The sequence below is a fragment of the Octopus sinensis genome, linkage group LG24 (genome assembly GCF_006345805.1).
Source record: "Octopus sinensis linkage group LG24, ASM634580v1, whole genome shotgun sequence".
Taxonomy (NCBI): Eukaryota; Metazoa; Mollusca; class Cephalopoda; order Octopoda; family Octopodidae; genus Octopus; species Octopus sinensis.
The window spans coordinates 4,976,764-5,048,852 of NC_043020.1; the positions used below are offsets into that span (position 1 = coordinate 4,976,764).

At 40.0% G+C, this 72,089-nt stretch overlaps 1 protein-coding gene across 9 annotated transcripts; it reads right to left on the bottom strand.

Moving 5' to 3' along the window:
* Positions 1-2,608: 2,608 nt before the first annotated feature.
* LOC115223936 lies at positions 2,609-59,925 on the bottom strand. Of its 9 annotated transcripts, none has more exons than XM_036512701.1 (9): positions 59,717-59,914; positions 56,119-56,717; positions 44,915-44,961; positions 34,125-34,207; positions 24,723-25,222; positions 22,648-22,691; positions 8,086-8,647; positions 5,977-6,042; positions 2,609-2,854 (listed from the first exon to the last, which is right to left on the bottom strand). In XM_036512701.1, the coding sequence occupies exons 2-9, from the start codon at positions 56,651-56,653 to the stop codon at positions 2,742-2,744; spliced, it is 1,950 nt and encodes a 649-aa protein (XP_036368594.1). In that variant the 5' UTR covers positions 56,654-56,717; positions 59,717-59,914; the 3' UTR covers positions 2,609-2,741. The 9 variants fall into 9 exon arrangements, with proteins under 9 accessions (XP_036368594.1, XP_036368593.1, XP_036368598.1 ...); XM_036512700.1 differs by having other exon boundaries at positions 24,723-25,237; XM_029794680.2 differs by having other exon boundaries at positions 2,633-2,858; positions 24,723-25,237.
* Between the last annotated feature and the right edge of the window lie 12,164 nt (positions 59,926-72,089).

A 72,089-nucleotide genomic window follows, 5' to 3' on the forward strand; every position in this document is an offset into this window, starting at 1 on the left:
CTTTCCCTGATTATCTATCACTTCCTTCCATCTATTTACAAGCTTTTTAATCCCATCAATGTAAGACTCTTTTGGTTTCAAAGCGAAGAACTCTGAAATGTCAGTTTCGACCTCCTCCTGGCTTACGAAAGTTATGTCCCCCAAATGATTCTATAAACTACAAAACAAATGGTAGTCTGAAGGAGCAATGTCAGGAGAATAAGGTGGATGAGGACTTTTTTCCCAACCAAGGTCTTCGATCTTCTGTGATGTGATCTTTGCAGTGTGGGGTCACGCATTGTCCTGATTAAACATCACTCCTTTTCGATTTACTAAAGCAGGTTTTTTTTTCTTCAAAGCTTGGTTCAAACACTCTAATTGCTGACAGTAGACTTGAGCATTGATTATTGCATTAGGTGGTAACAATTCAAAGTGAATTACTCCTTTGCAATCCCACCACATAGAGAGAAGAACCTTTTTCCCATGAAATTCCCTTCTCGGTTGTGGTTGAGCCTTTTCCCTTTTACCAAGCCACTGTTTACGACGTTTAACATTTCGACAGAAGATCCATTTTTCATCACCAGTCACAAGACTATCCAAAAAGAGTGAAATGAGTTCGCGAGAATGGAGAGAGGAGCAGATGTCAACTCGGGATTTGCAGTTGCTTTCAGACAATTCACAAGGCACCCATTTTCCAAGTTTAGGAACCTCTCCAAGTTTGAATTAAGCTTTATTGCTAATTCTTCAACTGATAATGCAGGATTTTCTTCAAGTAATGCCTCAAGGAGCTTATCATCAAACTCAATTGGGCATCCTATTCGATCTTCATCTTCAAGGCTGAAATCTCCACTTCTGAATTTTGCAAACCATCTTCTGCAAGTTCTTTCATTCAAGCATTCTTTCCCATAAACTGAGTGCATATTTCGAGTCGCTTCGGCAGCAGAGTTTCTTTTTTTGCACTCATAAAGCATTGTGTGCCTCAAACGCTCTTTGGATACTTCCATGTTAGAAAGGGTTTTAATCAAAGAAATTTTAATTTTATTATTCTGTAAAATGATATTTAATATACATATATATATATATATATATACATATGTATACTCAGAGTAACAGATTTTGTTGAATTTTCTGCTGCTTAAAATAAAGCATATTACTCTACCACTGGTATTTGAGTACTCTCTTTTCCACCTTGTTTCACATTTATGTGTTTACTCCGGTATATATATATATATATATATGTATATAGTCTTAGGAGGGAAGGTAATTGGGGCAGAAGAAGGAACGGTGGTGTGGTGGTGGGGGGGGGGGTCGTCAATCGGGTGTCCGGGTGGGTCTGTAATTTTTGTAGTTTGCATAGATTTTGTGCATACAGTTTGGGGAGTGTTCCAAGATCTTGTTGTGGACAGGGCCTTTAGCGAATAAGATCTCCAAGCTCTCAGAAATGCAAAGGTCACAGCAAGTGTGGCCTCCCGTGTAAGAACGCGCTCTCTGGAGTAGTCTCCACTTGATCTTGAAGGGGATGGAGTTCCTTTTAAGGTGCCAGATATGGGCGGCGAGAATAGTCTGGTTAGATTTGTCAGGTCGCCAGAACGAATGTGTGTGGGCGTACCAGCGAGTCTTAAAACTATTTGAGGTCATTCCGAAGTACGATTTTCTTTAATCATCGGGGCCTGATCGTACATCGCATATGTAGACGAGATCTTTCTGTAGGCGGTTGTTGTTGAGGGGGCAAGTAGTCTTATCAGGGCAATTGCAGTTGCTGTCGGATGCTGGATGGGCTTCGGAAAAAGTAGATTTATTAAGTTTTTTGACGTTATTGTTGGCTAGGTTCCTAGCTAGATTGGGTGTGGTGGAGTAGGAGTGTCTAATGGTGTTCTTATTAAGGATTGTATAGTACTTATGTTGGGTGGGGAAGTGTTTTTGTAAGAGAGTGAAGAAAATTTTAGCTACAGGTGTTGAAACTTCACGGTTGTACCAGCTAATGTGTCTTCGCCTATTATTCTTGGGTGGGCGTGGGGCTATGCTAATGTAGGTTATCTTATCTCTAAAGCCACTGCGGGCCAGGGCCTCATTGTAATAGGGGGCTGCGGCATTAAAGATATCCTCGGTGGCAGAGAGGCTAGATATCCTAATGGAGACACTTTTCACTAAGTTGTCTAATATATTTTTGGGGTGGTTAGAATTAATGTCTATATATCTAAGGGATTCATTAGGTTTATGGTACGGGTAATAAAGGGAGGTTTCTAAATCGAGGGTAACGTCAAGGAAGTTAGCTTTGGTTAAGTTTGAATCTAAGGTAATCCTAAGGCCTAAGTTCAAAAAAAAAAATATATATATGTGTATATATATATATATGTGTGTATGTATGTATATATATATATATATATGTGTGTGTATATATATATATATAAATATATATATAATGTGTTGATATATATATATAATATATATATATATGTGTGTATATATATATATATTATATATATGTTTGTGTGTCTGTGTTTGTTCTCCCACCATCACTCGACAACCGATGTTGGTGTGTTTACATTTCTATAACTTAGCAGTCCAGCAAAAGAGACTGATAGAAGAGATACTAAGCTTACAAAGAATAAGCCCTGGAGTTGATTTGTTCTACTAAAGGGGTGCTCTAGCATGGCCACAGTTAAATTACAGAAGCAAATAAAAGAATATAATGGAGTAAATTTGATTTTTGATTAAAACCCTGTTATAGCGATGCTCCAGCATTGCCACCCGTGTCACCATCACATTAAGTACTCAGCTTTTTTGAGGACCTTAATGGATAACGTCTGACCTTCTTGACCGCTTTCGACTCTGAAGGTATGTAGAGATTCTCCTTCGAAAATGGAATATTCTCCTAACTGGAAAGAAACAGAAAAAACAAAATTTAAAAAAAAAACAAATAGATAAATAAATGCAGTTATATGTTTTATTTTTTTCGTTTCTATTTTGTTTGCTTGTTTTTCTTTTCTCTTTTTTTACTTTATTTTTGGGGGTTGTGTGGTTAAGAATCTAGCTTTGCAATCGCATGGTTCTCGGTTCAGTTCCACTCCATGGCATCTTAACTCTTTAGCATTTAAACCAGCCATATCTGGCCAAAAGTATTCTGCCTGTTTTATGTTCAAAATGGCCAGATCTGGTCTCTCACACCGATCCTACAATATCGTTTTAAAAATTAACAGCTACCTCATCAAAATCTCATAGCTACAAGATAATGCCTGATTAGTTCAAGGCAATTTGGATGAAAAAGCATTAATTTGGGTAGAATAATGCGAACACTAAAGGGTTAAGCAAGTGAGTTTGGCTATGGCCATGGGCCAACCAATGTGAGAAAATTTGGTAGACAGAAATTGCGTGGGCACCAGTAGTGTGTGTGTGTGAGCGTGTGTTTGTGTGTGTGTAGAGAGAGAGAGAGAGAGATTATACTAGCTTCATTTCTTTCAAGCCTACGCATGTCCTCAGCAGTCATGGGCCATGTTTCACTGCCATGTAGCATGGCAGTTCGCACACATGCATCATACAGTCTACCTTTCATCCTGAGTAACAGCCCTTAGTTGCCAGTAGAAGTAGGAGCTCCCTGAAATTTGCCCAGGCTATTCTTATTCTAGCCGCTACACTCTCAAAGCAACCACCCCCACTACAGACTTGGTTACATAGGTACCAAAAGCTATCAACTACTTCTAGTTTTTCCCCCTGTCGTGTGATGGAATCTGTTCTCTGTACATCTTCAGTGTTTTTTGCTCCTGTGTATCTCTCATACACAAAAACTATCTTCCCGGTAAACATTCCTTTGATATTACTGCACCTTTTGTGTGTCTACAGCTTACACCAGGCACTTCATATGGAGTTTCTACCTATGCCTTTTTTACAGATCGAGCAGGGCCATCCACCTGAAGGGGTTTGTGATTTGTCTGCCTTCCTAGTTATTAAAACTTTGGTTTTTGCTAGGTTAACCCTAAAGCCCTTCAATTCCAGACCTTGCTTCCACACCCTAAACTCTGTCTCCCAGTTCTGGCAGTGACAAGGCGATCAGCATAGAGGAGCTCCCATGTGCAGCCTGTCTTGAAGTCCTCTCTTATTGCCTGGAGGACTATGATGAATAAGAGGGGGATGAGGACAGATCCTTGGTGAACACTTACTTCTAGCCGGAATTCTTCACTATACTCATTGCCAATCCTCACCTTACTGACAGCATCCCTGTACAGGACTTGTACAGCTCTTACCAACCACTCGTCTATCTCCAGTTTCCGCATTGACCACCAGATAAGGGATCGGGGGACCCTGTCATAGGCTTTCTCCAAGTCAACAAAAGCCAAGTACAGAGGTTTATCTTTGGTCAGATATTTCTCCTGCAGATGCCTTACCAGAAATATAGCATCAGTAGTGCTTTTCCCTGGCACAAACCCAAACTGTGTCTTATCTAATCTAACACTCTCTCTAATTAGTTGGGCTATGACCCTCTCCATGACTTTCATTACTTGATTCAACAACTTCATACCTCTGCAATTATTCCTACCTTTATAGCAGTTGCCTATGGTGCTGCTACACCAGTCATTGGGTATAACTCCTTCATGTATCACCTGATTGTCTATATGGGTGACTAGACTATAGCCAATGCTGCCAAATATTTTAAGCATCTCTACAGTGATTCCTGATGGGCCAGGGACTTTCCCTGACTTCATACCCTTAATTGCTTTATCTACCAAGGTACTGTCAATTAAGATAGCTAGTCCCTCTCTTGGGTTGATATTCGGCAGACTCTCTTTCTCCCATTCATTCTCTTCATTTAGCAACCTTTTACAGTGGCGTCTCCACATCTCTCTGCAGCCTCATTAAATGCAAGTGAACCATCATCCATGCGGACACATTTCTCTCCTACAACATCATGATTCTCTCTCACAGTCTTGCAACACAAAACACTTCAAGTCTTTAGTCCTCACAACACAGAAAATTGGCAAATTTTTCTTATCTGCTTCACCTCTAGCTAAGTAAACCCGTCTCCTAGCTTCCCTTCTGGCAAACTGATACAATTCCCTACTACCACCGTTCTTCCAGTCCTCCTAAGTCTGTTTCTTTTCCCTAATGGCTCTGTCAACTACATTGTTCCACCACTACGTTACCTTGGGTCAAGAGGAAACTTTGCACCATTCACAGATCTTGTCAGTAGCCCTCAATAGGTTGTCCCGTAAGAACCTCCAGTTGTCTTCCACATCATATGATGCTATATCCTCCTCTATTTTGTCAAAAGCTTTAAGTAATACATCTCTATTTATTCACAGGATCCTTAAGCTTCCAGACCCTTTTTTTCCATGCTGGTTGTCTTCTGGGCATCGATTTAGCCCTGATCCTGAAGTCGCTAGCTACTAATCTATGTTGTAATGTGCATTCTTCACCTGTGATGGTTTTGACATTTATAAATAGCCGTCTTTCCCGTTTCCTGGTGAGGATGTAGTCAATTTGACTAGTGTGACTAGTGTGACCTCGAGACTGGTAGATGAATAGGTGTATTACAAACCATAAGATCATTTGCATTGTGGGAACCATATCCACTGTGTACACCATGGAAGCCCCCTGCATGTTGTCTATGCCCATTGAAGTTGCCTGTCACAAAAAGAAGGTCCCTTTAATTCGCCGACAAGGTAGCCTGCAAGAGGGTGTCATAAAATCGGTCTTTTGTTCATCAGGTAGCCCTGGCTGAGGGGTGTAAGCCGAGATAATGGTAGCTAACCTATGTTGCAGCACTAATCTAAGCTTAAGTATTTTATGACAAACTCTGACTACCTCGATTACCTTATCAACCCATATTTTTTCTCCGCAAGAAGTAGTCCCATGCCCCCAACCCCGTCAGTGTTCCCTACCCAGAAAATCTTATACCTATATTCTTTGCCTGTAAAGAACCTAGCAGAACTTCCTTTCCACCTTATTTGTTGGATGCAGTACATCTCAGTTCAAGCATTTCAACAATCTCACCAGACCTACCTTTCAATGTGCCAACTCTGCGTGGGCCCGCGCGTTTCTGGGGTAGGTAACGGCAGCATCGTGTACCTGAAAAGAAAGATCGCATTTGGCAGAACTCATAAACATACAATAGCCCTCAACCTGCACACACTACACCATCATTTTATACACTAATTTAATCACTACATTGCATAAGAGATAAACCCTAAGTAGGGATTGGGAAGTATTAAGCTTTTGGAGGTGATCAGGGAAAAGACATCTGATAGGGGTCAGAGCAGTGCTTTTCAAACTTTTTGCTGGAGCGGAACCCCAAGGAAACATTCCCTGCGCAATAATTTAATAGTCTTATGCACACATATCTGCACAGGAGAATTAAAAATTACTGTCGATTTTAGCAGTTTTGTAACTTTTTGCGGAACCCCTGGACTGTACTGGAGGAACCCTGGTTGAAAACCACTGGGTCAGAGGATAAAGACTTGCGGTACAGGTGGTGGGGGTGGGAAGGATGGACACACCGTAAAACAGTGAAAACTCAGGCTGCCAGTGTGAAAGAATAGTAATAATAATAATGAGATAGAATTGGGAATTTGTATTCTTAACTAGAGCTAAAACCAACAGTTTTTGGTCAGCCAAACTGTGACAAACTTAGATAAATGAATTAACAAATGACCAATAATAATAATAATAATAATAATAATGATGATATTAATAATAAATGAGCATGAAAGAGAGGGAGAAGGGAGAAAGAGGGAGAGTAGGATTGAGTGAAGGGATCTTAAGTTTTTTTCTCTAAACATACAACATGGAAGACGAAACTGTGCTTATATACATATATATATGTATGTATGTATGTATGTATGTAGGTAGGTAGGTAGGGGTGTGTGTGTATGCATATATGTATTCACTCTATGCTGACTGGTGCTACAGTATGGGCAGATTTTCAAAATCCAATGAATCTTTATACATTTATACAGTTAAGAAATTTTACAAATACGCTTTTTCAAGGAGATATGATAAACCTATTATAATGTGTAATACTACATGTACTTTTCATATTTTATATATAGTGATGTAATTCTTTGGACTAACAATGTTTAAGGCTGAAGAGAGCTTTAAACCATCTTTTATATCAATAATGCACTGATGTAATAACGGATTGTTTATAAAGCTTGAAACACGTGTACCGTGAAATCCTTTGTGTTCTGTTTTTAATCTATATTTGATATATTCTCTCTCACCTCTGCCACTATCTGGCTTATACAGGTGCTTACACTTATCATGTATTCACTCTAAGTTTACAGTACCTATGTATGTATGTATGTATGTAGGTAGGGGTGTGTGTGTATGCATATATGTATGTATGGTTACAGATGTGGCTGTGTGGTAAGTAGTTTGCTTTCCAAGAATGTGATGTTAGGTTCAGTCCCACTGTGCGACACCTTAGCTGTGTGATTTCTATTATAGCCATGGCCCAAACAAAGCCTTGTGGGTGGATTTGGAAAACCACAGAAGAAACTTATTGCTTGTATTTATATATGTATATGCTAATATATACATGTCTGTGTATGTGTATATATACATATATACATACATAATACACACACACAGAGTTTAGTGTTCCGATCAACAAAAAATGTCCTCCATTTGCTGGAAGATAAATATTATTTAATGTACAAAATATTAAATTGAGAGCCGCTAAACATTTCTTGTCATTATAAAGTCTGCCTAATATGGTTAAGCAGGTTTTATAATAACAAGAAACTACCTATTCACAGGTGTGCAAGAGAGTGGGTGGGTGTATGTGTGTGAAGAAATTACCTTGTTTTCGCTTCTTTGCAGGTGACAGCAAATTGTGTGTATATATACATATAGGCACATATATACAACAGGTTGATTTGCAGTTTCCTTCTACCAAATACACTCACAAGAATTTGGAAAACACTTGTCCAAAGTGCCATACAGTAGGACTGAACTGGAAACAATCCGACTGGAAAATGAACTTCTTTACCACAGAGCCATACCTATTCACATGCATGCGTGCGAGAGAGTGGGTATGTGTGTGTGTGAGAGAGAGAGAGAGAGATAGAGAGAGAAAGCATAGGTGGGTGTATTTGTGTATAAAGAAATTACCTGGTTTTCGCTTTTTTGCAGGTGACAGCAAATCAGCCAAATGAGGTTGACCAGTGTTCTTCAGGGCATCTACAAACACAAAGAAAGCCTTATCTTGTTTGCACATGATTGTATCAATGAGTTTTTTATTCATAGATGCTCCTTCAGCTTTGATTCGGTCCTTTTCAGACATTGTTAATACATCCTTCTGCAACAAATGATCCAATACGTCATTCGCGATCATATTCTGCACTAACTTTACACGGTTGTCCTTCACCAATTTCTTATGTTCTTCACTCATCATCTTCACAGAATCGCTGTCTTCGCCGTCTGTCGATTCATCAACTGATCCCGTCTGAGAAAAAGCTTCATTGGGAAGGCTCTCAATGCTTTCCGCAGACGCCTCTACATAGGCCGATGTACTCGGCAATTGATCATATTTGCTTATTAAAGGATTATCTTCCCTTGGCTCGTTGATTAGAATATTCTTTGATCCAGCATTGTATATCTCTCCTTCACTCTGCAGCTCCACTTTCACGCTGGTCGGAGTGACTGTTTTAGGCAGGATACTGCTTTGGTTAGACTGAAAAACAACAGAAACAAGTAAAATAAATATTCTGATGATGGTGGAGTTAAAAGAAAAGTAACTCAGTGGTCAGGGCACTTCATTCAACAATCAAACCCATGCAAATCAATGGTTGCGCTGTTGGGAAGCTGCATTAGAACAACATGGCTTCGGGTTCAGTACCACATGTAGCAAACTGAGCATGTGTATAAATCTATATGGAAACATCTACATGTGTATATATGTATATACGTGTGTATGTGTGTGTGTATATATATATATGTATATATATATATATATATACACAAACACACTCTCTACTCTTTTACTTGTTTCAGTCATTTGACTGCGGCCATGCTGGAGCACCGCCTTTAATCGAGCAACTCGACCCCGGGACTTATTCTTTTGTAAGCCCAGTACTTATTCTATCGGTCTCTTTTGCCGAACCGCTAAGTAACGGGGACATAAACACACCGGCATCGGTTGTCAAGCAATGCTAGTGGAACAAACACAGACACACAAACACACATACGCATGCATATATATATATATATATATATATATATATATATATATATATATATATATATAAATACAACGGACTTTCAGTTTCCGTCTACCAAATCCACTCACAGGGCTTTGGTCGGCCCGGGGCTATAGTAGAACACACTTGCCCATGGTGCCACGAAGTGGGACTGAACCCGGAACCGTGTGGTTGGTAAACAAGCTACTTACCACACAGCCACTCCTGCGCCCTATATATATATATATATATATATATATATATTGATTTTGATTTTTGATTTTTCCAGTTTCAGCTAATGAGCTGTGGCCATGCTGGGGCACCGCCATTTGGTTTGATACACGGTTTTACCTCACGGATGCTTTTTAGCAAATGCCATCTGATGCATGAGAGAGTTCGATGCAGCTGCTCTCATCTGCACCTCCTGCCGTGAAGTTGGTTCATCCGGGACACCTGACAGGAAGAGATTCAGTCCTACTTTAAAGACATCCGCATCTACACCATGCAGGTCCCTCAGGTTCTTCGGGAGGATGTTGAAGAGCCGTGGGCCTCTGAAGCCCAGGCTATCACAATATCTTGTCCTACATCTTGATGGCAAATTTGGAGTCCTTGGTACTACGCAGTGGCGTCCGGTTCTGGCATTTGTGTGACTCTCGATGCCAAAGTCTGGGACAAGACCTTCCAGGATCTTCCAGATATATATTATGGCATATCTTTCTCGCCTACGCTCCAGGGAATAGAGCTTTAATCTCTTGAGTCTTTCCCAGTAGCTCATATGCTGCACAGAGGCTATCTTCTTCGTGTAGCTTCGTTGGATCGCCTCAAGTTCTGTGATCAACTTGACACTGGATGGTGACCATAGCTGAGAGCAATAGTCAAAGTGGCTTAGGACAAGTGTCTTCCAGAGGACCATCATGGTTTCTTGTTCTCTTGTTCTAAAGGTTCTAAGAATCCATCCAGCCAGCCGTCTACATTTCATTGTCAGTTTAGCAACATGTACATGAAAGGTCGCGTCATCACTCATGTGAATACCCAGGTCACGCACTGATTGTGCCTCTGGGATTGCAATTCCTCCGGGTCCAGTGTATTCATTGGGTATTGCATTCAGTTTTGCATGCTGATAGTATAAAGCTTGAAACTTTTCAGCATTGAACTGCATGCTATTTTTTTCAGCCCACTTGTATATTTCATCCAGCTCACATTGCAGGTGCTTAATGTCTTCAGGGTTCTGTATTGCCTGTGAAACTTTTGTATCATCTGCATAACTTGTGATCGTGGCTCTCTGCGTGGCTGAGGGCATGTCTGAGAGGGCCATTATGAACAGTAGTGGTACCAAAACAGTGCCCTGCGGAACACCGCTCACTATTTGCGTGCTAATGGAAGTGGCCCCATTGGCTGCTACCACCTGACTTCTATTCTTCAGAAAGTCATGAAGCCATTCTCCTAGTTTTCCAACTATGCCAAGATCACGCAGTTTGTGACATATCATTCCATGATCGACTTTATCGAAGGCCTTTGCGAAGTCGAGATATATGACTTCCACATTTGAGTGGTTGAGCAGTTGTTTCAGCACCCAGTCATAGTGCTGCAGGAGCTGAGTTAAGCAGCTTCTTCCTGGTCGGAAACCATGTTGGGTGTCAGGCAGCAAGTCATTTTCTTCAAGGAAGGTGATTAGTTTCCTTCTGACTATTCGTTCCATGACCTTGCTGATGTGTGAGGTGAGAGAGATAGGTCTGTAGTTCTTGGCCTCCGCTCTGCTACCTCCTTTATGAATAGGGCATATTTTACCTTCCTTCAGTTTTCTTGGAAGTTTGCCAGCTGCAAGGAAGCTCTGAAAGAGGAACTGCAGTGGTCTTGCTAGGACTCTCTTACATACTTTTAGGAGGATTGCCGGAATCCATCGGGGCCAATAGCTGAGTCTGTTTTCATTTCATCTATAGCCTTGATTACATCGTCTTCCTTTATATCGATGTAATTTATCGTCGCCGCCTCTGATTCTATATCTGCAGTGGTAAAGAAGTCAGTTGGATTGCTGATTTGGAAATGCCCAAGGGGTGGAGTGAAAACACTCTTGAATTGTTCATTCAGTATTTCACTTACCCTCATTGGTTTTCCTGTGAGTGTGCCATCCTTTTCAAGGAGTGGCCCTATCCTACAGTGCACCGTAGCTGTTTCTTTGGCATACCTGTAGAAAGCTCTGGGGTTAGTTTTTATGTTGTCTATAGCCCAGGCTTCTTTGTCTGCTCTTTCCTTCTCATGGGAGAGTTGCAGACAATTTTCAATTTCCAACAGTTTTATTTTCAGGCGGGACTTTTCACTGCTTTCAATTTGTTTGTTTAGGCGATTTGAAATCTTTGTACGCCGTCTCATTAAAATTTTCCTCTCTCTGGGGATTTTGTTCTTGTGTACAGTGGCCTTTCTCTCTGGGACACATTTGTAGCATATGGCTTGCATTACAGACATGAATTGTTGAAGTATCATGTCGATGTCCGGCGAGGAGAGACATTCAGGCCAGTTTTGTTTGAGGATCTCTTTCTCAATTTGTTTCCAGTTTGCCTTATTGAAGTTCAAGCTGGAAAGATTCTGAGGGTTTCTTGTAGGCTGCATGTCCGTGCTCTCTTTTGGCCCGTACATGGTCAGCTCTACCATGTTGTGATCCGAGAGTAGTGTCGGTGTCACTTTCACATTATGGATGAGATCCATATTATTTGTGAAGCAGAGATCCAGTGTGTTACCTGCCCTGGTTGGTTGGAGTATTACTTGCTCCATGTACAGGGTGTTGATGAGGTTCAGAGGGACCTCGCCTGTCCTCGTTCACATCTTGTCATTCCTGGGAGAGAAAGGCCCTCGGGCCATCTGACATTGGGTAGATTGAAGTCTCCCATGAGAAGTACACTTATGTGTTGTTCTAATGTGATTAGAACTTCTTCTATTTTTAAAAGGCAGTCCTCAAACTTGCCCATATGGCTTGGGGCATCTGGAGGGCGATATGTAGCACACACAACTACATCAAGTTGCCTTATGTGTACAATTAGTGTGTCACACACCGAGTTTGAGTATGACAAAAGGACCTGGGGTGTGAGGTCCTCACGGATGTACATAGCAACTCCTCCATGACTCTTTTCTTTTCTGTCGGTCCGTAGTACAACATACTGTGGTATGTGTAATTCCGCATCTGCTATGTCCGGTTTCAGGTGCGTTTCCGTGAGTGCTATGCATAAGGCTTGATTGCATGCGACAAAGTCTCTCAAGAACGGGACTTTTGTCCTTATACTGTGTGTTAGTAGTCCTCTGATGTTCAGTAGGAGCATCGAGGTGAGGTGTATGCTGTTGCCGGTGGTGTCCACCCTGGGTCCATCTGCTGTGGCGGTCTTGTGAACTGTGGGTAGTTCCATCTGCGAGCTTGAGTTTGATGGAGCCAGGTTAGCTGCTGTATAATCTTTTGTGCCATGCACAAAAAAGATTCTTGCTCAGCAGCTGCCCTTTCAACAACACGTTGGTGGTTTGTGGCACACACCACATCTGCGTACCTCCGTTTTGGGGCAGGTGATGTGTGGTCCATCCCATTTCCTTTCGGTGGTTGGTTTCTGCGGCAGGGTCCCGGATGTGCAAAACGGCAGCTTGCACCTTCCTCTCCATGCCGGCAGGCACCTTTCAGGTAGAACCTACATACCCGTGTGCGCTGCTTGTTTCCATCCTTTTTGGCATATGGATAGTTAGGTTTGCCTCTATCCCCGGCTGCCTTGCCCCTTGGCTTTGTCTGAGTTTTAGCTTCAGTTTTTCTTCCTTTTTCGGTTCTTTCATCTCCTTTATATATATGTAAATAATATATAATAATAATATTAGGGAGTAAATCGAAATTTACAGGGAAAAATTAGATTTTCCTTCTACCAAATATTAAAATATTGTTTAACCCTTTCGTTACTATATTTCTGACCAAAATACACCCCTTATGGGTTTCAATTAATTTCTAACGTAATCATAAATTTAGTCTGGTTTCATTAAACAACTATAACTTTTTTATTTATCAATATATTAACGTGAATTTTGGAAGATAATTTAATGAAATGTTCTCAACCAATTCTATACTATAATTTTTGTCACAAAGTGACTCTAATTGCAGGTAGATACAGGTAAATTCAACAAAATATAAAATTATTAAAATAGAAAATGGGTTATTAGCTATAGAAAATGGGTTATTAGCTAATATTCAATTGGGTATACAACAAAATTTTACGATAGAATTTGTTATTCTGGGTAACTTTCTGATACCCATAATAATATTTATGGCAAAATAGTCTTAATTTCATTTAAGGTTATGGGAAACCACTTTCTTTCATTTTGTTTACATTTAGCGTAACGGTTCGTTTCCGCCGTAATGATTTCAAATAGGCTCATTCAAAAAAGTAAAAAGAAATAGTCTAAGGCTTTACTCTTCTGGGAAAGTCTGTGGCTTGGTCCAGTTTCTTCAGAAAAATCACCGAAAGAAACAGTTTTCAAATTTTCACTCCATTCAGGTGCCAATTAATTTTCTTTATTGCTGTCGGAGCTCTCGGATTCACTGTTTTCACTTTCGGAAAATGAAACATCAGATTCATTATCAAATACCACGTGCTTTTTTTTTTCAGTCATAGAGTTAGATTTATGAAGGTCTTCAGTAGAAAATCCTTCGAATTCTGACTCGCTGCTTGATATAATGAAATTCGTATCCATTTTTTGTCAGAATTACAAATTTTGAAAACACAATAGGAACAAATTTCGGAAAAAAATCTCCCAAAATTCACGGAATTAAAATTACACTTCGATTTTTGTACAGAACTGTCGTTGAACTCTTTACGAAGTATAATTCGTGTTTTCACGAATGTACTAAAGAGATTTGCTCTGATATTCTCATTTAAATATGAATAGGTAAATTCGGGCGGTTTTGGGCGGCTTGGTCACATTAACCAAAATTTTTTTCGGGCGGTTTGGTAACAAAAGGGTTAAATATATTTGCTTATTTATTTAACTATTATCATTAACCTGAAGATTGACTATAACCATAATTCGAATTATTAATTGAATTTAAATTATTGTAATTCGAATTAGGTTATGGGCATGATACCTACATAGTGGTTTTACTTTTTATCTTATATTAAACTTTTTAATAGTTATATATATTCAAATTTTTAAAAAAGTTTTAAAGTTTTAAAATTTATTAATTTAAATTAAAAAAAAATTTTTTTAATATAAAAATTTATAAATATAAATTAATTTTAAATTTAAATAATTTAAATTTTAAATTTTATATTTCATATATTTTGTATATTATATTATTTTTATTTTTATGTTTTGGTTTATGTTTTTCACTGTTTGTTTTGCCTAATAGTGGTTTTACTCTAATTTAATTTATATATATATATAATACAGACACACATGCACACACAAGTATACGTATGTATGTGAATACATATACATATACACACACATATACATACATTTATATACATACATACATAGACACAGATGCATATATATATACATAGACATACACACACATACATACATAAATAAATACATACAGGTCTATCTAGCCAGAGGGGAGGCAGATAAGGAAAAATTTGCCAATGTCCTGCGCCGTGAGGATGAAAGACTTGAGGTATTTCGTGTTGCAAGACAGTGTGTGAGAGAGAATCGTGATGTGGTAGGAGAGAAGTGTGTTCGCAAGGATGACGGTTCACTTGCGCTAAATGAGGATGCAAAGAGAGAGGCTTGGAGACGCCACTATGAAAGGTTGCTGAATGAAGAAAATGAATGGGATAAAGAGAGTCTGCCGAATGTCGACCCAACAGAGGGACCAGCAATCCGAGTTAACAGTTCCTTAGTAGATAAGGCAATTAGAAGCATGAAAACAGGGAAAGCCCCAGGCCCATCAGGAATTACTGCAGAGATGCTCAAAATATCTGGTGGTGTCGGCTATAGCTTAGTCACCCGTATAGTTAACCAGGTGATACACGAGGGAGTCATACCCAATGACTGGTGTAGCAGCATAATAGTCAACTGCTACAAAGGTAAAGGCGACGCCCTAGATACAAATAACTACAGGGGCATCAAGCTGCTGGATCAGGTAATGAAGGTTACGGAGAGGGTTATAGCCCAACTAATTAGAGAGAGTGTTAGCTTAGATGATATGCAGTTTGGGTTCGTGCCAGGGAAAAGTACTACTGATGCTATATTCCTGGTAAGACAGCTGCAGGAGAAATACCTAGCCAAAGACAAGCCCTTGTACCTGGCTTTTGTTGACTTGGAGAAAGCCTTTGACAGGGTCCCCCGATCCCTTATCTGGTGGTCAATGAGGAAACTAGGGATAGATGAATGGTTAGTGAGAGCTGTGCAAGCCATGTACAGAGACGCTGCTAGTAAGGTGAGGGTTGGCAACGAGTACAGTGAAGAATTCCGGGTAGAGGTTGGGGTCCACCAAGGTTCAGTCCTCAGTCCCCTCCTATTTATCATAGTCCTCCAGGCAATAACGGAGGAATTCCAAACAGGATGCCCCTGGGAGCTCCTCTATGCTGATGACCTTGCTCTAATTGCTGAGTCACTATCAGAACTGGAGGAGAAGTTTCAGGTGTGGAAACAAGGATTAGAATCGAAGGGCCTTAGAATCAACCTAGCCAAAACCAAAGTCCTAATAAGTAGGAAGGTGGACCAATCACAAACGACTTCAGGTAGATGGCCCTGCTCGATCTGTAAAAAAGGTGTAGGTAGAAACTCTATAAGGTGCACCAAGTGTAAGCTATGGACACATAAGAGGTGCAGCAATGTCAAAGGAAGGCTAACTAGGAAAATAGTTTTTGTCTGTGGCAGATGCTCAGGAGCAATAAACACTGGAAATGTGCAGAGACAACTTCTACTCTACCACGTTCCAGGGAGACAAACTAGAAGTAGTTGATAGCTTCCGCTACCTAGGAGACCAAGTCAGTAGCAGGGGTGGGTGTGCTGAAAGTGTAACTGCTAGAGTAAGAATAGCTTGGGCAAAGTTTAGAGAGCTCTTACCCCTGCTGGTGACAAAAGGCCTCTCGCTAAGAGTAAAAGGCAGACTATATGATGCGTGTGTATGTACAGCCATGCTACATGGTAGTGAAACATGGGCCGTGACAGCTGAGGATATGCGTAAGCTTGCAAGAAATGAAGCCAGTATGCTCCGATGGATGTGTAATGTCAGTGTTCATAATCGTCAGAGTGTAAGTACCTTGAGAGAAAAGTTGAACCTAAGAAGCGTCAATTGTGGTGTGCAAGAGAGACGGCTGCGCTGGTATGGTCATGTGACGAGAATGGCTGTAGATAGTTGTGTGCAAAAGTGCTACACCCTAGCAGTTGAGGGAACCTGTGGAAGAGGTAGACCCAGAAAACCTGGGACGAGGTGGTGAAGCACGACCTTCGAACTTTAGGTCTCACCAAGGAAATGACTAGAGACCGAGACCTATGGAAGTATGCTGTGCGTGAGAAGACCCGGCAAGAATAGTCAGGCCATAACCCGTGGCCCCTACCTGGGACGTAGTCAGTCCACCTGTGCATACCTTCCTTCTTGTGACACTTGTGAAGACCTGTTGAGGCAAGTGAAAGTGAAAATCAAAATAAAATAGATGATCATCAATGGAATTTGTATCTTTGTTACCAGTGCCGGTGGCACGCAAGAAAACCATCCGAACGTGGCCGTAGCCAGTACCGCATCGACTGGCCTCCGTGCTGTGGGCACATAGCAAACACCATCCGATCGTGGCCGTTCGCCAGCCTCATCTGGCACCTGTGTTGGTGGCACATAAAGACACCATCCGAAGACCCGGCAAGACTAGTCAGGCCATAACCCGTGGCCCCTACCTGGGACGTAGTCAGTTCACCTGTGCATACCTCCCTTCTTGTGACACTTGTGAAGACCTGTTGAGGCAAGTGAAAATCAAAATCAAAACAAATCAAAATAGATGAACATCAATGGAATTTGTATCTTTGTGGCACACAAGAAAACCATCCGAACGTGGCCGTAGCCAGTACTGCATCGACTGTCCTCCGTGCTGTGGGCACGTAACAAACACCATCCGATCATGGCCGTTCGCCAGCCTCATCTGGCACCTGTGTCAGTGGCACATAAAAACACCATCCGAAGACCCGGCAAGACTAGGCACCTGTGTCGGTGGCACATACAAACACCATCCGAAGACCCAGCAAGACTAGTCAGGCCATAATCCGTGGCCCCTACCTGGGACGTAGTCAGTCCACCTGTGCATACCTTCCTTCTTGTGACACTTGTGAAGACCTGTTGAGGCAAGTGAAAGTGAAAATCAAAATAAAATAGATGAACATCAATGGAATTTGTATCTTTATGGTACCAGTGCCGGTGGCACACAAGAAAACCGTCCGAACGTGGCCGTAGCCAGTACCGCATCGACTGGCCTCCGTGCTGTGGGCACGTAACAAACACCATCCGATCATGTCCGTTCGCCAGCCTCATCAGGCACCTGTGTCGGTGGCACATAAAAACACCATCTGAAGACCCGGCAAGACTAGTCAGGCCATAACCCGTGGCCCCTACCTGGGACGTAGTCAGTCCGCCTGTGCATACCTTCCTTCTTGTGACACTTGTGAAGACCTGTTGAGGCAAGTGATCAAATCAAAACAAATCAAAATAGATCAACATCAATGGAATTTGTATCTTTGTGGTACCAGGGCTGGTGGCACACAAGAAAACCATCCGAACATGGCCGTAGCCAGTACCGCATCGACTGGCCTCTGTGCTGTGGGCTCATAACAAACACCATCCGATCATGGCCGTTCGCCAGCCTCATCTGGCACCTGTGTCGGTGGCACATAAAAACCATCCGCAGACCCGGCAAGACTAGTCAGGCCATAACCCGTGTGGCCTCTACCTGGGACATAGTCAGTCCACCTGTGCATACCTTCCTTCTTGTGACACTTGTGAAGACCTGTTGAGACAAGTGATCAAATCAAATCAAATCAAATCAAAATAGATGAACATCAATGGAATTTGTATCTTTGTGGTACCAGTGCCGGTGGCACACAAGAAAACCATCCGAACGTGGCCGTAGCCAGTACCGCATCGACTGGCCTCCGTGCTGTGGCACGTAACAAACACCATCCGATCATGTCCGTTCGCCAGCCTCATCAGGCACCTGTGTCGGTGGCACATAAAAACACCATCTGAAGACCCGGCAAGACTAGTCAGGCCATAACCCGTGGCCCCTACCTGGGACGTAGTCAGTCCGCCTGTGCATACCTTCCTTCTTGTGACACTTGTGAAGACCTGTTGAGACAAGTGATCAAATCAAAACAAATCAAAATAGATCAACATCAATGGAATTTGTATCTTTGTGGTACCAGGGCTGGTGGCACACAAGAAAACCATCCGAACATGGCCGTAGCCAGTACCGCATCGACTGGCCTCTGTGCTGTGGGCTCATAACAAACACCATCCGATCATGGCCGTTCGCCAGCCTCATCTGGCACCTGTGTCGGTGGCACATAAAAACACCATCCGCAGACCCGGCAAGACTAGTCAGGCCATAACCCGTGGCCTCTACCTGGGACATAGTCAGTCCACCTGTGCATACCTTCCTTCTTGTGACACTTGTGAAGACCTGTTGAGACAAGTGATCAAATCAAATCAAATCAAATCAAAATAGATGAACATCAATGGAATTTGTATCTTTGTGGTACCAGTGCCGGTGGCACACAAGAAAACCATCCGAACGTGGCCGTAGCCAGTACCGCATCGACTGGCCTCCGTGCTGTGGGCACGTAACAAACACCATCCATCTGGCACCTGTGTCGGAGGCACATAAAAACATCATCCGAAGACCCGGCAAGACTAGTCAGGCCATAACCCGTGGCCCCTACCTGGGACGTTGTCAGTTCACCTGTGCTTACCTTCCTTCCTTCTTGTGACACTTGTGAAGACCTGTTGAGGCAAGTGAAAATCAAATCAAAATAGATGAACATCAATGGAATTTGTATCTTTGTGGTACCAGTGCCGGTGGCACACAAGAAAACCATCCGAACGTGGCCGTAGCCAGTACCGCATCGACTGGCCTCCATGCTGTGGGCACGTAAGAAACACCATCCGATCGTGGCCGTTCGTCAGCCTCGTCTGGCACCTGTGTCGGTGGCACATAAAAACACCATCCGAGCGTGGCCGTTCGCCAGCCTCGTCTGGCACCTGTGTCGGTGGCACATAAAAACACCATCCGAGCATGGCCGTTCGCCAGCCTCGTCTGGCACCTGTGTCGGTGGCACATAAAATCACCCACTACACTCTCGGAGTGGTTGGCGTTAGGAAGGGCATCCAGCTGTAGAAACACTGCCAGATCTGACTGGCCTGGTGCAGCCTTCGGGCTCCCCAGACCCCAGTTGAACCGTCCAACCCATGCTAGCATGGAAAGCGGACGTTAAATGATGATGATGATGATGATGATACATAAATACATACATACATACAATTAGGCTAGACAAAAAGCATTTCAGCTTCATCTGGGGAAGAAGGGCTACTGATGCTATTTTCATAGTCAAGCATCTGCAAGAGAAGTACTTAGCTAAGAATAAACCATTACACCTGGAGTGCCCTGCTGTGTGATACGGCAGGCTTTGAGTAGGTTAGGGATAGACAACTGGCTGGTGAAAGCTGTACAAACTATGTACAAAGACGCTGTCGGTAAGGTGAGAGCTAACGAGTAGAGCAAAGAATTTAGTGTACAGGTGTTAAGTGTTCATCAAGGCTTAGTCTTTACTTCCCCCTTGGCCCCTCATTGTCCTCCAGGCCATAACAGAGAAATTCAAGACCAGCAGCCCCTGTGAAACTATTATATGCTGACAATCTGGACCTCATAACGGATTCCATATCACACCTTGACGAAAAATTCCAGGTGTGGAAGCAAAACCAGAAATCTAAGTGCCTTATGGTCAACTTAGCAAAGATTAAGGTCCTGTTAAGCAAGAAAACTAAGAGGACTCTTCCCACTTCTGGTAGGTGGTCCTGTCCAATTTGTAGGAAAGATGTTGGCAAGAACTCAATAAGGTGTACCCAGTGTAAGCTATGGGCACACAAGAGGTGCAGCAACTTAATTGGAAAACTATCAGAGAAGATGGTTTTCATATGTGGAAGACGTACAGGATCCAGAAAAACTTCAGAGACTCTGGAAACTGATTCCTTCGTATGCTCTGGTGGATTATGAGAGGTAGTAGTTAATTTAGATAAAAAAGAAAAAGTACTGAGGCCAATTCATTTAACTAAAAATCAAGACAGTGCCCCAACATGACCACAGTCTAATGACTGAAACAAGATAAATACACACATTTATATATATATATATATATATATATATATATATATATATACAACTTATAAACAAGGGCAAAAGAAAAAAATTTCGGATCTTTTCAGTTTGAACGGCAGTTTTTTCTAATGGGTCATATGAAATTGTCACCCATAATTATGACCCTTGTATCGATCTATTGCATTTCAATCTGTTTTAGGGTTAGGGGTGGGGGAAGGGTATCTTTTTTTCTTCACAAATGTAAATAAACCCAATCTGTTTCTTAAACGAGGGACATATTCATACGGCACAGAATGTTTTTTTACCTCAATAGACGTCACTGATTGATTGAAATTGCCAAAATTGAAGAAAAAAAACAAAAAATATCTTACAAACTATAGAATTTTCTCAATAAAGTCAAGAGAAAAAGATTTTTTATAAACACATTCTACCAGTATACGAAGCTTAAAATTTTTAAGTTACCTAGAAATTATGTTAAAAACTGCCGTTCAAACTGAAAAGATCCAAAATTTCTAATGCCAAATATGCCGAAAATAGACAAATTGTCAATAACCATATAATTTATCACTATAAACACGCATCTCGAAACAAGCCATGGATATCAGTAAGTATTTCATTTATGTCTTACATATTTATCGCTGATGAGGAGAAAATTCTTATGAATTAACTCTGAAATTGGGACCGGTACGAAAATAACGGAATTTTTTAGAAATTTCTGTTGGCTTGTTTCGAGATGTGTGTTTATAGTGATAAATTATATGGTTATTGACAATTTGTCTATTTTCAGCTTATTTGGCATTAGAAATTTTTTCTTTTGCCCTTGTTTATAAATTTAACCTTTAAAGGTATTTTTTAATATGCTAGCCATTGATAAAAATTTTTTTTTCAAAAAAATTTTATCCTATATTAGATATATATATATATATATATACACTTTATAATTAGGGTTCAGCAAAGATTTGCTTGACCACATACCTAAGTTTAGAAATAGCAGCCAGAGAACCTTAGCTATTTTCTCTACTTTAAAAAGAGACTCCTGGAAGAAAAACAAAGTACTCGAAAACAATCCACACAGGCAGAGAGGAAAAATAACGAAATTCAATCGATATTTGATTACCCATGTATGCGTTTCAGAATTAGATTGGTATAAAGAATGTAGAATTTACACTTTACCCGAACATTTTCTTCTTCAGCATGGGACTTCACAATATTAAATCCAGAGGCACTGGAAGAATCGAATGTACCTCTCCAACTAACAGTATCAGACAGATCATATTCAACGTCAGTACCGCCGAATTAAATAAATATGAATGGGGTTCATCACCTTCCCCTGCACATGTGTCGTCAAGTAACAAGTAATTTTTCCAGGAGTCTCTTTTTAATGTAGAGGAAATAGCTAAGGTTCTTTGGCTGCTATTTCTAAACTTCGGTATGTGGTAAAGCAAATCTTTGCTGAACCCTAATTATAAAGTATTACTTAGGTTTACCGTGAAATGGTCCTTTTTCATGCCGAATTTTACTTGGTGAAATTATTGATTACTAGTTAATTAATTAATTTTACCCATTGTTATTATTGATTATATATATATCTCTCTTTTACTTGTTTCAGTCATTTGACTGTGGCCATGCTGGAGCACCGCCTTTAATATATATATATATACTCTTTACTCTCTCTTTTACTCTTTTACTTGTTTCAGTCATTTGACTGCGGCCATGCTGGAGCAGCGCCTTTAGTCAAGCAAATCGACCCCTGGACTTATTCTTTTGTAAGCCCAGTACTTATTCTATCGGTCTCTTTTGCCGAACCGCTAAATGACGGGGACATAAACACACCAGCATCGGTTGTCAAGCAATGCTAGGGGGACAAACACAGACACACAAACATACACACACATACATATATATATATACATATATACGACAGGCTTCTTTCAGTTTCTGTCTACCAAATCCACTCACAAGGCATTGGTCGGTCCGAGGCTATAGCAGAAGACACGTGCTCAAGATGCCACACAGTGGAACTGAACCCGGAACCGTGTGGTTGGTAAGCAAGCTACTTACCACACAGCCACTCCTGCGCCTATATATATATATATATATATAGACATGCACTTCTTTTCCATATTAGTATAAAGTATGAAATACTTCAGAATGAATCAACTGACTCTTACCTGTATCACCATTCTTTTTGCATTGGCATTTTCTCTACCGGATGCTGAGGAGAAAAGAAATCATCATCATTATCAGCACCATCAGTAGCAACATAATCAACTGACATCCCACACAAATGTACACTCACAAACACACCAACTTGTACATATACACACTCATATGATATGTGCTTACATACATACATGTGTGTATGTATATATGTATCTATGTCAGATCACTTTCGAGTGCTACTGGTAACATGTAACCCAGTACAACCTGTTGCATGGTCGGGCCATCGGTGACTAAACCGGCAACCCCACCAAGCTTGCTTTGTGAGGAGGGTGTTTATTGGACACCCTGCAGGATGAAAAACAAAACCAGTCAAAGGGCGGAGGAACTCTTGGGAGTCAACGGCCATCCAAATGTGTAATTTTTTTCCTTTTTTCTTAAGGCTTAAGGCTGTGTCATGCGCGGGGACATAGAAGTAAACGGACTGAATACTCGATCGCGTGGTTAAACCATTAGGAGTGAAGGACTCCTAGCCCTTGTTAGGGTATCCTTCTAGAAGAAGGTAACTCAGGTAACTAGGATAACTCCGACATAAAACCTGCGGCTCAGTGGTTACCGATGATGTTGACTTGTTCTTCTTTTCGGATTATGGCTGCTGTTGCTTAGTGAGTGAGATTGACTCAGTGCACAGCCTTTCCTCACTTTAAAAAATATCTTCTTGCACGATAACAACATTGATTAAGCTTGGTGCAATGGCTATACTCGATAATGAGGGGGCAGCCACCATGTGTGTATCAAATATAAATTATTTTTTCTTTCTATCTTATTTTCCTTCCTATCTTATAAAAGAGAATTAAATATAAATTCATTCCAATCTATTTAACATTCACTCTATGCTGAGTGGTGATACAGCAGGGGCAGATTTTCAAAATCCAATGAATCTTTATACATTTATACAGTTAAGAAATTTTACAAATACACTTTTTCAAGGAGATATGATAAACCTATTATAATGTGTAATACTACATGTACTTTTCATATTTTATATATAGTGATGTAATTCTTTGGACTAACAATGTTTAAGGCTGAAGAGAGCTTTAAACCATCTTTTATATCAATAATGCACTGATGTAATAACGGATTGTTTATAAAGCTTGAAACACGTGTACCGTGATATCCTTTGTGTTCTGTTTTTAATCTATATTTGATATATTCTCTCTCACCTCTGCCACTATCTAGCTTATACAGGTGCTTACACTTATCATGTATTCACTCTAAGTTTGTGTGTGTATGCATATATGTATGTATGGTTACAGACGTGGCTCTGTGGTAAGTAGTTCGCTTTCCAAGCATGTGATGTTAGGTTCAGTCCCACTGTGCGACACCTTAGCTGTGTGATTTCTATTATAGCCATGGCCCAAACAAAGCCTTGTGGGTGGATTTGGAAAACCACAGAAGAAACTTATTGCTTGTATTTATATATGTATATGCTAATATATACATGTCTGTGTATGTGTATATATACATATATACATACATAATACACACACACAGAGTTTAGTGTTCCGATCAACAAAAAATGTCCTCCATTTGCTGGAAGATAAATATTATTTAATGTACAAAATATTAAATTGAGAGCCGCTAAACATTTCTTGTCATTATAAAGTCTGCCTAATATGGTTAAGCAGGTTTTATAATAACAAGAAACTACCTATTCACAGGTGTGCGAGAGAGTGGGTGGGTGTATGTGTGTGAAGAAATTACCTTGTTTTCGCTTCTTTGCAGGTGACAGCAAATTGTGTGTATATATACATATAGGCACATATATACAACAGGTTGTTTTGCAGTTTCCTTCTACCAAATACACTCACAAGAATTTGGAAAACACTTGTCCAAAGTGCCATACAGTAGGACTGAACCGGAAACAATCCAACTGGAAAATGAACTTCTTTACCACAGAGCCATACCTATTCACATGCATGCGTGCGAGAGAGTGGGTATGTGTGTGTGTGTGTGTGAGAGAGAGAGAGAGAGAGAGAGAGAGAGAGAAAGCGTAGGTGGGTGTATTTGTGTATAAAGAAATTACCTGGTTTTCGCTTTTTTGCAGGTGACAGCAAATCAGCCAAATGAGGTTGACCAGTGTTCTTCAGGGCATCTACAAACACAAAGAAAGCCTTATCTTGTTTGCACATGATTGTATCAATGAGTTTTTCATTCATAGATGCTCCTTCAGCTTTGATTCGGTCCTTTTCAGACATTGTTAATACATCCTTCTGCAACAAATGATCCAATACGTCATTCGCGATCATATTCTGCACTAACTTCACACGGTTGTCCTTCACCAATTTCTTATGTTCTTCACTCATCATCTTTTCAGAATTGCTGTCTGTCGATTCATCAACAACTGATGCCAACTGAGAAATATTCTTATTGGGGAATTTCTTACTGCTTTTCTCAAATGGCACTTTACAGCCTGACATGCTTGGCAATGGATCAGATTTGGATTTTCGCAGGTTCTGTTTTGTCAGTTGACTGCCTGGAATTTCCTTTGGTTGATCTGACATTTTTTCACAGATCTGGATGAATGTTTGCAAACTGTTCCTAATTTGGTAAGATCAAAAAATAGAAAATAAAAATAAATGTTATGATGATGGTGGTGGATGGGGAGTGAAAATATAAACATCACAAATATGAATTACAAAATAAAAAAAGGTCAATTTAATTGAAGTTGAGCTGTAATTTTATAATACATACAGAAGTTTTACCTAGAGCACACATGTGTGTGTGTGTGTGTGTGCAAAAGAAGTTATTTTTACGTATCTTTCTTAATTTCAAAAGATAAAATTGTGGCCGACTTCAGCCATAATTGTTAAGCCCCCAAGAACTGTGTGCAGTTATTTGTAGGGGTGATCGCATTTATGAAAACATACAGATAAATAAGTTATGTTTACAGACCATCTTTGCAATTATCTAATCCATCTCGAAAATCAAAGTTAAAAATAATTAGGGAAAAAAGTCCAAACAAAGAAACAAAAAAAATGTCAAAAAAGTTAGAAATAAGCAAAACAGTTGATTACAGGTGTGCAAAACAGTTGATTACAGGTGGAAGCTGTGCAAAAGTTCTTCTAATACCAATAGAAAGTTGGATATGTAAGAGAAAGTGGGAATATTTTTTCAATTCACATAAAACAAATGTTTTCCACACCACCTTACAAACGCAAAAACTTTAATTAAAAAGAAAAAATCTCAGATTTGTAATCTCTGTATTTTTGAACATCATCATCGTTTAACGTCCGCTTTCCATGCTAGCATGGGTTGGACGGTTCAACTGGGGTCTGGGAAGCCAGACGGCTGCACCAGACCTAGTCTGATCTGGTAGTGTTTCTACGGCTGGATGCCCTTCCTAACACCAACCACTCCGTAAGTGTAGTGGGTGCTTTTTACATGCCACCGACACAGGTGCCAGACGAGGCTGGCAAACGGCCATGCTCGGATGGTGCTTTTTACGTGCCACCGGCACGGAGGCCAGGCGAGGCTGGCAACGGCCACGATCGGATGGTGTTTTTTACGTGCCACTGGCACAGGAGGCCAGTCGGGGCGGCGCTGGCTATGGCCACATTCAGATGATTGTCTTCCGTGCCACTGGCACTGGTATCACAACTACGTGGATTAAAAACAAAATTGATAAATTTTGATACGTTCACCCATACGATTTTCACTAACAAAAAATACTCGGGTTTTTCACGTGGAAACAAGTACTCTGACCGCCTATTGTGCGGCAAATCCCTTATTTTTGTTCTCAAAAAAGGGGAGGGTACGCAACGTAAAAGCAAAGAGGTGTGGGTTCGAGTCCCATGCATACAGGAAAACCTACATTTTTCTGTCGAGGGCTTATATGCTCTATTATTGGGCCATTTTCTTTAGTCATTGAGCGGAGATCGCTTATAAGCTTTAAGCTTATAAAACACTATTATTATTATTATTATTACTCACAGAACTGTAAAAATCAATGCTTCTTAACAAAAACCATTGCAGTAAAAGCACATGAAAGTTTGTTTACAAAAACAACACTACAAACTAATTATAGTTCTTTCCAAAAGTGACCGTTGCCAGCGCCACCCCGACTGGCCTCCGTTCCGGTGGCACATAGCACCATCTGATCGTGGCATTGCCAGCTTCGTCTGGCCTCCGTGCCGGTGACACATAAAAAGCACCATCCGATCATGGTCATTTGCCAGCCTCGTCTAGCACCTGTGCTGGTGGCACGTAAAAAGCAGCCACTACACTCATGGAGTGGTTGGCATTAGGAAGGGCATCCAGCTGTAGAAACATTGCCAGATCAGACTTGACCTGGTGCAGCCTTCTGGCTTCCCAGACCCCAGTTGAACCATCCAACCCATGCCAGCATGGAAAGTGGACGCTAAACGATGATGATGATGATAAAATCTGATGGAATGAAGCAGGTTGTGTGCTAGTGTAATGGTAGCATACTTGTTGCGAAAACAAAGAGGTGCGGTTAAAGTCCCACGAGTATGGAAAAACCTACTTTTTCTCTGTCAAGGGTTTATATGCCTCGTTATTAAACTATTTTCCTTGATTGCTTGTAAAATACGATTGTTATTATTTACAGAATATATATATGCATACACTAAGACTTCAGAAAAATTATTTTCAACATCAAATACACAACGTAAATGTTAGCATATTAATTCACAATCTTTATATATTTAATAATGATCCGTGTATTTCTGGAAAACGTATTTCTATAAAATGTTAGGAGCGGGGAGAAGGGGGGGGTAAAATTTCCAAGGGTTCCACTTCAACTTGTTTTCTGGAACAAAAAAAATCGGTTTTGTAGCATGTTAGGAGACCACCATAATTCATTCCCCGAAAAAAAAAATTTTCCAATGATTCTGGGATGCAGTGGGGGCACACACACACACACTTTTGTTTCTGAACAAAAATGAGGGGTTTGCCACACACTAGAAGGTCAGGTACTTGATTCCATGCAAAAAAAAATTCGAGTTTTTTTCCTTATTAGTGAAAACCGTGTGGGTGGAGGGGTTAACATTTACAACATGACCAAAGGGGTTAATGTTTACAACTTGACCCAGAATCGAAAATCAGAAAAAAATAGTACAAAGCATGTAAAACAATGTGTCGGAAATGAATTTGAAAAAGAAAATTAAAATGCGCGCAAAGCATTTTGGGAGAGGACCTCAGAAAATTCACAAGATCTGAGTTTTTCCCTCATAACTTTTAGGAAAATGGGATTTTTCAATGAAATTTTATAGAAATACCATTCAAACGGCATACATCACCATTATAAAGAAATTTGTGGGGAAAATCTTTTCCAAGGTGGTGGGAAGAGGGCTTTGGAAAATTCACAAGATTCAAGTTTTCCCCCTGTAACTGTTACGAAAATTAATATTTTTTTATTGAAATTTTGTTTAAATACCTTCCAAACAGCATGCATTATGACTATAAAGTAATCTGTGGGGAAAATCTTGAGGTGGGGAGAGGACTTTTGGAAAATTCTCAAGATCCGAATTTTTCCTCTTTATATTCCGAAATCAAAATCAACTTTCTACAGACACCCTAGTGTAGAATTACTACACTACGTAGTGTTTATTTCTACCCACTTTCAATAATTTTTAATGTTTTGGCTTCAGTTTTATTTAATTTTATCTTTATTTTTACACTTTTTTAACCCTTCCATCATTATTCTCATTCACTTGTTATTACTTCCTTTCTCTCTCTCTCTATCTTTATATATATATATATATATATATATAATAGAAATATTAAAATAACTAAGTCTCTCTAAAATTAGTATGGCGATAAATATATATATATATATATATATGTATAATCATCATCATCGTTTAGCATCTGTCTTCCATGCTAGCATGGATTGGACGGTTCAGCCGGGGTCTGGGAAGCCATGAGGCTGCACCAGGCACCAGTCTGATCTGGCAGTATTTCTACAGCTGGATGCACTTCCTAACGCCAACCACTCCGAGAGTGTAGTGGGTGCTTTTTACATGTCACTGGCACAAGTGCCAGGAGAGGCTGGCAACGGCCACGATCGGTTGGTGCTTTTTATGTACCACTGGCACAGGTATCACAACTACTATTTCCATTTGATATTTATTTTTATGTTGCTGTACTTGACTCAATAGGTCTCCTCAAACACAGCAGGTTGCCCTACGATCCAAGGTAAGCACAGCAGGCCGTCCTGCGATCCAAGGTACTTTGGATGGGCTAGGGCCTCTATGTGAAGCTGGTGCAGAAACAGCCATGAACTCACGTGATTTGTTGGGTCTTCTCAGTCACAGCGTATCTCCAGAGGTCTCAGTCTTTCGTCATTGCCTCTGTGAGGCCCAACGTTTGAAGGTCATGCTTGACCACCTCATCCCATGTCTTCCTGGGTCTACTTCTACCCCGCATACATTCAGCTGTTTGGGAGTGGCACTTCACACATCTCTCCTCATCAATCCGCAGTACATGACCATACCAGCGCAGACGTCTCTCTTGCACGCCACATCCGATGCTTCTTATGTCCAGCATTTCTCTCAGGGCACTCTGTTGTGTGTGCACACTGACATTACACATCCAGCGGATCATGCTAGCTTCATTTCTTTCAAGTCTACACATGTCCTTGATGTCACGCAGTGGGACTGAACCCGGAACCATGTGGTTGGTTAGTAAGCTACTTACCACACAGCCACTCCTGCGCCTATATATATATATGATGATGATATATATATATATACACCGGAGTAAGCACATAAATGTGAAACAAGGTGGAAAAGAGAGTACTCAAATACCAGAAGTAGAATAATATGCTTTATTTAAAAGCAGCAGAAATTCAACAGAAGCTGTTACTCGGAGTTTCACGTTCCCGTTCGTCGGACAGTTTTGTTAAAATAAAACCGAAATAATAATTTGATCAAAACTAGTTAAAGTACACACCTTTAAAAATGGATTTGTTTCATTGGTCTTATCAAATAACAGTCTTAAGCATGCGACAAAAATAAATGAATTCAGTATACATTATAAAGAAAATCAAGGAAAAACCTTAAATCGTAGAGCGGATTCAAAATACATATTGTAATTAATTATATAGAAATATAATTCGATTAATACAATTAATACATAAAAATTAAAATATTTCACAACAGTATATACTCATACTAAACCATCAATATACATATATACATCAAAATACACAGATAGATGTACACAGACCACATACATATGCAGACATACAAATGCAAAACGTAAATATACACACAAATACATATATATACGCAATCTTGCACGCATGCAATAATCACTTGGTGTATACGGCGGCGAGCTGGCAGAAACGTTAGCACGCCGGGCGAAATGCTTTGCGGTAATTCGTCTGCCGTTACGTTCTGAGTTCAAATTCCGACGAGGTCAACTTTGCCTTTCATCCTTTCGGGGTCGATAAATAAGTACCAGTTTCCCTTGTGGGTAGTAAAGAAATAGATATTTCGTCTGTCGCTACGTTCTGAGTTCAAATTCCGCAGAGGTCGACTTTGCCTTTCATCCTTTCGGGGTCGATAAATAAAGTACCAGTTTCGCCCTGTGATCGATGTAATCGACTTAATCCCTTTGTCTGTCCTTGTTTGTCCCCTCTATGTTTAGCCCCTTGTGGGCAGTAAAGAAATGTATACATATAGACTAGAAGTAAAACGTAGAGAGGGGGGAAGAAAAAGAAAAAGTAAAGCATCAGATAGCCAAAGACGTGAGTAAAAGAAGGGGAGAAGGGCGTGAAGTTACAGGACCCTATACATGTAACGAAAAGGGAGAGAAAAGATAACAAAAGAAAGGAAGAAAGAAAACAGCCTGACCATGCGTAACGAACGTTCACAAAATATAATTACGTATACATGTATATATAAAAGTGTATATTAGCAGTAAATACACGTATAAGAACACATATATAAATATATTGAGATAAGTACTTAAATACACATCCACACAAATTCAAGTGAATACATGCATACATATACATCCATGTATGTATGTGCATAAGTATAAATATGCACGCTCACTTACACATATACATATACGCATGCATACGAATACATATGCAGGCCAATGCAAATCTCTATATATATAAAGCTGAAGTTGTCTGTGTCTGGCAGGTTTGGTAGCCTTCAACTGAACACTATCTCCTCCGAGACCCTTCGGCGCAAGTTGACCAAAATTGAGAGTATGATAGAAGAAGGCTTGTTCTTCCTTCCGTAGAAGAAAAAATTCAAATCGGATCATGTTAACAACCAAAAATTATTTACATCAAAAAGGTGCTTTTTTTTTCTATGAAAATCCCTATTTTTTACGATTTTTTTACAGCTGTGTCGCCATTTTTCGGTGTATTTCAACCAGAAAAATGTTCACTTAAAGAGAATAACAAGCTACATAATGCAACATTTTTACTTTTCAAAAATACCAATTCTAAAGGGTTGAAACAAACCCGAGCAACGCCGGGCGATACTGCTAGTATTCACATAAAACCATGTCTAGGATCTGACGTATATACAAACAACATTATTTTAAAAATTGCTGAGTACATACTAATAAAATTTAGATAAAAGACATGCAAAATATAACACCCAAAATCGAATTATCTATAAATTAAAAGATTAAAGTGGTTTTATAAAATACAATAAAATGAAATAAAATAAAATCAGATTCCTAAACAGGAAAATAATATTAGTATGTAACAGTCGAAGGTTCTTCTTAAGAAATATATCGAGATATATACCAAAACTTTGCGATGCGGAATCAATCGTGCATAATGCGAAACAAATCCAACAGTGTGATTAGAAACTAGTCCAAGAATCAAAAATATAAGCGAACCATATAGGATATTGCTAGTAGACATTTTAAATTTAGCTGCGTGTCTGCACGAATTCAAGAGTTGGCTTCTTTGATTCAAAGAATTATTGTCTTGGAGTGGCTGTGTGGTAAGTAGCTTGCTTACCAACCACATGGTTCTGGGTTCAGTCCCACTGCGTGGCACCTTGGGCAAGTGTCTTCTACTATAGCCTCGGGCCGACAAAAGCCTTGTGAGTGGATTTCATAGACGGAAACTGAAAGAAGCCCGTCGTATATTTGTATATATATATATATGTGTGTGTGTGTGTGTGTGTCTGTGTTTGTCCCTCTAGCATTGCTTGACAACCGATGCTGGTGTGTTTATTTCCCCGTCACTTAGCGGTTCGGCAAAAGAGACCGATAGAATAAGTACTGGGCTTATAAAGAATAAGTCCTGGGGTCGAGTTGCTCGACTAAAGGTGATGCTGCAGCATGACTGAAACCAGTAAAAGAGTATATATATATATATATATATATGAGCAAAACGCCCCCCCCCCCGTCCAATGGACGGTGCTGAGTTGTCAAACATTTAAACCAAATAATCTCAAAACAACTTGTTCGACCGTCCCATACGCCTCCTCTTTGAGAAACACTGATTTAACTTAAATTTGATACACCAGCAAAAGAAGAAATAAAGATAGACTTTTTTTCTATTCCAAAGAAAAACGATTTTTCTGTTGCTGGATGCCTGTATCCCTGGAGATTACATCAGGGTAGGAGAGTGTGTGCCCTCTGGTATCGCAAGTAGATGGCTTCCAGAGGAGAAGAGTAGAAATTGCCTCGTTTTCAGCTCTATAACAATGTCCAGCAAACTGGACTCTCCTACTTTTCACAAGAGATGACATAGGTGGTAGTTTCCCATATATTTGCATTTTGGTTGGATGACGCTTCCACGAGAGATTTTGAGCTCTCATAAGGAGGCAAGTGTAGGTTCCATCCAACTGCCTCTCAAGCTTTTTTGATAACGTCCAGGTTTCTGAGCCATATAGTAGAATTGGTTCAGCATCTTACACCTTTACAATGTTCACAGAGCATTGGACAGCAATCATGGTGTTGATATTTTGACACCTAGCTTGTACCATGATGATGCTGGTTACTCATCTCCAAAATTCAGATGGTTTCCCATCCTCCATGTCAGCCAACATTTTCTCAACTACAAATTTGTGAGAAAAAGTGCCACACCCTAGCAGTTGAAGGAACCTGTGGAAGAGGTAGACCCAGGAAAACCTGGGACGAGGTGGTGAAGCACGACTTTCAAACTTTAGGTCTCACAAAAGAAATGACTAGAGACCAAGACCTTTGTAAGTATGCTGTGCCTGAGAAGACCCGACAGGACAAGTGAGACCATAACCTGTGGCCTCTACATGGGATGTAGCCAGTCTACTTATGCATAGCTTTCCTTCTTGGGACACAAAACTCTACTTGTGAAGACCAGTTGAGGCAAGTGAAAATCAAAATCAAAATCGATCAACATCAATGGAAATTGCAGCTGTGATACCAGTGCCGGTGGTACATAAGAGAACCATCCAAACGTGGCCTTTGCCAGCACCGCCCCAACTGGCCTCCGTGCCAGTGGCACATAAAAAGCACCATTCGATCGTGGCCATTTGCCAGCCTTGTCTTGCACTTGTGCCAGTGGCATGTAAAAAGCACCCACTACACTCACGAAGTGGTTGGTGTTAGGAAGGGCATCCAGCTGTAGAAACACTGCCATATCACACTGGGCCTGGTGCAGCCTTCCGGCGACCCAGACCCAATTTGAACCGTCCAACTCATGCCAGTATGGAAAACGGACGTTAAACAATGATGATGATGATGATGACCGTTTACCAATACATCGAGATATTCCTGAGAAAAAGAAGGCAATATCATCAAAATTTAGCCCAAAACACCATGTATATATGTGTTTTCTATGTCAAATTAACCACCAATGCTGGTCGGACCTATTTCTTCATTACCCACAAGGGGTTAAACACAGAGGGGACAAACAAGGACAGACACAGGTATTAAGTTGATTACATCGACCCCAGTGCGTAACTGGCACTTAATTTATCGACCCCAAAAGGATGAAAGGCAAAGTCGACCTCGGCGGAATTTGAACTCACAACGTAACGGCAGACGAAATACCGCTAAGCATTTCGCCTGGCGTGCTAACGTTTCTGCCAGCTTGCCGACTTAATGCAGGTCAGACCTGGCTGCGGACCATGATGTCTGGCACCACACGATCTTCAACGCAGACAGCAAGTTTGAGGAACAAAGAAGAGACGCGCTTAAAGACAAGAGACGCAGAAGGAAGGAGTGAGCCGCCTCTGACACCAAACCGGATGTTACCTTCGTCTGTGGACACTGATCACGGACCTGCTTTCCCATATCAGACTTCTCAGTCATGAGCATGCATGCATGCGACATGGAAAGCCTTCCTGATCTTCGTTCACGAAGCCGAGCCATGATGATATAAACATACACATGGATATAAATATACATAGCTTGAGGCTCACTTTGGGTTCAACAACATCACTGCCAACAACAACAACAACGGTAATGGAATTACAACATCAAAAATATTAGAAATACTTACTTTTGCTTCAATATCTTTATGCCTGTGGGTTGGATAATTTGAGGTGTAATCCTTTCTTTCACCTTAGCTGAAATAGGTGACTTCTAAAATAAAAGAGTCACAAAAAACATTAATGTTTGGAAATCATTTTATAACTTACTGGCAAACATGACATACCACACACGAATATATATATATTATATATATATACTAGCAGTATGACCTGGCAACACCGGGTCATAGTGTTAGTGCCTGCATATACAGCTGCGTGCATGCACACATACACGTGAGTACTGTCCAAATCTCCGACCAATCACATACAGCTAGCTGGCATTCAATTGGCGTATCAAGTTTCGGGCATTTTGATTGGATTTTGGATAGAAAATTCACAAAAAAAGTCACTTCTATTGATTTTTTAATGGCTTTGCGGGGTGACTAGGGAAATGTAAAGATGTGCACGACCACCCTTGGATGGATTTGAATAATCACAGAAAGTGCAAGACCTCTAACAGAAAAATTGTGGATTTGTATAAAGGACACGCACACAGACATTTTGCCATTATATACGCCATGATTTTCTCCTTGTTTTTTCTGTGTCCCTTTCTGTAGAAGAGCGTAGGCTCGAAACGTAAAAGACTTTTTCTATTCCTGTGCGCTATACTAATACATCTGTTTGTTTATACACCACCTGCCTTAGTCTTTTGTTTATTTTCGAAACTTTCCCTTTATATATATACTAGCAGAATTGCCCGGCGTTGCTCGGGGCTGAATTGCTTGAAAGTACTGTTAATGATTGCACTGAATTATGATGATTATTCAGGCAAATATTGATATAAGTTTACGGTGGGAGATAAGGACTTAACGATCAAACGTGTGCCATTGCATTGTTTTGGGGGTAACCAAATTTCTGATGAGCATTATAGGGGCACCAACTTTAAGTTTGAGAATGTGTGGTGGTAGTCCGGGGTGCTCAAAGGAATTGAGTACCTCTATTGGATAGTTGATGACGTCATCTGGGTCAGGAGTTGTATCGATAGACTGATATACATAGACTTCCCCAGGAATGAGTTTTAGCATTTCATCATTAATATGGTGAACAGTTTTATTCCTCGGGGCCAGTATAGCCTTTTGGCCAATCCAATCCATATTCTGATAATTAGCTTGTAGATCTGTGAACACTGCATCTCTGAGATCAGAAGGCGTCTTAACAATGGTACAAATGGAATCGATGGCAATATTACCATTTTCATCCCCTGGTATTTTGCCTTCGGCAAGTGCAAGGAGGGTGTGAGGAAAAGCTGCTGATGTGATATTACGTCGCATATGAGCACGCATATTGGTGTGAAGTTTGAGAGTTACTTCCCTTTATTAAAAAAAATATGCATTAAAATGGAAATAAATGATGGTAAATTATTTTTAAAATCGTAGACTCATCGTAGACGCGCGCTAATACCCAGAAGGGCTCGATATGAATCACGACTAAAAGATACCCGCTTTTGGTTAAACTGCATCGCAAAATGTGGGATTAGTTAGGAATGTAAATTGGAGTAGACAGACACACAACCTTTCTTTTATATATAGATTTTCGTCCTAAAAAACTTTGTATGGAGTGAATGGTTACCTCTATGGAAATATATACACACACATTATACATACATGTGTGTATAGATGAATATATAAATACATTTAAATATCTATATACACTTTTGGGCGATCTTTCTGCTTCTTAGAGATAACTTTAGATCTTATTTTCGTCCTAAAAAACTTTGTGCGGAGTGAATGTTTACCTCTATGGAAATATATACACATACGTTATACATACATCTGTGTATAGATGAATATATAAATACATTTAAATATCTATATACACTTTTGGGCGATCTTCCTACTACTTAGAGATAACTTTAGATCTTATTTTCGTCCTAAAAAACTTTGTATGGAGCAGAGTGTGTAAAATGTATTGAAATTTGAGTTAAATGCAAGTAAATGAAGTTAGATTTGCAAGAATGGCAGTAGTTTACGTACATGTTCGAAATGTGAAGTGTTTTAGTTGTTTAATCAAATATTTGCGTAAAGTGTATAGAAACGTAAATTGTAAAAGAAATTGAATTGAAATTTTTAAGAAAGGAATTTGTTTACATACATGTGTGAAATGGCAAATGTTTGTGCAGTTGTCCGAAATGGAACCAGGGTAAATGTGTGGAACTGATGTATTATAATGAATAGTCCTTCTTGAACTGAAAACCAGTGGTGTAGCATATAAGACCATAGAGGATCTTCTAGCAAAAAGGGATGACCAGACTGAATGGCTCATCCCTGTCACACACACACACACACTCACACACACACACACGCACACACACACACACACGCACACACACACACACACACACACACACACACGTTAGCTTACAATTTTATTTATATATTTGCGTGTCTATGTGTGTAAAGAGGAAGTGGGAGTAATAGGCAGAGTAAAGGCTTCAAAGTGAAAGAGTGAAATGTTAAAAAATTGAGTTTTCTCGAATTTTGTCTTAATTGGGGGTGAAATTGAAAGAAATTTTGTATGGCATGACCGAATGGAAGTACTTGTAAAAATCATAGGTAAACTGTAATTGAAGAAATTGTGTGAGGAGTAAATCGTTATATATTTATTTGTTTCTGTTTGCTGTTTTTTTTTTTGAGTAGTGTTGTAAGGTACACTTGCAAAGAGAAAGTAGGAGAAATTAGGGTGATAGCATGAGTGAAGCAGTTCGCTCCATTTGTGTGTGTGTGTGTGTGTGCTGTAGCACACACTAAGAAAAGCACTTCACTTACACACCACATTGTGAGTTTTCTCGAAATTTTGCTTAATTGGGGGTGAAATTTGAAAAACTGTACCTGGCACGACCCGATGTATTCTACTCTTTAAAATGCTAGGTAAATTGTAATTGAAGAAATCCTATATTGTAGATTTCTATAAGAGACAAAGGGAGGCAGATAAAATCTGCCTTTTATAATAAGATATATATATATACATATATATACAAAGTAAGATAGGGGTTATGGGTGTAACCCACTATGGGATATCATTTATCCAATATACTGTTGGTAAAGTACCCAGATTCTTACTACATAAATGTTTTTAATTACAATACAATTAAGTCATTTACTGTATTAAACGGGTGAAGGTAAAGAAATATTTTTACCATAAATTTATAATACAAATAAGAAAATGGAGAAACAAATTCATCTCGTATATATATACATATATATATTTATTAAAACAAATAAGAAAATGGAGAAACAAATTTAGTTTGTTCATCAATTTACGGATATTGTAATGTTGGATTATTTATTCATTTTACAAATGAGAACATCAAAAACAAACGAAATTTTATTTGTATTATTATTTTATCTATTGTATTATATAATATTTTGTATGCTTTTGATGTTCTCATTTGTAAAATGAATAAATAATCCAACATTAAGTTGATGAACAAACTGAATTTGTTTCTCCATTTTCTTATTTGTATTATATATATATATATAATATATATATATCATCATCATCATCATCATCATCATCATTTAACGTTTAACGTCCGTTTTCCGCACTAGCACGGGTTGGATGGTTCGACCGGAGTCTGGGAAGCCACGGGCTGCACCAGGCTCCAGTCTGATCTGGCAGTGTTTCTACAGCTGGATGCCCTTCCTAATGCCAACCACTCCGCGAGTGTAGTGGGTGCTTTTTACGTGACACCGGCACAAGTGCCAGAGGAGTCTGGCATCGGCCACGATCACATCGGCACGGAAGCCAGCCAGGGCGGAGCTGGCATCGGCCACGTTCGGATGGTGCTTTTTATGTGCCACTGGCACAGAAGCCAGTCGAAGTGGCGCTGGCATCGGCCACGTTCGGATGGTGCTTTTTATGTGCCACCGGCACAGAAGCCAATCGAGGCGGCACTGGCAACAGTCACGTCCGGATGATGCTTCTTATGTGCCACCGGCACAGGTATCACATCTACCATTTCCATTGATATTTGTTTCGATGTTCATGTACTTGACTCAACAGGTCTCCTCAAGCACAGCGGGATGTTCTGGGATCCAAGGTACTTTGAATGGGCAGGGGCTATGCGGAACTGGTGCAGGAAGCAGCTCGGGTCTTTGCAGTCACAGCACATCTCCAGAGATCTCGGTCCTTCGCCATTGCCTCAATGAGGCCCAACGTTCTGAGGTCATGCTTGGCTACCTCATCCCATGTCTTCCTGGGTCTACCTCTCCCCCTGATTCCTTCAACTGTTTGGGAATGGCACTTCTTCACACATCTCTCCTCATCCATCCGAAGTACATGACCGTACCATCGCAAGCGTCGCTCTTGTATACCACAGCTGATGCTTCTTATGTCCAGCATTTCTCTCAGGGTGCTTACACTCTGTCGTGCATGCACACTGACATTACACATCCAGCGGATCATGCTAGCTTCATTTCTTTCGAGTCAACGCATGTCCTCTACAGTCACGGCCCATGTTTCACTACCGTGAAGCATGGCAGTTCGCACACATGCATCATACAATCTACTTTTCACTCTGAGTGAGAGACCCTTTGTCGCCAGTAGGGGTAGGAGCTTTCTAAACTTTGCCCAGGCTATTTGTATTCTAGTGGTGACACTCTCTGAGCATCCACCTCCACTACTAACTTGGTCACCCAGGTAGCGGAAACTATCAACTACTTCTAGTTTCTCCCCCTGGAGTGTGATGGAATCTGTTTTCTGAGTATTTGTGGTGTCTATTGTCCCTGTGCATCTGCCGCACATGAAAGCTATCTTATCAGTTAATTTCCCTTTGATGTTGCTGCACCTCTTATGCATCCATAGCTTATACTGGGTGCATCTTATGGAGTTTCTACCTACACCTTTCCTACAGATCAAGCAGGGCCACCTGCCCGATGGTGTGTGTGCTGAGTTTGCCTTTCTGCTTACTATAACTTTGATCTTTGCTATATTTACTCTAAGGCCCTTTGATTCTAACTCTTGTTTCCACACCCGAAATTTCTTTTCTAGTTCAGGTAGTGATTCTGCTATGAGAGCCAGGTCATCAGCATAGAGGAGCTCCCAGGGGCAACCTGTTTTGAATTCCTCTGTTATTGTCTGGAGGACTATGATGAATAAAAGGGGACTGACAGCTGAGCCTTGGTGTACACCTACTTCTACCCGGAATTCTTCACTATATTCGTTGCCAATCCTAACCTTGCCGACAGCCTCTCTGTATAGGGCCTGTACAGCCCTTATTAGCCATTCATCAATCTCCAGTTTCCGCATCGACCACCAGATAAGGGATCGGGGGACCCTGTCAAAGGCTTTCTCCAAGTCCACAAAAGCTATGTAGAGGGGTTTATCTTTAGCTAGGTATTTCTCCTGCAGTCGTCGGACCAGGAATATAGCATCAGTGGTGCTTCTACCCAGCACAAAACCGAACTGCATCTCATCTAAGCAAATTCTCTCCCTAATGAGATGGGCTATGACCCTCTCTGTGACCTTCATCACCTGGTCCAACAGTTTAATACCCCTGTAGTTATTTCTATCAAGAGCATCACCCTTACCCTTGTAGCAGTTGACTATGGTGCTGCTACGCCAGTCATTGGGTATGACTCCATTATGAACTACCTGGTTTACAATACGGGTGACTAGGCCGTAGCCCACATAACCTGCTGTTTTAAGCATCTCAGCAGTGATTCCCGATGGGCTGGGGGTTTTACCTGGTTTCATACCCTTAATTGCCTTAACTACAAGGGAGCTGTCTATTTGGATAGCTGGTCCCTCTACTGGGTCAACATTTGGCAGGCTCTCCTCCTCCCATTCATTCTCCACATTCAACAGTCTTTCATAATAGCTTCTCCAAGCCTCTTTCTTTTCACCAACATTAAAAGCAAGTGCCCCATCATCCATGCGGACACATTTCTCTCCTAGACACATTTCTCATATATATATATATATATATATATATATATATATATACATATATATATATATATATACATATATATATATATATATACATATATATATATATATATATATATATATATATATATATATACATATATATATATATACATATATTATATATACATATATATATATTATATACATATATATACATATATATATATATATTATACATATATATATATATATATATATATACACATATATATATATATATATATATATATATATATATATATATATACATATATATATATATATAATATATATATATATATATAGGGAGAGTTTACGAAAAAAACAAAAGACGAAGACAGGTAGTGTACAAAGCAAACAGATGTATTAGTATAACGCTCAGGAATAGAAAAAGTCTTTTACGTTTCGAGCCTACGCTCTTCTACAGAAAGGGACACAGAAAAAACAAGGAGAGACACACACACATTTATATCTTCTTTTTCACTTGTTTCAGTTACAAGACTGCAGCCATGCTAGAGACTGTATCGAGGAATTTTTAGTCGAATGAATCGACCTTGGTACTTTTTTTTAAGCCAGCCTGATGCTTATTCTATCAGTTTCTTTTGCTAAACAGCTAAGTTATAGAGACGTAAACACATCAACACCAACAGTCAAGTGGTAGCACAGAGCAAACACAAAGCATGCACACACACACACACACATTTATATACAATGGGCTTCTTTCAGTTTCCATTCACCAAATCCACTCACAAGGCTTTGGTTGGCCTGAGGTTATAGTAGAAGACACTTGCCCAAGGTGTCATGCAGTGGGATTGAACATGGAATTATGCTGTTGGAAAGCAAATTAATTGAGCTATGACCTTTTCTGTGACTCTTATCACCCAGTCCAGCAATTTGATGCATCTGTAATTGTTTTTGTCTAAGGCATCACCTTTGCCTTTGTAACACCTGACTACAGTGCTGCTAGATCAATCATCAGGTATGACGCCCTCATGGACAATCTCATTGTGGCTGTGTGGTAAGTAGCTTGCTAACCAACCACATGGTTCCGGGTTCAGTCCCACTGCGTGGCATCTTGGGCAAGTGTCTTCTGCTATAGCCCCGGGCCGACCAATGCCTTGTGAGTGGATTTGGTAGACGGAAACTGAAAGAAGCCTGTCGTATATATGTATATATATGTATATGTGTGTATGTGTGTGTGTTTGTGTGTTTGTGTGTGTATGTTTGTCCCCCTAGCATTGCTTGACAACTGATGCTGGTGTGTTTATGTCCCCATCACTTAGCGGTTCGGCAAAAGAGACCGATGGAATAAGTACTGGGCTTACATGGAATAAGTCCCAGTGTCGATTTGCACGACTAAAGGCGGTGCTCCAGCATGGCCGCAGTCAAATGACTGAAACAAGTAAAAGAGTATATGAGTGACCAAGCTAATATCCTACTCCACCAGATATTTTAAGTATCTCAGCAGTGATTCCTGATGGGCCGGGGGCTTTCTCTGTCTTCGTATCCTTAATTGCTTTATCTACTAGGCTACTGTCAATTTGAATACCTAGTTCCTCTGTTGGGTCAAGGTACAAGTAGGGGTCCACCAAGGATCAGTTACCAGCTCCCTCTTGTCCCATTCATTCTCCACATTTAGCAGCCTTTCATAAAGGTATTTCCAAGCCTCTTTCTTTGCAGAATCACTAAATGCAAGTGAACCATCATTCATGCAGACACATTTCTCTCCTAACTCATCAGGATTTTCTCACACACACTGTCTTGCAATCCAAAACACTTCAAGTCTCTGGTCCTCATGTCACAGAACATTGGCAAACTTCTTTTCTGCTACTTCCCTGGATAAATGTACCTGCCTCCTAGCTTTCCTTCGGGCTATCTGATACAGTTCCCTGCTAACCCCACACTTCCAGGCCTGTCTCTTTGCTCTAATGGCCTTGTCTACAGCATCATTCCACCTCCACATCACCCTCGGTCTGGATAGGACTTTGCACCAGCTTTGGTCAGTGGCACTCAGCAAGCTGTCCCGTAGGAATTCCCAGTTGCCCTCTATGTTATAGATTTGTAGTTCTCTCTCCTTCTTGTCAAACTTCTCAACTGCCTGTAATTAAAAACTATGATTAAAACAAATTTTGAAAAGAAGCTGAAATTTTAGGATTTATGAGGCAGGGAGGGTGTTAAATAAAAAATGGGATCTTTTCAGTTTGAACGGCAGTTTTTTCTAGCAGTGTCATATGAAATTGTCACCCATAATTATGACCCTAGTATGAATTCAAGGTACAAGTAGGGGTCCACCAAGGATCAGTTACCAGCTCCCTCTTATTCATCATAGTCCTCCAGGCAATAACAGAAGAATTTCAGACAGGCTGCCACTGGGAGCTCCTCTATGCTGATGACCATGTTCTTGTAGCTGAATCACTATCAGAACTAGAGAAGACATTCCAGGTATGGAAGCAAGGTCTAGAATTGAAAGGTCTTAGTAAATAAGAAGGCAGACAAATCACAAATCCCTTCAGGTAGATGGCCCTGCTTGATCTGTAGAAAAGATTTACCTGGTGTAAGCTATGGCCACATAAGAGGTGCAGCAATATCAGAGTAAGGTTAACAGGGAGAATAGCGTTTTGTGTGGAAGATACATTGAGAATGTACAGAAAAGAGATGCCATCAAAAGGCAGGAGGGTAAGCTAGAGGTAGCAGACAGCTTCTGTTAGCTAGGTGGCCAAGTTAGTAGTAGAGGTGGGTCTCCGAGAGCGTAGCAGTCAGAATAAGAATGGGTTGGGCAAAGTCCAGAGAGTTCCTACCTCTGCTGGTAACAAAGGGCTTCTCCCTTGGAGTGAAAGGCAGATTGTATGATGCCTGTGTGTGAACAGCTATGCTACATGGTAGCGAAACATGGGCTCTGACAGTCGAGGACATGTGTTGCATTGAAAAGAAATGAAGCCAGTAGGCTTCAATGGATGAACAATGTCAGTGTGCATGTTTCACAGAGTGTAAACATCTTGGATCTTTTCAGTTTGACAGGCAGTTTTTTCTAGCGGTGTCATATGAAATTGTCACCCATAATTATGACCCTAGAATCTATTGCATTTCAATCTCTTTTAGGGTTAGGGTTAGTTAGAGTTGGTTAGGGTAAGGGTATCTTTTTTTCTTCACAAATGTAAATAAACCCAATCTGTTTCTTAAACGAGGGACATATTCATACAGCACAGAATGTTTTTTAACTCAATAGATGTATTTGATTGGTTGAAATTGCAGAAATTGAAGAAAAAAAAACAACAAATATCTTACGAACTATAGAATTTTCTCTATAAAGCCAAGAGAAAAAGATGTTTTATAAACACATTCTACCAGTATACGAAGTTTAAAATTTTTTAGTTACCTAGAAATTATGTTAAAAACTGCTATTCAAACCGAAAAGATCCAACGTCTTGAGGGAGAAGTTGGGCATAAGAGGCATCAGATGTGGTGTACAAGAGAGACGACTGTGCTGGTATGGTCATGTGAAGCATATGGATGAGGACAGCTGTGTAAAGAAGTGCCAATCTCTAACTGTGAAGGGAACCTGTGTTAGAGGTAGACCCAGGAAGACGTGACGAGGTGGTGAAGCATGCTCTTCAAACTTTGGGCCTCACAAAGGCAATGACTAGTGACCAAGATCTTTGTCAATATGCTGTGCTTGAGAAGACCGGTCAAGCCAAGTGAAATCGTTGTGGATGATGCTGGTATCACATAACAGGCACCTGTGCCAGTACCAAGTAGAATGCATCTTTCAAGCATTGGGCCTCACGGAGGCAAAGTGGTTGATGCCAGTGGCATGTGAATAGTTCCTTTCGAGCGTTGGGCCTCACAGAAGCAATGACCAAGACCTTTGGCATTATGCTGTGCTTGAAGAAGATTGACAAAGCCAAGTAAAATAGCAGTCATGGCAGATGCTGGTGCCACACAAATGGCACCTGTGCTGATGGCACGTAAAAGCACCCATTACACTCTCAGAGTGGTTGGCGTTCAGAAGGACATCCAGCTGTAGAAACCATGCCAAATGTATAAATATACTAGCATTAAAGACCCATCTTTGCCGGGTCATAGTGCTAGTGCATGTATATATGTGTATATATATGTGTACATATTACATGTACATCTACACATAAAATACAAAGTTATATCTTGATATCGCTAGTGATAACAATACTGAAAATATATAACAAACTGGAATTGTAGGACTATTCCATTTCAACACGCTAATTTTATTTTTAATTTATTCCCATTCATGTGAAACCACTTATTCAAGTTCAAGTCATTGATGCAATTTTATACCAATTGCTATTTTTACTTTTGTTATGTTACGATTATATTATACTTAAGTTTGATTTTAATTATTACTTACTACATATAATTCAATTGTTATTATTATTTTTATTGTTAAAGTGAAAGTATCTGATATAAAATAGAGAAATGTTTTTGTTTCACTTTTAACACATAATACTGAAATAGTGGAGAAGATATGATATTGCTATGGGCTCGCCCTAGGCAAGAAGTTGAACATTTTTTTCTTCCCATGAAACTACATGGACCCTAAGTAAGGCATGTGTAAAATTTGAATGAAATTGGTTGTGTAGTTCTCAAGTTTTAAGGAAACACACAGACAGACACACATTCTCAGTTTTATATATAGAGAGATGTGTGTGTACATATATACATACATATATGAGTGTGCGTGTGTGTGTGTACAAGTATCTACAAAAGTCACACATTTACGTATGTAAGTATACATGCACGCACACACACACATGTAATGTTTACTATCTCAGTATAAAATATGGAATGTTTCAAGAACCAAAGTCCACTCGCTCACCTGTACGGCCTTCCGATCCTCAGTGACATCTTTGTTTCCTTCAAACGCTGGAACAAAACAAACAACACATTACACTTTTTATAGCCTCGTTCGGTTACTGTTTGTGTAACACTACTTTTATATGTTTCCTATTTGGAAATAGATAATAAATATATTTTACTTTTGAAGTAGGGATACATATTGATAAACCCGTCACTTACTTATAAGTGTTATCCTTATACATAAATCCTGACTCCAGCTACATAAACACCATAGTGAGAAATATATACTCTGAAACGCAAACGGACACTTTATGCGTGCATGTATGTTGAAGATAAATAAATTCGTGTTCTTTTAACTGCTATAAAAAATACACAGTTTCATAATTGCAGAAACAAATTTCATTAGCAAGTTGAAAAACGTGAAGAAAGAGAAAATAATCACTACATTATTTTATTTATGTACATTTAGCATTTTTAATACAATTTGAAAGTAAAGTAATTTCGTCACAGAGAATTATGACTTAAAATTCACACTAGCTAATCCTTCGTACTAACTACTAGAGTTCACAACAATTCAAATAAGTCATGTTGGATTTTTATCATAGACATGGCATAAAAAATAGCCAATATCTCAAGGAAAGAGTGTCGTAGAGCTTAGTACATCCAACTATCACAATTGTGAGTGTCGTGGGGTTTAGTAAAATCCTCCGAACACTGAGTAATTTCCCAAAAATCAAGGTTTTTATAACTGCTCATATCTGAATTCTAAGAACTGTATTTTGTGAAATTTCTTTGATGAAAGTTTAGAATTTGTATATAGGCAGTAATTTTAACCAATGGGATTACCAACAACTATGTCTGTTTGGGCAAATGGACATTAATTCATATTGCCGCCTTTTATGACTTGCTACACCATCATCATCATCATCAACATCAACGTAATCACCTGCACTGCCATGTCACACACATGCTCGCTCACAAACACACACACACATACAAAAACATAGTGTGTGTGTGTGTGTATCAAATCATCATGATTTAAAATCCATTACCTATACTGGCATTTGCAGGACAGTCTGAGAGTAGCCGGTGAGTCACACTGCTGCATCGGGCAGCAGTGTCAGATTTGGCCGGATTTCAACACCTCTGTGCCCTCCCTGAGAACAACCATTTTACACTGAGTGTGTACCAGATGTCATTTCTTTTTGTGTACACCAGCTTTAATAATGGTTTCACATTTTGGTACCAGGCCAGCAATTTGGAGGGAGACACTGCCTTGGCAATGGTTTCACATTTTGGCACAAAGCCAGCAATTTTGAAGGAGACACTGCCTTGACAATGGTTTCACATTTTGGCACAAGGCCAGCAATTTTGAGGGAGACACCGCCTTGGGGTTGTCAGGTACTTATGTCATCGCCATCATCATTTCATACCCGTTTTCTATGCTGGCATGGGCTGGACAGTCTGACAGGGTCTGACATGAGGGGCTGCAAAGCTGTATCATACCCTAATGTCATATAACCTAATTTTAACGTGTGTAAGAAACCCTTTTTTTGTCAAAATTAGGTTAAAAAAATATGGGACTTACTTATACATGGATAGTATTATAATCCCTTAAAAAACCTTTTTACCAAATCTTAAGCCCCACCTTAGGCTGACCAAAGCCTTGTGAATAAATTTGGTAGATGGAAACTGAAAGAAGCCCAACATATATGTATGTATGTCTGTGTGTCAGTGTTTGTCCTCCATCACCACTTGACAACCTGTGTTGGTGTGTCTACATCTCTGTAACTTAGGTTCAAGCCTGAGAGGCAGCCAATGATTTTGTTCTATCCAACCCAATATTAATATGGTATTATTTATAGGTTTATATGTATGCTTCGAGATCCAGTTCCATATAAAATTATTTCACATTCTCTCAAACACTTAAAATTCTAATGACACCAACATATATATATGTAATAATACTCTTCCAGTACTGTTCTGACCTCATCTACAGAATTCATATTTTTTCCGTCCAAATGATTCTGAAGACTGCTGAATAAATGATAATCAGATGGGGCGACGTCCAGCAAATATGGTGGGTGGGGCATCATTTCCCATTCAAACTGCTCCAGCCTTTAGAATGTCATCGTCACTGTATATGGCCGAGCATTATCCTGATGGAAGAACACCTTTCGTCTTCAAACCAAAGATGGTCGTTTTTCTTCTAGTGCTGACTTAAGCAACTCAAGCTGCTCACAGTAGATCTCCCTTGTTATCATTTGGTTCAAAAGTTCAAAGTGGATTAAACCTTTCACATCCCACCAAACAAATAACAACACCTTACAAGGGTGAAGACCTTCTTTAACCAGTGTTTCTCCTTTCCCTACCCACTGTCTTCGGCGCTTGACATTTTTGAAGAGAGCCCATTTCTCGTCACCAGTCACTCTTCAGTCCAAAAATGGTTCAGTGATGAGATGTGACAGCAAAGAAGAGCACACATTCACTCTCTGCACGCGATTAGACTCGGAAATTTTGTGAGGAACCCATTGACTGAATTTGCTGACTTTTTTGAAGGCACACAGGTGTCGATGAATGGTTGAATGACCAAATCCAAGCTTCTCTGCTAGTTCTTCAACAATTACAACAGGATTTTGTTCCACCAGGTTTTGCAGGACATCCTCGCCAACCTCTACAGATCTTTCAGGGTGAGGCTCGTTTTCTAGGCTGTAGTTTCCATCTCAGAATTTCTGGAACCACTGTTGACACTGGATTACACTTGTCCGATCGCTGTATGCTGCATTAACATTCCTTGCACTTTCTGTTGCATTGTTTGCCTTTATTGAACTCATAAAGCAAAATATGCCGAATATGTTCCTTTGTCAATTCCATTATAGCTTTGAAAAAATAACTGAACTCTTCAAAACTTGCACAAAGAATAAGTACATGGTAAAATTACAACCTGCTTTTGTTATCCTGTCTCCCGCCAACTTTTAGTTCATGCAACTGAAAAGACAGCATTATTTACAAGATGACGCTACATATATTCTTTTACTTGTTTCAGTCATTTGACTGCGGCCATGCTGGAGCACCGCCTCTAGTCGAGCAACTCGACCCCGGGAATTATTCTCTGTAAGCGCAGTACTTATTCTATCGGTCACTTTTGCCGAACCGCTAAGTGACGGGGACGTAAACACACCAGCATCGGTTGTCAAGCAATGCTAGGGGGACAAACACAGACACACAAATATACACGCACACATACATATATATACATAGATGCGATGGGCTTCTTTCAGTTTCTGTCTACCAGATCCACTCACAAGGCTTTGGTCGGCCCGAGGCTATAGTAGAAGACACTTGCACAAGGTGCCACGCAGTGGGATTGAACCCGGAACTATGTGGTTGGTAAGCAAGCTACTTACCACACAGCCACTCCTGATATATATATATATATATATATATATGTATATATATATATATCTCCTTTCATCCTTTTACTTGTTTTAGTCATTAGACTGTGGCTGTGCTGGAAGAATTTTAGTCAGATGAATTTACTCCAGGAATTACTTTTAAGCCTGGTACTTATTCTATCAGTCCCTTAAGCTGACCCACTGGCTTACAGAGATGTAAACACACCAACACCGGTTGCACAAACACCCACAGGCACACGTGTGTATGTATATATGTGCATGCATTTAAGTGTATACATGTGTGTGTGTGTATATATGTGTGTGTGCATATATATATATATATATATATATATACATAGATAGATAGATAGATAGATAGATAGATAGATAGATAGAGATAGATAGATAGATAGACAGACAGATATATAGATAGACAGATATATAAATAAGACCAAAAGGGTACGGGTGCCGCTATATATATATATATGTAAGAAAATATAAACTGGGACAAGAACGCAAAACATTTAGAAGACGAGACAAAAAACACAGACGGGACATTCGAAGCCTTCAATCTTCAGTCAAGAACCGGATCATCTGATTGCTCCGACCTGGCCAGCCCCAAAGGAAAATCTAAGCCAAGCGCATTAGATTCCTTGGAAGAAAGCCTCGAATGTATACAAAACAAGGACGGAAAAACGGACGATGTTACACGAATAAGAATACAATAGACAGACGGACAGACAGATAGATAGACAGATAGACAGACAGATAGAAAGACAGACAGATATATAGATAGACAGATAGATAGACAGATAGATAGATAGACAGATAGATAGATAGACAGATAGATAGATAGACAGATAGACAGAAGGATAGATATGTAGACAGATAGACAGAAGGATAGATATGTAGACAGATAGATAGACAGATAGATAGATAGATATGTAGACAGATAGATAGATAGATAGATAGATAGATATAATTGTGCTTCATCCTGAATATTTAACAAAGAAACAATGTGAAGTAAAAAAAAAGTTTCAGAGCATTAGAAAACATGGTCAAGCTTACATTGCCCAGATAATTCTTGATAACACTGTTGAAATTCTTCATCAATTATTCTCACTCTTATCTTCGGGTGAAATTTCTGCTTTATATCTGGTTTGATAAGACACTCCTGGAGAAGGTGGAGAAACTTCCCACTTTTGTACATTTCCCAAAGATCTAACAAACCATTCAGTGTATAGCAATGGAACCAGAGATGGATACTTCCATTTGTAATATCAGTAAATGCCCGGTCTTTGCTGCTTAGATTTTCCATAAGTTTGCAAAACTTTATAATGCGCACGTATGTGCCATCAAATTGTCTCGCAAACTCTTCATAAGCTTCAGAAGAGTTGTCTTGCCGTTTGATGCTGCAGAGCCATGACTTCAGTACATTACACATCTCACGAAGCTAGCCGGGTAAGTAGGTAGGCAGATATCTGCCTACCTACTTACCCGGCTAGCTTTCGTTTCATTTTCATTCAGTCTAGAAACATGCCAACAACTACCCAGGAATTTACCTTGGCCTTATCAAGTGAAGGAGAATGCTATTCAACTGTCCACGTGTGCTTGTTCATGTGTGTGGGTGTGTTTGTGTGTATGAAGGAATCAGCTTGTTTCCTCTCTCTCTGTCTGAACCCTTCCCTGTTGGTGGTACCCTACATTATACCCGCAATCCTCTTCTTCCTGCACAAACGCAACCAGTTTTAGCTGACTCCCTCCTAACCTAACCTTGGAATATCCATATTTTTGCTACACAACTTAAATCTACACCATTCGATGACCATAATGCTTATACTTACAACACTGCTAACACCAGCTCCTACCTCCAGTGTATTGTGTTATTGTGGTTTTGAAACATAGGAGGAAAACTGTTACTAAAGTTTTCAAATTATGTCTGTGTATCTGATTGCTTTTTTTCTGTGGAGAAATTGAGTGTTTTTCTTCTTTTTAAAGGATATTTAGTTGTGGTTTATATTTTTAATGATATGCTTTCCTTATTCAATTGGAATTGGGTTGAAGTGTTTCCAGTGCATTGATAGAGAGAGACGATTTGGTATTTTGAGTTTATGTTTGCAGGGCATTGGTCTAAGTGTTTGCTTATGGGAATTTTCCTGGTCATGGGGTCCCAGATTTGTTGCTTGTATACCGTCAGTATGTCCCTCAAGGTCAAACTAGTCTGACCTATGTAGTCTCCATCACACCCACCATATTTGAGGACATAGAGTAAGTTCTTCAAAGCACAGGTGCTGTTTTTGTCTATTTTCTTGATATTTTGTGGTGGGGAAACTAATAGTAAATATTTTAAAACTAAAAAAAAACTAAGAAAAAATACCAAAACAGCCTGTTTATTTTTCTTGCAGGGGAGATAAGCAAGCAAGTTGACATTGAGAACTTAGCCAGTTCTGACAGTAAAGGAAAAGAGTGCTTAAGTGAGATGTGTAATGTACTGAAGTCATGGCTCTGCAGCATCAAACGGCAAGACAACTCTCCTGAAGCTTATGAAGAGTTTGTGAGACAATTTGATGGCACATACGTGCGCATTATAAAGTTGTGTTTGTCTCAGTAGAGAGATAGAGAAAGAGAGAGTGCAGGTAATATGTAGAGAACAGCACAGTGAGGAGGAGGGTCTGGGAGAATAGACACAGTTAATGGTGGTGGGAGAAAGGATATCCGGTGTACCTCAATATTTAATTATGTCTGGTTTAGTAACCGATAATTGTACACAATATCTGAAGATCACTAATTCATAATCCAATTAAGGCTCAGGCTTTTTAAATAATATACTTTGAATTAAAAGATCTAGTAGTCTCAATTTGAATTTCAAACCTAGGGTCAGGATAAGGTCAATCCCATAGCAGTTTTTATAGCAATTCAGGATTCCAAATCCTTCACTCACATTCTTTGCACGCAAAAATTATAGTAACCTAAGAAAATAATGCTAGCTAAGCCTACATACACTTAGTTCATTTTGAACCATATCTGTGGATGGACCTTGCTTAACCCTATTTATTTTGAGATGCTGTGTTTCTTTCAATTACTTTAAATATAATAAATAATTTAGTAAAATAACTTAATTATCATTCAGCTCGTGTTAGGAACATAAATTGTGACTAAGGTTTGGTGGAAGATTTTAATTCAGAACTTTTGAAAACAAGACATTTGTACTACAGAGCCAGATTCAGCCGGGTTAGTAACGAAAGGGTTAAGAGAAGCTATTTAAGAAAGGAAGAATGATTTTATTGCTGTTGAAGTCATCTTCACCTTTCATATCTTCAACATCAATATTAATGGGACCTGTGAAGATTCCACAGAGTGAAAAAGATTAACCCTTTTGTTACCATATTTCTGTTGAGATGCTCTGTGTTTCTTTCGATTGATTTTAAATGTGACAAAGAATTTAGTAAAATAACTTAGTTATTATTAAGCTAGTGTTAGGAACATAAATTGTGACTAAGGTTTGGTGGAAGATTTTAATTCAAAACTTATGAAAACAAGACATTTGTACTCAGAGCCAGAGGTGGGTTCAGCCGGGTTGGTATCAAAAGGGTTAAAGTTGCAGACTAATAATCAGTTGAAAGTAACTAGATGCAAATGCAATTGCTCGATGTCTATGCACCAGAAATGTGTTGGATAAGTTTAAAGCAAATATGTTGTACAATTGACTATGGAAATAAAAGAATATGCAGATGTACAAATCTCCATATTCATTGTAATTGTCTTAGATATACACATGGTAAAATATTGATAATCTTGCGAAGCAAACCCAGTATATACCCATTGAATGAAATACAGTGTTAGCCACAACCCGGATTATAATCGAGCGCTCAAATGATACCAGCCTGGAGAATCTATCCCCACTTATTCATTATATATATATATGTATGGCGGCAAGCTGGCAGAAACGTTAGCACGCCGGGCGAAACGCTTAGCGGTATTTCGTCTGTCGTTACGTTCTGAGTTCATATTCCGCCGAGGTCGACGATGCCTTTCATCCTTTCGGGGTCGATAAATAAAGTACCTGTGGCGTACTGGGTCTCGATGTAAATCGACTTAATCCCTTTGTCTGTCCTTGTTTGTCCCCTCTGTGTTTAGCCCCTTGTGGGTAGTAAAGAAATATATATATATATGAATAAATAAATAAATGGAGTTGAACGAAGATGTTAATAAAATTCCTTTACTTTCAACATATGTTTCGAAGACAGAGAGGCTCCCTTTCTTTCCTGATGAGAAGATTGCATCTTACACCGTTTATTCCTTTGGAATAAAACCATGTTGTCTTCGAAACATATGTCGAAAGTAAAAGAATTTTATTAACATCTTCGTTCAACTCCATTTATTTATTTATTCATATATAACACACAAATTTCTGCACATGAACCCAGAGTTTCTACCTTTGGATAGGTCGCTTCAACCATGTTTCTGATGTGAATTTGCTACCCTGGTATCGGTTCATCGAATTTTCCATGTTGACAGTAAACATAGGATAATTTATTCACCCATCGAAATATATATATATATATCTGGTAGTGATAACAATAACACCATACACCTTCTCAAACGTCAATTGTTGATGTCACCTATCTCTAGACCAATGAAATTTTACCTCTGATCAGAACCAGATGCTCAGTAAAAAAAACAAACTGACCCTTTAAGAGAATGAACCAACCGGAAAGATTGATCGCCATTCCCTTCAACAAAGTCAACCAGGTAGAATGCCAAACTTGACCCCCAGGAAGAATAAGATGTCATAAGAATTATAATGATTCAAAAATTAGGTCCATTCGTGGAAAAACATGTATATAAACTAATTCCAAAAAGCAGAATGCCATGTATGATAGAAACTGTAAAAACAAACCTTTTTTTTTTTACTCCCTTCTCTTCTTCTTTCTCTCGTCCACATATTCTATAATAACTCGTTATGACCAAACTTTCAGTAATCCACATTTTTAATACTCTTTGAAGATCATTTTTGATATTATCTAACTCTGTCATCGAATTCTGTGAACATTTAACCATGTGCATTTTCAAAAACAAATTCTCCTATATATATCATCATCATCATCATCGTTTACCGTCCGTTTTCCATGCTAGTATAGTTTCGATGGTTCAACCGGGGTCTGGGAAGCCAGGAGGCTGGACCAGGCTCCAGTCTGATCTGGCAGTGTTTCTACAGCTGGATGCCCTTCCTAACACCAACCACTCCGTGAGTGGAGTGGGTGCATTTTACGTGCCACCGGCACAGGTGCCAGGGGAGGCTGGCAACGGCCATGATCAGTTGGTGCATTTTACATGCCACTGGCACGGAAGCCAGTCAAGGCGGCTCTGGCATTGGCCATGTTCGGATGGTGCTTTTAACGTGCCACCGGCACAGGTATCACAATTACAATTTCCATTTCATTTTTTGTTGTTGATGTACTTGACCCAATAGGTCTCCTCAAGCACAGCAGGTCGCCCTACGATCCAAGGTAAGCAGTGCAGGCCGTCCTGCAATCCAAGGCACTTTAGATGGGCTGAGGCTTCTATGTGAAGCTGGTGCAAGAAATAGCCATTTATATATATATATATATTCCAACCCATGCTAGCATAGAAAACGGACATTAAATGTAAAAAGCACCCACTGCACTCATGGAGTGGTTGGCGTTAGGAAGGGCATCCAGCCGTAGAAACATTGCCAGATCAGACTGGGCCTGGTGCAGCCTTCTGGCTTCCCAGACCCCAGTTGACCTGTCCAACTCATGCCAGCATGGAAAGCGGACGCTAAATGGTGATGATGATGATGATGATGATGATGTATATCATTTTTTATATTTCACTTTCAGTCGTTGGACTGCAGTCATTCTGGGGCACCACCTTAGCTAAAGAAACTTAAACCAAAACTTATTTTCCCTTCTTCTGTTTAATCACTAAGTTAAGGGGATGTAAACAAACCAACAGTAGATTGTCTAGTGGTAGTAAGGGGACAAATGCAAACACACACTCATGTGAATGTGTGTGTGTGAGTGAGTGGCTTGCTCGCAATTTCATTCTACCAAATTCCCTCACATGGCATTGGTCAGCTTGGGGCTATAGTAGAGGGCAATTGCCCATGGTGCTGTGCACTAGAACTGAACCCAATGCCATTCAGTTTCAAAGCGAGATTCTTAATCACATAATCATCATCATCATCATATGTCTGTTTTTCATACTGCATGGGTTGGCTGGTTTGACAGGAGATAACCAACTGAAGAACTGACCAGGCTCCCTGTGTGTTTAGGCAAGGTTTCTATGACTTGATGCCCTTCCTGAAGCCAACCACTTTACAAAGAGTTCTGGCTGCTTTTATGTGGCACTGGTATAGGTGCTTTTTAAGGCGGCGAGCTGGCAGAAATGTTAGCTCACTAGGTGAAATGCGTAGCCGTATTTCGTCTGCTGTTACGTTCTGAGTTCAAATTCCGCCGAGGTCGACTTTGCCTTTCATCCTTTCGGGGTCGATAAATTAAGTACCAGTTACGCACTGGGGTTGATGTAATCGACTTAATCTGTTTGTCTGTCCTTGTTTGTAACCTCTGTGTCTAGCCCCTTGTGAGTAGTAAAGAAATAGGTATAGGTGCTTTTTACATGACACTAGCACTTGCAAGCCCTCAAGATTAGGGATACTCAACTGAAGAGTGATCTAGGGGACGTGCTTGTATGCAAGGACAACCATGATTTTACATAGCTTGATTTGTCACCTCAAGCACAGCAAACCTCTGGGATCTCCTCTATTAGGCCCAATGCCTTAAGATTACTTTCTAACCACTTTATTCCACAATTAGAGACTGGTATCACTTGATGCAACCCTTCATTCATATGCATTACATGATTGTACCAGCACAGTCTTCTCTCTTGCACACTACATCTGATGCCTTGTATATCCAGTTTTTCTCACAAATCACCTACACTCTGTCATATATGCACATTGACATTACCAATCCAGCAGAGCATACTGGCTTCATTTCTCTCAAGTCTCAGTAGTCACAGCCCGTGTTTCACTGCTATGTAGCATAGCTGTTCATACACAGACGTCATACAACCTACCTTTCACTCTGAGGAAGAGGCCCCTTTGTTACTAGCAGAGGTAGTAGCTCTCTGAACTTTGCCCATTCTATTCTTATTCTAGCAGTTACGCTTTTGGAACAACATCCAAAGTAACAGAAACTCTCTCTCTTTTACTATTTTACTTGTTTCAGTCATTTGACTGCGGCCATGCTGGAGCACCGCCTTTAATCGAGCAACTCGACCCCGGGACTTATTCTTTTGTAAAAAGCACTCACTACACTCATGGAGTGGTTGGCGTTAGGAAGGGCATCCAGCCGTAGAAACATTGCCAGATCAGACTAAGCCTGGTGCAGCCTTCTGGCTTCCCAGACCCCAGTTGCACCGTCCAACCCATGCCAGCATGGAAAGCGGGCGCTAAATGATGATGATGATGATGATGATATATATATATGTTTCATGTGGGTGTATGTGTGTACATAAGGGTTTTCTTTACACATGTGGAGGTATAAAGAGGATAAAGATTGAAAATGAACTTGGTATCTTTAACAAGATTTAGTTGCATTTACTTAACCGGTTTCACAATTAACTGATTTTCAATAGTAGTGTGAAATGCAAGGAGCTGGAGCTATGTATGCCTCAGTGTGTGTGTGTGTGTGTGTGTGCGTGTGCATGTGTAAAAAAGACAGAGTGTATGTTTGTAAGGGGAAGTGTTGTGGAGTGTTTATGAAAGAAAGAGTGTGTCTGTATTTGTATGTGAAGAAATTACCTGGTTTCCGTTTTCGATACTCGGTAGATGTCAGTAACTTGGCCAAATTCTTTTGCTCAGATCTCTTCAGGGCCTCTACAAGTACACTAAATGCTTTATCTGGCTTGCAGGTCACCAAAGAAATGAGCATTTCATTCATAGCCATACGGATTCCCTTACTTTTAACTGTGTCCATCTCAGAGATTGTTAATACTTTCTTTGCCAATAAAATATTGAGCACTTCATCAGGAATCATATTTTCCACCAATTTCACCAAACAGTCATTCAGGCGCCTCTTGTGTTCTGGACTCATTATCTCTATATCCTCATCTGATGAGTCATCAACGTATGGCCTCAGCTGTGAATTGCTCGCATTGTGAAGTTCCTCGGTGACCTGTAAAGTGCCTGATGTACTCGGCAAAGCATTATGGATGCCTGTTGAAAAGTTCCCTTGCTCAGGAATGCTTGTTACATTTTTCTTTGATCTACATTTACGTACATAATTTTTCTTGTTTCTCTGCGATCGCGAGAGATTCTTCTTTCTCTTAGATCCCATTTCTTTCTATTCTATCACTACCAGCAATGACAGAATTTCTCAAAAGGTTGTAGATTCTGGGTATCTGAAAGATAACCAAAACAAATAAATAAATATTGTGAAAAGGGTGGGGAATGAATAGAAGATTGGCCCAGTGGTGAGGATACATAATTCAACGCATACATAAAAAACATACTATAAAAAAAATTTGAAAATTTATGATTTTTTTTAGCCCCACTCCCTTCCCCCACTTGTTTCTTTACTCTTTACTTGTTTCAGTCATTTGACTGTGGCCATGCTGGAGCACCACCTTTAGTCGAGCAAATCAACCCCCAGGACTTATACTTGTAAGCCTAGTACTTATTCTATCAGTCTCTTTTGCTGAACCGCTAAGTTACGGGGACGCAAACACACCAGCATCGGTTGTCAAACGATGTTGGGGGGACAAACACTGACACACAAACATACTCACACATATATATACATATATACACGACAAGCTTCTTTCAGTTTCCGTCTACCAAAACCACTCACAAGGTTTTGGTCGGCCCGAGGCTATAGTAGAAGACACTTGCCCAAGGTGCCACACAGTGGACTGAACCCGGAACCATGAGGTTGGTGAGCAAGCTACTTACCACACAGCCACTACTACTCCTAATATAATTCTAAAATATTGAAGAGCTTGATTAGGTATATCCAGAGTGTTTTTAAAAAGAGGTAAGTAACACATGATTTATTTTGATAACAATTTTCTGTTAGAAAATGTTTTTTTCTTACAAATACAAGGACTCATTTGGTTGGAAGTGAGAGTAAAAATTTAAATTACCATTTAAATGCATGTGTTACTTTGGCATCATCATTCCATAAAATGTGTTCATGGGAAGAAAACTAGACAAGATGTCCTTTTGTACACCCCCAATAACACCCCTTTTCTTTTTTATTTAATTTCTTTTTTCTACACAAACCCCCATTTTCGACTAGGGAGAATACGAATCTGCAAAAAAATTGGCAAAAATCGGGATTTTGAAATTACACCTCATCCGTTCTTCATTTTTAACTTTTTTCAGAAAGAAATGTTTTTTTTTTCTGGAAAAAATTCCCAAAAATTTTTGTAAATTTTTATTTCACAAATTTTTGTTTTGTCAAAATATGCAGAAAAATACAGAGATTACGATTCTGAAAAAATTTACAAAAATTTTTCTAATTACAGCTAGGGTTAGGGTTTGAGGGTTAGGGTTTTAGAGATAGGGTTGGGGTTTTAGGGATGGGTTAGGGTTGGGTTTTAGAGTTAGGGTGATGGAAAAAAGTGAAATATGAAGAAATTGAGGAGAAGGGGTGGGGGCAAAAAATTTCAAAATTCCGATTTTTGCAATTTTCTGGAATCTCCCTATCCAAAAACATGGGGTTTTGACATAAAAAATTTTTTTAAAGAATAATTTGCGAGGAAATTGTGTGGGGGAGAGAGGAAGTCTTTCCGAAAGATATTGAAAAACATCAATAGGTGTGAGAGTGAGAAAGAAACAAGGAGGGAGATCTTGTGATGTGCTAAAACAACAGCCAGATCTCCCTTACATCACACATTTTCCTCTAAAAATAGGCAATCTTTCGTTTTAACTCGAAATAATGTAAACACTGAATCGGTCATTTCCGTGACCACATGTTGTCTGTCAATTTGGAAGAGAAAGCTAATGGATTGTGCGATCGTGCTTGTGTGTGTGTGTGTGTGTGTGTGTGTGTTTGTTCCTGTGTGTTATTTCAACATTCCACAACAAATACAAAAAAAAAAAAAACAGAACAGACACACATATAGGCGCAGGAGTGGCTGTGTGGTAAGTAGCTTGCTTACCAACCACATGGTTCCGGGTTCAGTCCCACTGCGTGACATCTTGGTCAAGTGTCTTCTACTATAGCCTCGGGCCAACCAAAGCCTTGTGAGTGGATTTGGTAGACGGAAACTGAAAGAAAGCCGTAGTATATATGTATATATGTGTGTGTGTGTGTGTCTGTGTTTGTCCCCCTAGCATTGCTTGACAACCGATGCTGGTGTGTTTACGTCCCCGTAACTTAGCGGTTCGGCAAAAGAGACCGATAGAATAAGTACTAGGCTTACAAAGAATAAGTCCTGGGGGTCGATTTCTTCGACTAAAGGCGGTGCTCCAGCATGGCCGCAGTCAAATGACTGAAACAAGTAAAGAGTAAAGAGTATATACACAGAACAAGCAAGCGCTCGCACACACACACTACACAGAGGAACAAGCTCGCACACACACACACACACACACACACACAGGAACAAGCACGCACAACCCATTTAGCTTTCTATTCCAAATTGACAAGACATGTGGTCACGGAAATGACCGATTCAGTGATTACATTATTTCGAGTTAAAACAAAGGATCGCCAATTGCCCCAATTTCCAACTTATGTGGGCCGTCTGATCCGAAATTCCTTCCCCCTTCTCGATCCTTTACAAAAAGTATAGCCTTTCCCCTGAAAGTTATGGAGCGGAAAAAAAGTCAGATCGTGTGAAATTTTCCGATATTCCTCTCACTGAACCTTGAAAAAAGTTTTAGTTTTTGAAACAAACCTGTGAATACACTCAATCTACAGGATCTAAGAGATATCTGTTGCAAATATATATTTTAAATATATATTTCATTATACACACGGGGGGACGGACGTAGTGTGTATGTTATTTATTTAACACACAAAAAACACAAAGTAAAGATCGACTAATTATGATTAGCTTGCGCGGATGCGTGAGTGCGCGCACCGTGACCATTGTTCTCAAGTAGCACCGGCTGTGTAATTAAATATTATTAGGAATTGTATTTTTAAAAAAATTGCTAGAAGATCGCCGAATATTTTGTGTATTATAGAAGTATAATTCTTATGCACAAATCTTAATAGCAAGGGTTTTACATGGGACCCTGTTGGGAACCGATGCCGGATAAACATGTTAGCCTACAGGAAATAAAAAAGATAGCCTACGATGTGGTCGCCTTACACTTAAACTCTCATTTTTCAAAGGATCGCTAAAAGTAGCAGTTATAAACTGCAAATATAAATAACCTTTAACATTACCCAATCTGCAAAACTTCCTGATTCACGATTCGGCGAAAGACGGGTTTAAATTTTCCACTGCAGTTACTTTCATATTTTTCTTTTACAAAAGAGTTATAGTAATTATCCAATCAACTAAAGGCAAAAGGACCGAAGATTGCGTAGGTGGGTGGGGAGGGGGGTATAGTCAATTACAGCGATGCCATCGATGGCAGAAACGTTAGCACGCCGGGCGAAATGCTTAGCGGTATTTCGTCTGCCGTTACGTAGTGAGTTCAAATTCCGCCGAGGTCGACTTTGCCTTTCATCCTTTCAGGGTCGATAAATTAAGTACCAGTTACGCACTGGGGTCGATGTAATCCACTTAATACCTATGTATGTCCTTGTTTGTCCCCTCTGTGTTTAGCCCCTTGTGGGTAGTAAAGAAATAGGTATTTCGTCTACCGTTACGTTGTGGGTTCAAATTCCGCCGAGGTCGACTTTGCTTTTCATCCTTTTGGGGTCGATAAATTAAGTACCAGTTACGCACTGGGGTCGATGTAATCGACTTAATACCTATGTCTGTCCTTGTTTGTCCCCTCTGTGTTTAGCCCCTTGTCGGTAATAAAGAAATAGAAATAGGTATTTCGTCTGCCGTTACGTTCTGAGTTCAAATTCCGCCGAGGTCGCCCACAAGGGGCTCAACACAGAGAGGTCAAACGGATTAAGTCGATTATATCGGCATCAGTGCGTAACTGGTTATTAATTTATCGATCCCGAAAGAATGAAAGGCAAAGTCGACCTCGGCGGAAATTGAACTCAGAACGTAGCGGCAGACGAAATACCTATTTCTTTACTACCCACAAGGGGCTAAACAAAGAGGACAAACAAGGACAGACAAAGGGATTAAGTCGATTATATCGACCCCAGTGCGTTACTGGTACTTATTTAATCGACCCCGAAAGGGTGAAAGACAAAGTCGACCTCGGCGGAATTTGAACTCAGAACGTAGCGGCAGACGAAATACCGGATCTTTTCACTTTCGTAGCCTTATTTGCGGTGTTGAAGGCAGAATTCCGCCCATTAATCGTATATTCTTTGCATTTAATTGATACCAGGTATTCTCTGGGGGATATTTTGCTGCTATAACCAGCAAAGCAAACGACCCCCTAAAGTCCGCCACGTGACCCGACTCTCTTCGAAACCGGAAGCGTTTGAAGCAGTAAATTTTAAAGAGAAAACGGAGAAAAATTTTTTTAAAGCTATAGACTAAGGGAGATAACTTATATAAAAAGCTTTATCAGAGTTGTCTCCCATGTATTGTCAACGTTGTGTAAACGTTTAGATATTTTCCTCTTATTTCTAGCGGTGTTTTGCACTGTTTTAGGAATACGGTTTCTTCATATTTGAATGCTTTTCATAATTTCGTTATCATGGCTTCGTTTGCTACTCCACCACATACACACACTCGAATACAGTCGCACACACACACATATAAACAAACTGGGCATCTATTTAATATAATGAGACACGGTAGTGTCTTTGGCTGCTATATCTAGCAAAATAAACAATCTCACAAAGGCTTCCACGTTGCTGGAATCTTACCTCAAAAGAAGCATTTCAAAGGTGCAGGAGTGGCTGTGTGGTAAGTAGCTTGCTTACCAACCACATGGTTCCGGGTTCAGTCCCACTGCGTGGCACCTTGGGCAAGTGTCTTCTACTATAGCCTCGGGCCGACCAAAGCCTTGTGAGTGGATTTGGTAGACGAAACTGAAAAAGCCTGTCGTATATATATATATGTATGTGTGTGTATATGTTGTGTGTTTCTGTTTGTCCCCTAACATCACTTGACAACCGATGCTGGTGTGTTTACCCAATGTTCGAAGGTCATGCTTGATCACTTCATCCCATGTCTTCCTGGGTCTACCTCTCTCCTGGATACCTTCAACTGTTCGGGAGTGGCACTTCTTCACACATCTCTCCTCATCCATCCGCAGTATATGACCAAACCAGTGCAAACGTCTCTCTTGCACACCATATCCAATGCTTCTTATGTCCAGCATTTCTCTCAGGGCGCTTACACTGTCATGCATGGACACTGACATTACACATCCAGAGACCGGTAGAATAAGTACTAGGCTTACAAAGAATAAGTCCTGGGGTCAATCTGCTCGACTGAAAGCGGTGCTCCAGCATGACCGCAGTCAAATGACTGAAACAAGCAAAAGAAAGAAAGAAATTTCTTCTTTTTTTCCCCCCAATCATAGCACGTATGACTGCATGGTTTTCTGTGTCTGTTGCTGCAAAAGGTTCCTCGTAATGAAAGGCATGAATAAATAAAAAATTAAGGGAAAGTATGGCGGCAATTAAGTCTCAATACAATAAACAATTCAACTATGTCACTGGTTTGGTTTTCAGGCGGCGAGCTGGCAGAAACGTTAGCACACCGGGCGAAATACGTAGCCGTATTTCGTCTGCCGTTACGTTCTGAGTTCAAATTCCGCCGAGGTCGACTTTGCCTTTAATCCTTTCGGGATCGATAAATTAAGTACCAGTTAGGCACTGGGGTCGATGTAATCGACTTAATCCGCTTGTCTGTCCTCTCTGTGTTTAGCCCTTGTGGGCAATAAAGAAATAGGTATTTCGTCTGTCTTTACGTTCTGAGTTCAAATTCCGCCGAGGTCGACTTTGCCTTTCATCCTTTCGGGGTCGATAAATTAAGTACCAGTTACGCACTGGGGTCGATATAATCGACTTAATCCGTTGGTCTGTCCTTGTTTGTCCCCTCTGTGTCAAGCCCCTTGTGGGCAGTAAAGAAATAGGTTAGGGTATTGCACTCGAGAATGTGTGATTGTGGTGTTTCAAATCCTAGGGGGGTGGTCTGGTGTGTTCTCGAGCAAGGCACATCATCTGACGTTGTTCTCCGATCACATCGACACCTGACGTGTGGGGCACAGTGCGCTGGTTGAGGGCAAGGTCGATTCGAAGGAGGCAGAGTGAGCTAATGTACAGCGGCACGACCATGTAATGATTGAAAACAAATCATTCGTGCAGGATGTGAAGCAAAGAAACACACACACACACACACGCGCATACACACTCAGATATATGCACACACACACACTGAGACGCACGCACACACACAAACACACATAGACACACACAGACACACACACCACACAACACACACAACACACACAAACACACACACAAACACATACACACAGACACACACACACACCACACATACACACAGACACAAAACACACAACATACACCACACACACACACCACGCGCGCATACACACAGATATGTGTGTTTGTGTGTGTATGTGTGTGTGTTTGTGTGTCTGTGTGTATGTGTGTGTGTGTGTGTGTCTGTGTGTATGTGTGTGTGCGTGCGTCTCAGTGTGTGTGTGTGCATATATCTGTGTGTGTATGCGCGTGTGTGTGTGGTGTGGTTTCTTTGCTTCACATCCTGCACGAATGATTTGTTTTCAATGATTAAACGGTCGTGCCGCTGTACATTAGCTCACTCTGCCTCCTTCGAATCGACCTTGCCCTCAACCAGCGCACTGTGCCCCACACGTCAGGTGTCGATGTGATCGGAGAACAACGTCAGATGATGTGCCTTGCTCGAGAACACACCAACACACCCGCCCTAGGATTTGAAACCACAATCACACATTCTCGAGTGCAATACCCTAACCTATTTCTTTACTGCCCACAAGGGGCTTGACACAGAGGGGACAAACAAGGACAGACCAACGGATTAAGTCGATTATATCGACCTCAGTGCGTAACTGGTACTTAATTTATCGACCCCGAAAGGATGAAAGGCAAAGTCGACCTCGACGGAATTTGAACTCAGAACGTAAAGACAGATATAATCGACTTAATCCGCTTGTCTGTCCTCTCTGTGTTTAGCCCCTTGTGGGCAATAAAGAAATAGGTCTGATTTTCACTCATTTATTTTTACTAAAATTTCGTTCCTTCTTTGCAATTCAATAAGCGTTGATTCAGTCCTTTATCGGAACTGCATTGATTTTTTTCTTAACGGACAGGATCGACTTTTGAAAAGCTGGATGCCCTTCCTAACTTCAACCATCCCGAAAGTATAGTGGGTAGTTTTTATGTGCCAGTCAGGCGGCACTGGCACCAACCACACTTGAACGGCGCTCTTTACGTGCCACTGGACATTCTGAATGGTCTTCAGCTGATCTTTTATTGTCCTCTTGCGATCTGTACTCCTGTACTCAACCCTCATGCTTAAATACATGTCACCTCACCCGATACCAGTTTTTTGTGTTTATTCTTTTACTCTATCATTCTGTTATCCTTTTACTCTTTTATTCTGTCATTCTGTTATTCATTTATTCTATCATTCTGTTATCCTTTTACTCTATTGTTCTATTATTCTTTTACTCTATCATTCTGTTATCCTTTTACTCTATTGTTCAATTATTCTTTTACTCTATCATTCTGTTATCCTTTTACTCTATTGTTCAATTATTCTTTTAATCTGTCATTCTGTTATCCTTTTACTCTTTTATTCTATCATTCTGTTATTCATTTATTCTATCATTCTATTATCCTTTTACTCTATTGTTCTATTATTCTTTTACTCTATCATTCTGTTATCCTTTTACTCTATTGTTCAATTATTCTTTTAATCTGTCATTCTGTTATCCTTTTACTCTTTTATTCTATCATTCTGTTATTCTTTTACTCTATCATTCTATTATCCTTTTACTCTATCATTCTGTTATCCTTTTACTCTATTATTCTTTTATTCTAGCATTGTTATCCTTTTACTCTTTTATTCTATCATTCTGTTATCCTTCTACTCTATCGTTCTTTTATTCTTTTACTCTATTAAATACATACCTGCTTGATTGAAACATTTACCAGTTGCCCATCTTTGCTGGGCAGGTATAAACATCCCAGGTTTTTTCTAGTTACAGTCCAAGCTGGAGTTTTGGCTTGAAGTCAACCAGAGCACCACAACCTGTAAGTTCCTTTTACCTCATGTCACCAGGTGTAATATCACCTGAGTTTTTTATGAATGGCCGTGTAATGAAGAAACACATTTTCTTGCTTTGCACACATCAGGATTCCTCACAGTTTCTGTCCAAAGTTCACTCACCCAGAGCTACATTAGAAGACACTTGCTCAAGGTGCTGCACAGTGGGTTTGAACTTGAAATCACAACGTTGCAAAGCAAGCTCCTTAACAACACAAACACAACTAAGGAACCTCTTCTCCTTATCTCCTCAAAGACATGCAGCATCTCGAAAGAGTCCAGACGCTGGCTACCCGCATGGTTCTTGGTCTCAGGCATTTGTCTTAAGAAGAAAGGCTGAAAATGCTCGACCTTTATTCTCTAGAAAAACGCCGCCGCCATGGTGATCTCATTCTCGCTCACAACATCATAAGCGGAAAGTGTAACCTCTCGAAAGAGCTGTTCTTCACTCCTGCTCCAGAGCGTCGGCTGCGGGGTCACTCCGAAAAGCTCTATCTGCGACGATTTCATCTCAATTGAAGGAGAGGGGCTTTCTCCGTCCGGGTTGCGGATCCGTGGAATAAGCTGCCGGACGAGATAGTGAAGATGCCGACGACCGCTCAGTTCAAAGTCTCCCTTGACCACAAGTGGCCTGAACTCTTTACATGAACATCACTCTGTACATAACTCCATGTCCCCCTACATGACCTTGCTTTTGCTTTTTGAGCCAAAAAATAACTAACTAACTAAAATTCTTTTTTAATTTTTTAAACCATCAAATAAAAAAAAACTAAAGGAAATTTTTTTCTTTTTTTCTCTCTAGTTTCAGCTCAGAGCTGTGGCCATGCTGGTGCACCGCCGTTTTGCTGCACTGTTTACTAAGAGCCTCCTCTAACAGGTGGCACTTGGTGAAGAATGGAGTTTGATATAGCTACTCTCATTTGCACTCTTGCTATGAGGTAGGTTCATCTGGGACTCTCGACAGGAAGATGTCCAGCTTTGATTTAAAAACCCCTACATCTATTTTGTGCAAGTTCCTCAGACTCTTTGGGAGAATATTAAAAAGCTGTGGGCCCTTGAAACCCAGGCTGTTGCAGTAACTGGTCCTGAAGCGTGATGGCATTGCTGGGACCTTTGGCACTATGCAGTGTCGACCCGTGTGGCATTGGTGTAGCTTTCAATCCCAAAATTTGGCACAATTCCTTCCAGGATCTTCCAGATATATGTTACTGCATATCTTTCCCGGGGTATGCAGAGCTCAGGGATCTTTTCGGTTTGAACGGCAGTTTTTTTCTAGCGGTGTCATATGAAATTGTCACCCATAATTATGACCCTAGTATTGATCTATTGCATTTCAATCTGTTTTAGGGTTAGCGTTAGTTAGGGGTGGGGGGGAAGAGTATCTTTTTTCTTCACAAATGTAAATAAACCCAATTTGTTTCTTAAACGAGGGACATATCCATATGGCACACAGAATGTTTTTTTACCTCAATGGACGTCAGTGATTGGTTGAAATTGCAGAAATTGAAGAAAAAAAACAACAAATATCTTACAAACTATAGAATTTTCTCGATAAAGCCAAGAGAAAAAGTGTTTTATAAACACATTCTACCAGTATATACGAAGTTTAAAATCTTTAGTTACCTAGAAATTATGTTAAAACCTTCCGTTCAAACCGAAAAGATCCGAGCTCAGTAAACATGTGTGCAAGGTAATCAAAAAACCACAAAAAACAATAGAAGAAATTTCTTTTATTTGTCAGAAGGGCAGACAAGGGGGAGACATTGCATGAACAGGTTACAAGAATAAAAGAAGGTGAAAGAAGTAAATTGAAAAAAAAAAATACCAGGCCATCCCATATGTAATGTCTGAACTTCTATATTTTCAATTTGTAAATGTTTTAACAGTGTTTTAGAATGTCTAATGGCATCAAGTAACAATTATGTATATTTGAATATATTTAATCTAATAAATGTCATTTTGCAGGATTATCTTTCAGGTCATCCCATAAGTTCTCTCCGAATTTTGAATAAAGAAAACAAGTGATCAAATGTTATATTTAATTGAAATTTAATCATCAATGTACTTTCCCTGATTATCTATCACTTCCTTCCATCTATTTACAAGCTTTTTAATCCCATCAATGTAAGACTCTTTTGGTTTCAAAGCGAAGAACTCTGAAATGTCAGTTTCGACCTCCCCTGGCTTACGAAGTTATGTCCCCAAATGATTCTATAAACTACAAAACAAATGGTAGTCTGAAGGAGCAATGTCAGGAGAATAAGGTGGATGAGGACTTTTTCCCAACCAAGGTCTCGATCTTCTGTGATGTGATCTTTGCAGTGTGGGGTCACGCATTGTCCTGATTAAACATCACTCCTTTTCGATTTACTAAAGCAGGTTTTTTTTTCTTCAAAGCTTGGTTCAAACACTCTAATTGCTGACAGTAGACTTGAGCATTGATTATTGCATTAGGTGGTAACAATTCAAAGTGAATTACTCCTTTGCAATCCCACCAGATAGAGAGAAGAACCTTTTTCCCATGAAATTCCCTTCTCAGTTGTGGTTGAGCCTTTTCCCTTTTACCAAGCCACTGTTTACGACGTTTAACATTTCGACAGAAGATCCATTTTTCATCACCAGTCACAAGACTATCCAAAAAGAGTGAAATGAGTTCGCGAGAATGGAGAGAAGAGCAGATGTCAACTCGGGATTTGCAGTTGCTTTCAGACAATTCACAAGGCACCCATTTTCCAATTTAGGAACCTCCCAAGTTGAAGATGATGCTTTGAACAGTTTATGGTTTGAACTAAGCTTCATTCTTCAATGATAATGCAGGATTTTCTTCAAGTAATGCCTCAAGGAGCTTATCATCAAACTCAACTGGACGTCCTATTCGATCTCATTCATCTTCAAGGCTGAAATCTCCACTTCTGAATTTTGCAAACCATCTTCTGCAAGTTCTTTCATTCAAGCATTCTTTCCCATAAACTGAGTGCATATTCGAGTCGCTTCGGCAGCAGAGTTTCTTTTTTGCACTCATAAAGCATTGTGTGCCTCAAACGCTCTTTGGATACTTCCATGTAAGAAAGGGTTTTAATCAAAGAAATTTTAATTTTATTATTCTGTAAAATGATATTTAATATACATACATATGTATATATATATATACATATGTATATATATATATATATATATATATATATATATATATATTATATATAATATATATATATATATAATATATATATACACATAAGTATACATACATAAATATACCCATGTACATATAAACATATACATAATTATGCATATATAAACACATAAATATACCCATGTACATATAAAAACACACACAAATATACACGCATATATAAACACATATGCACATATAAAAACATATGTGTATATAAATATATACACGCATATATAAGTATATATGCGCATATAAATACATATATGCCTACATAAATACACACATGCATATACGTACGTACACACATATACATACATACACATACATACACATACATACAAATACATATCTGCATATATACACAAATATATACACACACAAATCTACATGTCCATACAATATATATATACATACATCCATACACAAATATACATGCATACACACATACATCTATATACAAATGCACATGTATATATAAATACACACATATAAATACACATATATGCACATATATATATATATATATACATACATAAACATATACACATGTATATACATACATATAAATATATACACATGCACACACATACATACGTAAATACATACACATACATACAAACTTATGTGTATATATATATATATACATATACACACGCATACATACACATGCACACATATACACATACACACATATACACGCATACACATACATATGTACATATAATATGCACACATACACATATATATGCACATATATACATATATGTGCATACATACATATGCATATATATATATATATATATATATATATTATATATATATATATATATATATATATGTATAGTCTTAGGAGGGAAGGTAATTGGGGCAGATGAAGGAACGGTGGTGTGGTGGGGGGGGTCAATCGGGTGGCCGGGTGGATCTGTAATTTTTGTAGTTTGCATAGATTTTGTGCATACAGTTTGGGGAGTGTTCCGAGATCTTGTTGAGGAGAGGGCCTTTAGCGAATAAGATCTCCAAGCTCTCAGAAATGCAAAGGTCACAGCAAGTGTGGCCTCCCGTGTAAGAACGCGCTCTCTGGAGTAGTCTCCACTTGATCTTGAAGGGGATGGAGTTTCTTTTAAGGTGCCAGATATGGGCGGCGAGAGTAGTCGGGTTAGATTTGTCAGGTCGCCAGAACGAATGTGTGTGGGCGTACCAGCGAGTCTTAAAACTATTTGAGGTCATTCCGATGTACGATTTTCTTTTATCATCGGGGCCTGATCGTACATCGCATATGTAGACGAGATCTTTCTGTAGGCAGTTGTTGTTGAGGGTCAAGTAGTCTTATCAGGGCAATTGCAGTTGCTGTCGGATGCTGGATGGGCTTCGGAAAAAGTAGATTTATTAAGTTTTTTGACATTGTTGGCTAGGTTCCTAGCTAGATTGGGTGTGGTGGAGTAGGAGTGTCTAATGGTGTTCTTATTAAGGATTGTATAGTACTTATGTTGGGTGGGGAAGTGTTTTTGTAAGAGAGTGAAGAAAATTTTAGCTACAGGTGTTGAAACTTCACGGTTGTACCAGCTAATGTGTCTTCACCTATTATTCTTGGGTGGGCGTGGGGCTATGCTAATGTAGGTTATCTTATCTCTAAAGCCACTGCGGGCCAGGGCCTCGTTGTAATAGAGGGCTGCGGCATTAAAGATATCCTCGGTGGAAGAGAGGCTAGATATCCTAATGGAGACACTTTTCACTAAGTTGTCTAATATATTTTTGGGGTGGTTAGAATTAATGTCTATATATCTAAGGGATTCATTAGGTTTATGGTACGGGTAATAAAGGGAGGTTTCTAAATCGAGGGTAACGTCAAGGAAGTTAGCTTTGGTTAAGTTCGAATCTAAGGTAATCCTAAAGCCTTAGTTTTAAAAAAAAAAATATATATATATGTAGTTGTGTGTGCTACATATCGCTGTCCAGATGCCCCAAGTCATATGGGCAAGTTTGAGGACTGCCTTTTAAAAATAGAAGAAGTTCTAATCACATTAGAACAACACATAAGTGTACTTCTCATGGGAGACTTCAATCTACCCAATGTCAGATGGCCCGAGGGCCTTTCTCTCCCAGGAATGACAAGATGTGAACGAGGACAGGCGAGGTCCCTCTGAACCTCATCAACACCCTGTACATGGAGCAAGTAATACTCCAACCAACCAGAGCAGGTAACACACTGGATCTCTGCTTCACAAATAATATGGATCTCATCCATAATGTGAAAGTGACACCGACAATACTCTCGGATCACAACATGGTAGAGCTGACCATGTACGGGCCAAAAGAGAGCACGGACATGCAGCCTACAAGAAACCCTCAGAATCTTTCCAGCTTGAACTTCAATAAGGCAAACTGGAAACAAATTGAGAAAGAGATCCTCAAACAAAACTGGCCTGAATGTCTCTCCTCGCCGGACATCGACATGATACTTCAACAATTCATGTCTGTAATGCAAGCCATATGCTACAAATGTGTCCCAGAGAGAAAGGCCACTGTACACAAGAACAAAATCCCCAGAGAGAGGAAAATTTTAATGAGACGGCGTACAAAAATTTCAAATCGCCTAAACAAACAAATTGAAAGCAGTGAAAAGTCCCGCCTGAAAATAAAACTGTTAGAAATTGAAAATTGTCTGCAACTCTCCATGAGAAGGAGAGAGAGAGAGCAGACAAAGAAGCCTGGGCTATAGACAACATAAAAACTAACCCCAGAGCTTTCTACAGGTATGCCAAAGAAACAGCTACGGTGCACTGTAGGATAGGGCCACTCTTGAAAAGGATGGCACACTCACAGGAAAACCAATGAGGGTAAGTGAAATACTGAATGAACAATTCAAGAGTGTTTTCACCCCACCCCTTGGGCATTTCCAAATCAGCAATCCAACTGACTTCTTTTTCCACTGCAGATATAGAATCAGAGGCGGCGACGATAAATTACATCGATATAAAGGAAGACGATGTAATAAAGGCTATAGATGAAATGAAAAACAGACTCAGCTATTGGCCCCGATGGATTCCGGCAATCCCCCTAAAAGTATGTAAGAGAGTCCTAGCAAGACCACTGCAGTTCTTCTTTCAGAGCTTCCTTGCAGCTGGCAAACTTCCAAGAAAACTGAAGGAAGGTAAAATATTCCTATTCATAAAGGAGGTAGCAGAGCGGAGGCCAAGAACTACAGACCTATCTCTCTGACTCACACATCAGCAAGGTCATGGAACGAATAGTTAGAAGGAAACTAATCACCTTCCTTGAAGAAAATGACTTGCTGCCTGACACCCAACATGGTTCCGACCAGGAAGAAGCTGCTTAACTCAGCTCCTGCAGCACTATGACTGGGTGCTGAAACAACTGCTCAACCACTCAAATGTGGAAGTCATATATCTCGACTTCGCAAAGGCCTTCGATAAAGTCGATCATGGAATGATATGTCACAAACTGCGTGATCTTGTCATAGTTGGAAAACTAGGAGAATGGCTTCATGACTTTCTAAAGAATAGAAGTCAGGTGGTAGCAGCCATTAGCACGCAAATTATGAGCGGTGTTCCACAGGGCACTGTTTTGGGACCACTACTGTTCATAATGGCCCTCTCAGACATGCCCTCAGCCACGCGGAGAGCCACGATCACAAGTTATGCAGATGATACAAAAGTTTCACTGGCAATACAGAACCCTGAAGACACTAAGCACCTGCAATGTGAGCTAGACAAAATATACAAGTGGGCCGAAAAGAATAGCATGCAGTTCAATGCTGAAAAGTTTCAAGCTTTATACTATCAGCATGCAAAACTAAATGCAATACCCAATGAATACACTGGACCCGGAGGAATAGCAATCCCAGAGGCACAATCAGTGCGTGACCTAGGTATTTACATGAGTGATGACGCGACCTTTCGTGTACATGTTGCTAAATTGGCAATGAAATGTAGACGACTGGCCGGATGGATCCTCAGAACCTTTAGAAAAGAGAACAAGAAACCATGATGGTCCTCTGGAGGACACTTGTCCTAAGCCACTTTGACTACTGCTCTCAGTTATGGTCACCATCCAGTGTCAAGTTGATCACAGAGCTCGAGGCGATCCAACGTAGCTACACGAAGAAGATAGCCTCTATGCAGAATGTAAGCTACTGGGAAAGACTCAGGAAATTAAAATTATATTCCCTGGAGCGTAGGCGGGAAAGATATGCCATA

Excerpts from the sequence above, each read along its gene's own strand:
- LOC115223936 (XM_036512700.1), bottom strand. The coding sequence starts at position 56,653 with ATGGGATCTAAGAGAAAGAAGAATCTCTCGCGATCGCAGAGAAACAAG. Across the intron at positions 25,238-34,124 it reads ATAAAGATATTGAAGCAAAA|GAACAGTTTGCAAACATTCA; the intron begins GTAAGTATTTCT and ends TTACCAAATTAG. Across the intron at positions 2,855-5,976 it reads CAGAGTTGGCACATTGAAAG|GAGAATATTCCATTTTCGAA; the intron begins GTAGGTCTGGTG and ends CTTTCCAGTTAG.